The sequence below is a fragment of the Cydia amplana genome, chromosome 2 (assembly GCF_948474715.1).
Source record: "Cydia amplana chromosome 2, ilCydAmpl1.1, whole genome shotgun sequence".
NCBI classification, from domain to species: domain Eukaryota; kingdom Metazoa; phylum Arthropoda; class Insecta; order Lepidoptera; family Tortricidae; genus Cydia; species Cydia amplana.
Window position 1 is genome coordinate 16,304,323 of NC_086070.1, and position 66,800 is coordinate 16,371,122.

The 66,800-nt window shown below is 38.6% G+C and overlaps 6 protein-coding genes across 6 annotated transcripts in view; 3 read left to right on the forward strand and 3 right to left on the reverse strand.

Annotated features, from left to right (window-relative positions):
* LOC134656403 (juvenile hormone esterase-like) overlaps nucleotides 1–9,021 on the forward strand; it is a 13,505-nt gene extending 4,484 nt beyond the window's left edge. Inside the window, exons 5-9 of the mRNA XM_063511933.1 lie at nucleotides 6,983–7,145; nucleotides 7,419–7,635; nucleotides 7,908–8,017; nucleotides 8,578–8,728; nucleotides 8,835–9,021. Of these exons, the coding sequence (XP_063368003.1) occupies nucleotides 6,983–7,145; nucleotides 7,419–7,635; nucleotides 7,908–8,017; nucleotides 8,578–8,728; nucleotides 8,835–9,006 (813 nt within the window). The 3' untranslated portion in view covers nucleotides 9,007–9,021. The remainder of the gene's footprint in view (nucleotides 1–6,982; nucleotides 7,146–7,418; nucleotides 7,636–7,907; nucleotides 8,018–8,577; nucleotides 8,729–8,834) is intronic.
* Nucleotides 9,022–11,233: 2,212 nt separating this feature from the next.
* LOC134658992 (uncharacterized) lies at nucleotides 11,234–42,750 on the forward strand. Its single transcript, XM_063514602.1, has 11 exons — nucleotides 11,234–11,353; nucleotides 26,040–26,227; nucleotides 26,952–27,110; nucleotides 27,441–27,572; nucleotides 28,209–28,322; nucleotides 38,862–38,982; nucleotides 39,246–39,379; nucleotides 39,872–40,004; nucleotides 40,614–40,631; nucleotides 41,712–41,840; nucleotides 42,556–42,750. The coding sequence occupies exons 1-11, from the start codon at nucleotides 11,327–11,329 to the stop codon at nucleotides 42,658–42,660; spliced, it is 1,260 nt and encodes a 419-aa protein (XP_063370672.1). The 5' UTR covers nucleotides 11,234–11,326; the 3' UTR covers nucleotides 42,661–42,750.
* Nucleotides 29,630–32,746, reverse strand: LOC134658981 (nicotinamide riboside kinase 1). The gene is made up of 5 exons (XM_063514591.1): nucleotides 32,728–32,746; nucleotides 31,959–32,053; nucleotides 31,083–31,643; nucleotides 30,584–30,710; nucleotides 29,630–29,786 (listed from the first exon to the last, which is right to left on the reverse strand). The coding sequence occupies exons 3-5, from the start codon at nucleotides 31,463–31,465 to the stop codon at nucleotides 29,685–29,687; spliced, it is 612 nt and encodes a 203-aa protein (XP_063370661.1). The 5' UTR covers nucleotides 31,466–31,643; nucleotides 31,959–32,053; nucleotides 32,728–32,746; the 3' UTR covers nucleotides 29,630–29,684.
* A 1,431-nt stretch (nucleotides 42,751–44,181) lies between the features above and the next one.
* Nucleotides 44,182–46,885, reverse strand: LOC134656414 (uncharacterized). The gene is made up of 5 exons (XM_063511943.1): nucleotides 46,617–46,885; nucleotides 46,211–46,385; nucleotides 45,719–45,911; nucleotides 45,420–45,473; nucleotides 44,182–44,751 (listed from the first exon to the last, which is right to left on the reverse strand). The coding sequence occupies exons 1-5, from the start codon at nucleotides 46,883–46,885 to the stop codon at nucleotides 44,348–44,350; spliced, it is 1,095 nt and encodes a 364-aa protein (XP_063368013.1). The 3' UTR covers nucleotides 44,182–44,347.
* A 4,723-nt stretch (nucleotides 46,886–51,608) lies between these two features.
* LOC134662166 (uncharacterized) lies at nucleotides 51,609–55,062 on the forward strand. The gene is made up of 7 exons (XM_063518431.1): nucleotides 51,609–51,725; nucleotides 52,045–52,092; nucleotides 52,810–52,890; nucleotides 53,040–53,378; nucleotides 53,479–53,793; nucleotides 54,309–54,479; nucleotides 54,926–55,062. Exons 1-7 carry the CDS (start codon nucleotides 51,617–51,619, stop codon nucleotides 55,057–55,059), a joined length of 1,197 nt encoding a protein of 398 aa, XP_063374501.1. The 5' UTR covers nucleotides 51,609–51,616; the 3' UTR covers nucleotides 55,060–55,062.
* A 4,579-nt stretch (nucleotides 55,063–59,641) lies between these two features.
* LOC134656424 (uncharacterized) lies at nucleotides 59,642–60,681 on the reverse strand. Its single transcript, XM_063511955.1, has 3 exons — nucleotides 60,511–60,681; nucleotides 60,083–60,172; nucleotides 59,642–59,920 (listed from the first exon to the last, which is right to left on the reverse strand). The coding sequence occupies exons 1-3, from the start codon at nucleotides 60,644–60,646 to the stop codon at nucleotides 59,643–59,645; spliced, it is 504 nt and encodes a 167-aa protein (XP_063368025.1). The 5' UTR covers nucleotides 60,647–60,681; the 3' UTR covers nucleotide 59,642.
* Between the last annotated feature and the right edge of the window lie 6,119 nt (nucleotides 60,682–66,800).

A 66,800-nucleotide genomic window follows, 5' to 3' on the forward strand; every position in this document is an offset into this window, starting at 1 on the left:
AGCTGTATGTAGTTCTGATGACAATACAATAATATGGTACTGTCGAACTGATCTGATGATGGAGACAGGAGGTGGCCATAGGAACTCTCGACCTGTATGTAACTAACATGTAATGGAATCTCCAAGGATCGTAGCGTCATGAAAATTGGCAGCTGTATGTAGTTCTGATGACAATACAATATTATGGCACTGTCGAACTGATCTGATGATGGAGACAGGAGGTGGCCATAGGATCTCTGTGATGAAACAACGCAACCTAATTGTGTTAGGGGTTTTTAGAATTGTCTCGATGAGTATTAGTTGTCTGTCGTAAGAAAAGTACAGTCAGCGATAAAAGCTTGTACCAAAAATTAAATTTTTGCCAAAAACTTTTATTTTATACATAATATAATACGATTGCTAAAAATAAGAATTAAACAACTTTCTCTCCATATTTAAAAATAGGTCTAAAACGCACCACTAAACATTTGTAGCTATTCTTGCACAAAAGCTGACATAAAAATTGCTTCTAAAGATGCGTGATTTGACTTTGATCGAACTCATCATTTCGTTCTTTTTTACTACTTAACTAACAATAACAGTTCAATAACAATAGTATCCGTGATCCCCGGCACGCACAGCCGTCCGCTCAGTGCTCACCCAATAAACAATTAGGCGACACTTAGCACTTATTTTATCACCTAAAGACATAAAACGGCTGTAGAATAGCTACATATTCTAAGCTCACAGGCTCTGGTGACATTATAGTAGTTTATGCAACAGTGATATAATAAGGGTTCTTAAAATTCAAGGGTCGAAGTTACAAAACGAGACGTAGTCGAGTTTTGTAAAAAAAGACCCGAGAATTTTAAGAACCAATTATGAGCTGTTGCATACATTACTTTTTCTATGACAGCTGCAGAAAAAAAAAAAAAAAAAAGTCGAGTTTTGTAAAAAAAGACCCGAGAATTTTAAGAACCAATTATGAGCTGTTGCATACATTACTTTTTCTATGACAGCTGCAGCAAAAAAAAAAAAAAAAAAAAAAAAAAAAAAAAAAAAAAAAAAAAAAAAAAAGAGAGAGTTATTATTAAAACCAAAAGAGTTATTATTAAAAAAAAGAGTTATTATTAAAAAAAAGAGTTATTATTAAAAAAAAAGAGTTATTATTTAAAAAAAATTGAGTTATTATTTAAAAAAAAAAAGAGTTATTATTGTAAATGAAAACATACCTCTTTCAATCAAGATGATCGGAACTTGTATCTTTAAAAAAAATAAAGCAGTTGTATTATACTCATAAGATGACTGCTAGCAGTCATCTTATGAGCCTATAGACAAAGCATTCAAATGACATTGCTTTAGATATCACTGTCAGTCATTTAATTGACACATTTAAGTGCTGGAGTAGAAAAAGGTCTTTAAGAGGTCCATGTATAGCTTTAAGATCCACAGTAGACGTTTTGGCCGCTATAATGCATCTTAAGCAGCTAGTGTTATAGCTCAAAGTGAATTCTACCATCTTAACATCTATATGAGTAATAAGCAGCTGCAAATTTCACTTAAGGTTCTAAACAGGCGATAAAAAGTCTTTTATAGCTCCGTGTATCGCAATCGCTACTTAACTCTCTTGTATCACTTACAGTCAGCTTACAGTCGAAAAGAGAAGTTATGAGTCCCTATTATAGGTCATGTAGTCGCAGACGAGCGTTATTCAATACCTTAGTACATCTTATACTGTTATTAGAGTCTTACTTACAACCTAAGGCTATAGCGCCATGTTAAGATGACCGATGAATAAATAAGCAAAACAAAAACTATTAATTAGAACGTAAATACTTAATAAAAAACGCGCAATTACCTTCTTGGGTGTTACAAATATTGACTTTGAATGCTAATATACCATCTAAAGCTGAAAATATCATCTATATGGCCCTACACTACTACTCAAATAGTTAGTAGTCGCTTATTTGGCACCCTTTTAAACTCTAAGAACTTAATCAACGCAGCACTACTTTAGCGCTCTTCTACCTCTTATTTCTCTATTGTAGCGCCGTTTTGCAACCTCATGTGTTAAAATTTGTGCCCAATCCGGGGATAATACGGGGTTATAGCCGGCTATAACTCCTATTTTTTAGAACATCAATAGAACCAAAGGAGCGATCGAACGGTTATATAGATCTCTTTTACCTCTTATATTTAGCGCCTAATGTTAGTTGGGCAGCGAGCTGCGTTCGAAGAAAGACCTGAACTCAAAGCGCCTTAAGGTTATCAAACCTATTTTCACATGCGACTGTTTCAGGATCAAGGACCGGAAAACCCCTCTTTACGCTTAATCCTATCCATTCGGTAACCCAATCAATTCGGTTACCGTATCATTCGGTAACCCTATCATACTGTTACCTGATTGTAACGGTAAGCTTATTGAAACGGTAACCTTAACCTTTAACCGAGTTAATCTCAAAACCCCATCGCGTTAGGGTTTTTGTTAGGGGTTTTTAACCGGTTTTTATTCAGTTATGGTAACCTTTATTATCGGTTGCTTATTGGTTTGCTACATTCGTATTTAGTGATGTCCCGTCAGTCAAATACCTACTAAAAGAAATAGTTAATTTATTAATAGAACTAATAGTTTATTTTGTTATTTTTGACAATTTTTTTTTTAATTTTGCTTATTTTAATGGTTTTGTTTATTTTAATGTTTTTGTTTATTTTACTTATTTTGTTTATTTTGTTTATTTTGTTCATTTTTTTATTTTGTTTATTTTACTTATTTCATTTATTTTATTTGTTATTAATTTTGTTAATTTTATTTATATAATTTATTTTGATTTTTTTTTTATTTTTTTTTATTTTTTTTTATATATTTTATATATTTCGTTTATTTCGTTTATTATTTATTTCGTTTATTTATTTATTTCGTTTATTTATTTATTTCGTTTATTTTGTTTATTTTGTTTATTTTGTTTATTTTGTTTATTTTATTTATTTCATTTATTTAATTTATTTAATTTATTTCGTTTATTTCGTTTATTTCGTTTATTTCGTTTATTTCGTTTATTTCGTTTATTTTGTTTATTTTGTTTATTTTGTTTATTTTATTTATTTATTTTGTTTATTTTATTTATCTTATTTATTTTATTAGGATAAAGTTCATTTATTTAACTTAAAAGGTAATAATAAAAAAACATTACAACTAACTATGTATTAAAAATTTAAAACCTAAACTAAAATGAAAATAAACCTACTTAAAAATTAAACTAATACTTATAATATTATATAAAAACTAAAATGCAATACTAATAAAATAGATGAAAATAATATAATTTATTTTATTTATTTCATTTATTTTATTTGTTTTATCTATTTTATTTGTTTTATTTATTTTAGAAACTTACAAAATTAAAAGTAGTAGTAACTACAAAAGTTAAATTAATTCAGAATAACATTCTAATTGAATAAAACGTTATTTAGTATAATCCTACATCTGGAATAAATATTCCGTTTTGTCTTTTTCATTTAAAATAAAAGTGTCATGATTTATTCACTTTCATGTTATTCTAAAATAACGAGTGCAAGAATTATTCTTATTCAAATCGATTGGAATAAGAATGAAATTTCTGTTTTTATTCTTATTCTTATTCAAGTTATTTTTTGCCCAACTCTGCTCTAGATTACTCTCGTGTTTGTAAAATCTGCAAAATATATTTCATGTATGAAGTCAATTATTTGCACTTCCTAGTACCTAATAACATGAAGATAATAAATATACCTACACAAGCGAAGCAACATGCGTATTTAAATCGAAACGCTGCGCTCCGCTGGCACGCGCGCTACAACGCAAGTGCACCGAATGTTTAAATGTTTTCTATTGTATTAGGATATTTAGGATTAAGCAGAATGCGGTGAGAGTCATAGTGACAACAATAAAGCCTTATTATTGTACTACACTACAGTATTGTTATCAGTGCTCTGCCGTGTCATGACTAATTGATGTAATTGTAGATACATGAGTTAGTGGTAACAAGGTTAAATGGCATTTATTTGGTCATATTATACGTCATATTATATGCAGTACAATGTATATAGATAGTAAAATGAATTTCACCCCTCTTTTCAATGGTCGGATTGATTTGAATTTTTTGAAGCCTTCGAAACAGTGATGATAATTTCATAATGAAGCTACATAGAAAGTAAACTGCGAAATTATAATTATGATGGTTCAATGTATATTTCTTTGCGTATTAAGTATGTATTTTGTTTATTATTCCTATCAGCCTTGAGGTCTTTCGTATGCTATCTCTTTCACACCTACGGAAAGTGAATGAGATAGTAAATTACTGCAGGTAAGAAAAGAGTCCTACGCTTATCACTATAATTAAATAGATTTGCAGAAAGTTGCAGGCGTGTTTCCACTTGAGACCGTCATTTATTACTCATTGGCAATAACAATAGGATTAAGTCGTGGCGTGGTGAATTCTTTGTCAGCATTTGCTAAACACGTACGGCAAGCGTTGTGACAAACGATATTAATACCTGTTAATTTCCGTCTAAATAATAAATGCAAATTTTAAATATCAGAAGAGCTTTTAAAAACACCATAAGTCTTGGTAGTAACTCGGATACTGAAACCACATACTATAGTTCATTTTTTTTAGCATTAGAAATAAGGTAAACAATCTTGATGTCTCTTTTTTAATTGAAAAGCACATTTTAAAAATAAGTTACGATAAATATGTAACAATTCTCTGGAATCTAATACGATCTTTTATAGTCTTCTGCTTTCATAAGTAATAGTTATGGTTTTTAAAAAGTGTTTTTCAATTAAAAGACATGTCAAAATCGCTTACCTTCTTTCAAGTTCTTTCTAATGCTAAAAAAAACGAACTATAAACATAATTCGAAAACAGAAAAAAATCATGAGTATTTTCCCCATTTGTTCCTGCCCAACGTGATCGCCGCGATACATGAGGCGGGGACATATGGGAATGATTCAAATGAAGCGCCTATTCCCATCTGTGCCCGACGGGGAGAAATAGGAATACACCATATCGAGCCATTCCTTATCCTACCTTTAAAAACATCTTTTTTAGGGTTCCGTACCCAAAGGGTATAAGCGGGACCCTATTACTAAGACTCCTCTGTCCGTCTGTCTGTCACCAGGCTGTATCTCATGAACCGTGATAGCTAGGCAGTTGAAATTTTCACAAATAATTAATTTCTGTTGCTGCTATTACAACAAATACTAAAAACAGCATATAATAAATATCTAAGTGGGGCTCCCATACAACAAACGTGATTTATTTGCTGGTTTTTGCGTAATGGTGCGGAACCCTTCCTGCGCGAGTCAGACTCGCACTTGGCCGGTTTTTTATTTTTTACATTAATTTAGGCACAGTGAGCCATTGAAGAGTTTCGCTATCCACCATCCGTTCAGAGCAGCTGAATTGTACCTGATGATTTAGTTATCACATTAAAATAAATACGGGTATCGTCCAATACCAAGACTATGCGGCAGTAAATTAAATTTGTAAGATTTTATTGCATAAAATCAGGTATAAATTAGTCAAGAAACATAGTAGTTTCTTGTCTAATTTACTCCTATCTATACGTAACGCCTATACGGCACCCAGACTACATGTTTAATCCAGGAATATTATTTAGAATATAAAATCATGATTATATTTATTTGATTAAGAATGAGATTATTCTTATTCAATTTTTTCACATACGAATTATTTCCGATCAAAATTATTTGAATAATTTTGACGGGAATAAAATCAACATGATTTTATTCTTAGGAATTCTTATTTAAATAATGACTTTATTCTTGAATGCCCAACACTGCTTACTAAGTATGTATGTATCTATTTAATTTAATCAAAACTATTTCACCTACCAATGTTATAGATACCCAATGAATATGTATAATGAATTCTGGTATTAATGAAAGATTTGTAGTATTAAAATAAGTTTATAACTGCTATAGATATATATTTTCTGATCGCTGCATTAAGCGGTACAAGGTAAATTACGACTTTTAGCTCATACAACTCACCGCATCTGAAAACATTTTAAACTAAAGTCTATTTTTTATTCGGTAGACTAAAATGACATTTCATAGTATGAACATCATGTGTCATTTCATTTCATACTATGAAATGTCATTTTAGTCTACCGAATAAAAAAATAGACTTTAATTGCTTATTATAAAATAAGCTCATAATAACTAGTACATATGTCATTTGTTAACAATGGTAAAATATCTACCACAATCCGCTAGCGCATGTATCTTTATCACAAAGTGATTTTTTTTAAATCACTTAAGATAAATTATACCTAACTAGGTACCAGTAAAATTACTAGTTAGGTGAAAATTTTCTTTAAATCAGTCTTTAATCTGTAGGTACCAAGTGTGAACCCGAAAATAAAAATAATAATCTAAGTAGCATAAAATATAACTAAATAATAGCAGATATTACTAGGATATGATGTTGTTTACTTGCAACCCCTTTTCTAAAAATTTCTAAACTAGAATTGCTCCGAAATTAACAAAAACAAGGAACACACAGGTATAAAAATAAACAAAGGAATGGCCGCGCTGCGGCTGTCGCTCACTTATGTTTTCAATTTTAGCTTAAGGACTCAAAGTACAATATTGTTTGAATTGACAATAAGCGAAGTTACCGGCAAAAAAACTTGTTTGTGCTGGAGGCTTCATAGACCGCCCATGCTAACCACGGTTATTCAATAATAAGTTGAATTTAAGTCTGCGTAAAGATTACAATCGTTTGAACTGGTTCAAAACCTTATTATGAGGTAACAGAATAGTCTGGGTTTTTATTTCGGTTACCGGTAACAGGGGTTAACTCGATCTGATACGGTTACCGAATCAAAGTGTTACCTTATCAGACGGTTACCGTTATGGTAGGGGTTTTTATAACCACTTCTAAAATAACCCTATGAAAAACCTCGGTTAAGGTAACCGGTTCCGGTCCCTGTTCAGGATACAGATGCTGTTAGTTTTTGGACCGCCATCGTGGAACCTGATGTAGGGCAACCGCGGTTCCTTGCCGTGCAACCTGATGAGGCCGTGCGCCAGGGGCACTTGCACGCCGTACCACTGCTTATTAGCCAAACCGAGGACGAGTTCTTTTGGAAGGCATTTGGTAAGTTAATTTTTATACTCTACTAAAAAATATGGATGTAAAGCTATAAGCTATAAACACAAAATAGAGCATTCATTCCTTTCTGACTCATATGACATAACACGTGAAAAACTGTCAAGGTGCTGATACACTTGAGTAATGAGCATTCTAGCGAATGTTACATAGCATGTAAAAGCAGTTCGACTTACTTAAAAACGGTGAATGCTCGATGTTCTGTTATAAGTGAATGCTGCTCAAGAATGCTCAAGAGTACCTATATTTTTATTATTTCAGCCGTTACCAAGAATAAAACACGACGAGACCGTATGAACACTGAATGGGAGAAGATCGCCCCAGTATCGTTCGCGCTGCCAGAACAAAACTCTTCAGCGGCCAGTCGCCGACTCAGACAAGCGTATCTCGGCGGCAAACCGATAGAAGACACGCCTGAAAGCAGCAGAGCTCTAGGGAAGTTGTATGGAGACAGCTGGATTGGACTGAATGTGCATAGGTATTTACGAGAACATAATGAATAAGGCTTTTTCAGTCTTAGAATTATTACGAACAATAATTGCTTTCCATTTCTCACATTGGATAAAGCACCTAAATTACTGGATTTTACATGTTACGTAGCGTAGATATTCCTTCCCTTAGATCGCTCTTTGGTTGGGAGACTAGTGAGATTGAACTCGGATCACCTATAACACTAATAATTACCTAACTCTAAATGATATTTAATTACTTATTGTATTCCGTTTAAGATATTTTATATACCTATTGTAGAATGGCAAACCTGATGTGCCGCCACTCTCCCCAACCCGTGTGGTACAGCGTGTTCAGTTACATCGGTAACAACAGCTTTTATCAAGATCCGACCACCCATAAACCCAGGGGTAAGTGTCTTTGCACTTCCACACGTTTATGTTTTTCCATTTACTTTTCATATGATGCTTATTTTGGGCAATGTGACACAATGTTTTGCACTTTTTTGAAGTGAAAACTTCTTTAGCGGCACTGTGCACTTTTTGAGGTGGGGAAAAAATGTTAAACTCGGGACAGATCACGTGACCGTAAGACGGACACGTGACCTGATCGAAAAACTTACAATGTCATTGAGTTTTTCTTTATTGATTTAAATGCCATCTAGTGAGTTTCCCTCTAACTGGTATTAATAATATTAATATAACTCGAGTACTAACAGTGATGTGCTTAGGGGTTTCAAGTAATGCGACGAAATAACGCTAGATGGCGTTAACCTCAATTGTACATAGTGCTGCAGACATTTTGCAATAGTGATTGAGTTTTCACTTCTGTCAGCACTCCCGGAGTGCAACCCGTTGTTTTTTTTAGTTTGATTACTTGAACTAAATCAATTGCATTAGTTAAACTTACTTAGTCGGTAACAGTCATTTATTTTATAATAAAACTACCAGGATCCCTCTGATATGCGCAGGCGCGGCACACCACGACGACACGATCTACGTGTTCTCGGAGAGCTACCTGCGGCCGCCGATCAAGGCGCGCTCGCCGCCGCCGCCCGCGCCGCAGGACCATCTCATGGTGGAGCGCATGACCGCCATCTGGTACACCTTCGCCAAACACGGGTGAGCAAGTAGTTGTGTGTCTAGGAGTGCCATGGGATTGTTTACCAGTGCGAAAGTCACGATGCATCAAAGAGTTTTCTCTACAAAAAGTTTTTTCGTTCCCCAGCAATCCAAATCCTCGTAAAGGCGAGTTGCCGGAGCTGTGCTCGCTGCACTGGCCAGCCATGCAGCCTGAGGACAGGAAGTACCTGAAGGTGGACCAGCAGTTCTCCGTGCACGAGAAACTGCACGAGAACCGGCTGCGAGTCTGGGACGAGCTCTACCCCATGCAATATTAAACATCATCTAATGCTGATTTTGTAATAAGTATTTTTATACACAATTTTATGCGTAGTTTTAATTCTTCCTATATAGTTAGTTATGTTTGTTTAATAAAATGGGTTTTACAGTCGACGTCAAAGATTTGTTCACGCTTTTCGTCTTTTAACAATATACGCAATAAAATATAAATTACCTACTGACCGTACTAAATGTACAAAGCATCATAAAACGAAATGTTCTAAACGAGACAAGATTTTACTTGCGTGTATGTTTTATAACGCCTGCTAATATTTAATAGCAACATTATTCTAGTAGTACAGATGCAGTGCATAATCCATTACCATCGTATTTTCACGGAAACGTGCGAACGTGTCAAATTGAAATAACTTCAGTCTTCAGTCAGTCTCAGTACAAAAAGTATTGACTCTGACTGAAGTAGCATGACAAATACGAACGTTTCCGAGAAAATATGATGGTAAAGGTGCACATCTGTACACAAGTATTACCATTGGTACCTATATCAAAAAATATATAATTGCTTTGATAATTATAGCGACAAAATCATTATTCGGTATTTCTCTAAAATTCCCACGATACTGTGCCTAGTGTGGGGATCACTGTACTGCTTTAATGGATACTTCTGTATTTCCTGAAATAAACATATTTTGATTATTTTTTCAAAACTTAGGGCCCGATTCGGATTTTGTAATAGACATCTATTAGACATCGCCAAGATACGATAACGATATGTTTAAGATCTAACCTGTCAAATTTGACATTTCCGCGATTCTGAAGATACTCTTGAACGATTTCCACAAGATATTACTTAGAGATCTAATTCACATCTAATAGATATCTAACACGATCTATCGTAAAAGTGACATTGGTTGCCCGAATTGCGCTGCAAAAGAGAACTAGTTGAAATCTAAACTATAACGTATCTAGTACGTGTCGTCTCTTGTGAATATCTTGAAGTTCGAATACGGCAGTCAGTCTTATTTTTACCCGTGTCTTATGTTTACGTCACCTGAAACACTAGGTTTTAATCTCTGAATACATTTTTCATGAAATATTGTGATTTCTCAATTTCGCCGCACGATCGACATCAACGCGTTCAACAATATAAGCAAATTTATAGCGACAGTAAGCGAATTGATTCTTTTTTATTCATAGTGGCATATTTTTTTTTATCTATAATGATCAATTATCTCTACCTACCATACGTACGGTTTATGTAATATAACTAATGTAAGGTCGGAGAGCGGAGGATTTTCCCCAATATGGTTCATTGGCATCCTTTGGGTGTATTAAGAATTACAGTAGATACATAAACCACCTTACACTGCACTATTCGATATATTAGTAGAAGTCATAAATATATAACAGTGGCCCAGTTACTGCGGCGCGGCATGAGCGTCGCAGCTCGCAGGCGCACGCAAAAACTACGCGTTAGGACGGAAACTATATAGAGCTGTCAGCCTACAAGGCTCTAGGGGTCTATAGCATACACAGAACCATCTGCCTCGTTATAAAATTTAAGACTACCGGTGTTCGTGGGATTAGACTGTTTGCCCTTCCATGTACCTACTACCAAACCTAACATCAATGAAATATAAAATATAATCTATTGGTAGAACATTTTATTAACAAATACTTCGACAAAAATATTGTCGTCGTCGTCCCCACCGCTAACGCTAACTTTTAAATCCGGCGTGCAAAAAATTGTAATCAAAATCTGAAAATAAAGCTTACCTTTGACCGTCCGATCCGACCCGCACTTTGCCGGTTTTTAATTCTTCCGGTTTGTTTCACAAAAACTCACTAATCAAATAAGGATCCGTGAAAGAATTTGAATGGAAGAAAACAGTTTTTATCTTAGTCTCATGTGTCTAAATTGTTCTATAAATGAGTAGTTTTACCTGGAAATGTTTACCTGTTGACAACTAGTTAAACTAGTTTGCATAAGCATTTCATTGGGATCTGGGTGCAATACAAAATTTGTCAACGAAGAAGCGGTTGCCAAGTAGGGCACCCCTGACGGTTAATTATTGGCCGCAGTTCATCGCTCCAAACAAACATAATATTTCTTCGACTTTCACAACTCTATAGTATATACTATCTCCGGCCTTCTCTCGGGTCCGCTACAACCAGTGCCTTTCTTCCGTCCGCACTGACCGAACGCAACGCAACCTTCGACTTGACAAAAGTCTGAACAACTTCGCGCCATCTGATCACTACCTACACTTGTTTTTTGTTATTTGATTTATTTGAATCTCGATGGTCAGGTGAACTGTGTTTTGGACTAATTTTGTGATTGCGTCAAAGTGGGACGCAGATATGGCGCGACATCATCTGATTTGTTTGGTAAGTATTTTTTTATATTACATATTAATGTCTCTCATTTCATATATTCATTTACGGTTACTAAAGTAAGTTCATATTTTCACATTGGGCATTAATAGCAATTTTTTTTTATTTTTTACCCATTGTTTATTAACTGCAGCAAGAAGTTGTGTCAATAACCGGCCGGCATTTTCAAGTTTTAAATTGGTAGGTAACCCTACTTTTCTACTCTTCGCCCACTCATTGTTAAAATGGAGTTGGTAGACTAAAAAGACAGGCAAGACTATATGTATGTACATTACATTATACCGTTTCGTGCACTTGGTACGTAGGTAAATATCAAAACAAAGGAACTACATACTTTAGTAATTTTAATTTATAATAATTATAGTTGTAAAGTGCCTATTTTATATCCCGCGTATGCATACTGGCATGCGTATTCTACACAATTTAGTAAATTTACGAGGAAAAGAAGAAAGTGCGACAAAAAGGCAGCAATGAGCGCCGGACGCGGAGAAACGTGCAAGCAATGCGGCAGACCGAGGAGGCGGGACAAGCGATTGCGGACTTTTAATGCTTATTTTATACAGTACATTTTATTTTTAATATACTTAACTAAAGTTGTTATGAAAGTGAATTCTAAGACAAAACATTACATAACATAGACACGACGTAGGCACTTAATAATTTTGACATTTAGCGAATTCCTTATCTAAACTAAAACTTAGCCACGATAAACCCGTCTAATACACAGTGACGGCGAAAGTGGCCCAAATATGCATATCCTAACGTTACGTAGGTATACGTTTGTTAATACCTATAGAAAAACCCTAAAAAGGCTATGGTCCGATATACATATTAGGCCACTTTACTTATCACTATCTATTTGATGCTAACTGTACAGTAATTCATTATAGAATTTAATTTTCGTACCATTCGTATCTTGTCATAGTGACAATCAATATGACTTCTACTGCGTACAAAAATACCTCAAAAGCTCATAAGCAGAGATCGGACAAATTTGCGTCATTGCTCGCAATAATGTGGACATGACTCCAAAATTGATTAAATAATTAATCATTTAATTATTTTCTTACCTGAGGTTTAATTTTGATTCCTAATCAATAAATAACACAAAGATTCCTTATAATGTAAATTTATTAAAACAAATTAATCAGTACGTTTTCCAAATTTTCTGTAGGTACTCATTTTTTTATATCAAAAATATATTTAAGTGCTATTTATTGACTAGGAAACAAAATTAAATCTCAGGTAAAAAATTAATAAAATTATTAATTGATGAATTATTTAATCAAATTCGGAGTCATGTCCACATTATTGCGAGCAATGACGCCAATCTGTCCGATCTCTGCTCAATTGCTCATAAGGCATTTCGTCGCTATACAGCTCAACCTCATATCCGCAACAATCATTTGATGGAAATGTCGCTTTTCTTTCATTCGGAATACGGGTGTTTTTGTCATCAAATGAGTGTTGCAGATACGAGGTTGAGTAAGTATAGCGGCGATTTGTAAGAGGCAGTTGTATCTGTAAAGTTGCGTAGAGTCTGTGCGGAAAGAGAAGAGTCGTGGAATGTATGGGGCCCAATACATTTCATGACTCTTCTCTTTCCGAACAGACTCTAGCCGTTATGTTAGATAATGACATTAATGACATTTTAAGTGAGTAGGTAATAAAAAAACTGTTTCCAATAATTTTCGAACCTGACAAACCTCTGAAGACACATAGAAAAACAAATCCAACCAAATGCAGCCGGTCGGTGACAAACAGCTGGTTGTTTTCCTAATTCCGAAGGAGGTCGGCGCGGTGGAATGCGAGCCCGCGCACGCGCGGTACCGTTCCGTCCGTTACCGGGCCCATGCATATTCCATGAGTGGCGCGCGCGCACCATCCTGATCCTTGACCCAATTACTGATGTAATTGTAAATCAACAGGTCACCTAATCAAGATAAGCAGATTAAAATTACCTTATATGCCCTCGGAGCGTATCGCTTATGAGGAGAACCTAAAGTTTATTTTATAAGGCTTGATGAGGTTCAGGGCCTATGGTGGCGTAGGCTAATAAATAATCTTTAATTTAAAACAAACAAAAAGATGACAAATTTAGCAAACTAGAACTTCATTAACCCCTATAGATTATGATTACGTTGAGCTCAGTCCGTAACGTAATATGTATTATACGTTTCAATAGTCGAATAGATGCCCTCCGGCATTGCGGTGTCAGGTTTTCACTATCGTCATATTATGATTGGTATCCGTCGATCTAATTACTCTAGCTCGTTTAGCTATCAGTCTGAAGCTAAAACCTAATCGATAATCGGATGTAGGCCAGTTCCGTAAGACTTTCCCGTAAGTAATGCCTCAATTTCATTGTTTCTCTAGCACAGAATCGGTGTGGGATTAAGGTCGTGCTCAAAAGTTAAAACTAGCTGGACAATGACGCATTCAGCGAGTCGTGACTCAGGGCTCGAATAATAAACGGTTAGTCTAGATTTCGCCAATCTATTCAAACAAATGCAGTGCAAGTAGTGGCTCCATGTGCTGTAATAGCCTCGCGAACCACCCGCCATTTTGAAAAAAAAAAAAACAAACGAAAACGGTCTCGACATCAAAATACCTTATCTAATTATGTACCTAATTATCGACCCCGCTCACAAAATTTCAAGAGCATCGGCTGAGAAACCTGTAGAGTATTAGAACAGCCGGATATACGAAATCATTCTTGGCCGTGAATCAAGTATAACTGGATCAGGCATGAAGTGCGGGGGGAAATGACCGAACGGGATAGTCTTAGTTTGCATACTTACCCTTACCAGTAATCGATACATTAAATTTAAGTTACGGGCGTAGAGGGGCATTATCAGAGATGTACAAAATGGTTTTAAAAAAGCATTTTAATACAAAATGCAAAATACTTTTCAGATTTACTATTTCAAATGCAAAATACCAAATAGTTTTGCGTTTTGTATTTCAAATGCTAAATGCAAAATAGGTATTTTCAAAATACTTTTTCAAAATAAAATACCTTTTGAGCAAATCTCAGATATTTTTATTTATTTTAGGTATTTATCATGAGAAATAGAGACACAATGCCGAGCCGAACAAAAACGTCTAATATCATGGCAAGGCACCTTATGCATGACATTTTGGTCATATTTATCAGTACGCGTATCAATAAATTCTGTTATGGTATTAATAATAGTCCGTCGGTTCCTCTCTCTGCGGCCCTGACCACCGGCAGCTTGGGCCCTGCCCCGCTGCTGGCGGCACCCTAGGTTAGGTTTTTTATAATATTTTTTTATATTATTTTTGTAAGTGTTTTTATATTTTAATTTTATATACATATTGTAAAAAACCAACCTAAGAAGAGAAATAAATAAAGGAAATAATACTCACTTAAAATAATGTAAAAAACTAGACTAACGAAAAGAGAGCCATGGCTCCATTTTGTGACTTGTGTGGCCATTTATTTCGGTTGATTGTGCATCTAGTTCTTATTTTATTATTATTACACTTTTCTTTTATTAATAACAACTGGACTGGTATTGTTAAAAAGTGAAAAAAACATCAGTTTTTATTTATTACGCTTTTTAACAATACCAGGGGGCCGATTTTTGAATTTCGATCGCTCGATTTCGTCACTCGAAAATCGGTGGAAAACGGCGAGATGCTGATTTTTGAAATACGAGCGATATAAATCGTGAATTTAGTGGTATTGACCACTAGTTTTTGATTCTATTAGTAGAATTTACATGCCTAGTAGTGGAGATATTACTGAACGAAATACACGAAATCGAGCGGTCGAATTTCAAAAATCGGCCTCCTGGCGCTGGCGCCAGGCGCTAGCAGGCGCCTCTATCGGTCAAATTCGGCAATACAAGCGTCATTCGTTCATTTCATTTTGTTTGACTGGTAATGTTGGCTAAACTTAATCACAAAGTATTTTGCATTTTGAAATGAATATTAAAAATGCAAAATACGTCTCGAAAAGTATTTCAAATAAAATACAAAATGGTTTTTACTAAAAGGCATTTAAATGCAAAATACAAAATAGGTATTTTGCATTTTGTATTTGCATTTTAAATAGAAGTATTTCAAATAAATCGCATCTCTGGGCATTATATCGCAGCAATATGATTAAAATTACTAACTAAAGTCAAATAAGAAGTTAGGAACCTGATATCGTTAGTATGGAAGGTATTATGGGTGTGGTTAGACTCTACATTTGAAGCATTCTAACATAGTGTCGTTTACAAAACGATACTTTGAATATGCTAGGAAGCTGATTAGGTCTGACACAGTTCAATTTTAAGACAAGCCACCTTATACATGTTCATATATCGGAGTTCCTTGCATTTTGAATCATCTCATCTTTTCTACAAACAGCCGTCTTAGGTAATTAGTACCTAATGTACCTATTTAGCAAACAAAAGTGTTATTTTTTTTTTTCTTCCGTCAATGTCCCTCTTCCTCGTGGTCCCTATTTTTATAGACAACAACTGGGTAAATGGAATTAAAGATTTCGATTATATTTTGATAAACGGTTTTCCAACAAAACAATAAATTATGTAGCGAAAGCCTGCGTTTATTTCCGTAATCTTGGATTTCACCGCGAGCACTTCGGTATGCTAACGAGAGGACACCGCAAAGTTACTTTTACCGTTGCTAGCGGCGCCCCTAAATCGACACGAGTTGCGAATTTCCTACCTATTGGCACATATATTATGTATCGTACAACGTTTTACAGTACATATGCCCCGGTATTCAGAAAACAAGATCCGTTCTAGAGAAGAGAACGATAAGATATGTACTAGATACCTGGTAGTTTAGATTTCAACTAGATATCTTTTGCAACTCAATTCGGGCAACCAATGTCACTTTTACGTTAAATTATCGTAGTAGGATCGTTTCAAAATCGTTTTGAGATCTAAAAATACATAACGAGACATTTTAGACATTGCGGAAATCGTTCAAGAGTGTCTCCAGAATCGCGGAAATGTCAAATTTGACAAGCTAGTTCTTAAAAATATCGTTGTCATATCTTGGTGATGTCTAATAGATATCTAGTTCAAAATCCGAATCGGGCCCATGGTCCTTTAAAATTTAATTTTCGACATAGACACGTAAAGTACGAATTACCGCACTAGTACCCTATCTATGTACTGTAAAAGTCATTACGTTTGTAACAAGCTTGGTTCCAGTTTCACCCAACAGGTCAGCAAAATTTGTGGTGAATGTAGGGTAACCGCGCGCATAATCGTTCGTCTTGCCGGGTGCTTGCCATTTGCATTTTCTATTCCAGGGTGCCTAGCCAATGTGACAATCGTTTGCGCTACGATAACGAAACGCTTTGTGTCTCTCTATCACTCTTCCATATTAGAGCGAGTGATAGTTGCGTTTCGTTCGTTACGGAGCGTAAATTAACGATTGGCGTGTTGGCGCACCCAGTTTTAAGAGTACCTATATGTTTTCCTCGATAATTAATTATTTTTTAATACGAGATTGTAAATATTGTAATATAGTCAAAAAAAATCAGTTGTCTCCTCTTAGGGTCGCTACACCCCTCGCCGATTATTGCAAGCGATTTTAGAGTTGCCGGCTAATAAGTAGGTGCAACGAATTTTTAATAGATCTATCAAATACCGCAGTGTAAAGCAAATCGCATGCAATTCTCGGTGAGGTGAGTAGTAGAGGCCTTCATATTGTCTCACTCAAGTCACTGAACTGTCGCAGTTGGCACGTTCAATTTATCATACGTATGCTAATTGCCCCCATAACAAGATGGTCATAATACTTACCGTAAGTGTTTGTGCTTCTATTGCGTTGGTCATAGATTTGAGTATCATGTTTATGGCCATTGCATCCTCTTAAGAGTGCTATTACATTTCGGGGATGAGCGAGTTTAGGTATTTTACGCGCTGCGGCAGGCCCCGCGATCTCAGGTCGCCGAACCCTTCCACCGCATTTTCCCTCGGTCGCACTACAATGATGGATTAAACATTCTTGATCCGATCGTGAAGCATATTGAAATCAATCATAACAACACTAACTGTACTTTAATATCAAAGTCCTAAAAATGTTATTTGGTACGAAAATACTAAATCCAGTGCAAATATACATACTTATGTAGGTCATTATTACTAGAAAGAAATTATACGTACTTACTTAGGTACTCGCTTATTTTCATTTTTCGTCATTGCATATGGTATAGGTTGTATAGTGAAACTATTTTAGCTATATAATAAAACCTTTAATTTGTATCTTAAGTTTAGAAACGAGCTGATACTAAGCATCTGATGATGAAGCCTGATGATGATGATGAAGGTGGTCACGGATACCAATCAACCATGTAGTAACATGATTAGGCTCGTTTGATTCGTCTCAACAAGATCTTTGGCACTAGGTGACACTCAGGGTCTGATAATGGAGCTGGAAGGTGGCCACTGGTACCAGTCAACTATGCAATTAAACCACTTCGTGTTTGAGCTCGTTTGATTCGTCTCAACAAGATCTTTGGCACTAGGTGATACTCAGGGTCTGATGATGGAGCTGGAAGGTGGTCACCGGTACCATTCAACCATGCAACTAAACCACTTCGTGTTTAGGCTCGTTTGATTCATTTCAACAAGATTTTTGACACAAGATATGACTCAGGGTCTGATGATGGAGCTGGAAGGTGGTCACCGGTACCAGTCAACCATGCAACTAAACCACTTCGTGTTTGAGCTCGTTTGATTCGTTTCAACAAGATCTTGGACACTAGGTGATATTCAGGGTCTGATGATGGAGCTGGAAGGTGGTCACCGGTACCAGTAAACTATGAAACTAAACCACTTCGTGTTTGGGCTCGTTTTATTCATTTCAACAAGATCTTTGACACAAGATAGGACTCAGGGTCTGATGATGAAGCTGGAAGGTGGTCACCGGTACCAGTCAACCATGCAACTAAACCACTTCGTGTTTGAGCTCGTTTGATTCGTCTCAACAAGATCTTTGACACTAGGTGATACTCAGGGTCTGATGATGGAGCTGGAAGGTGGTCACCGGTACCAGTCAACCATGCAACTAAACCACTTCGTGTTAAGCTCGTTTGATTCGTCTCAACAAGATCTTGGACACTAGGTGATACTCAGGGTCTGATGATGGAGCTGAATGGTGGTCACCGGTACCAGTCAACCATGCAACTAAACCACTTCGTGTCTGGGATGACAACCTTCCAGCTGCACATCAGACCCTGTGAGTACTATGTTGTGTCAAAGATCTTGTTGAGACAAATCAAACGAGCCCAAACACGAAGTGGTTTAGTTGCATGATTGACTGGTACCAGTGACCATCTTCCAGCTCCATCATCAGACCCTCAGTACTATCTTATATCAAAGATCTCGTTGAGAGGAATCAAACGAGCCAAAACACGAAGTGGTTTAGGTGCATGGTTGACTGGTACCGTTGACCACGTTCCAGCTTCATCGTAAGACCCTGAGTTCTATCTTGTGTCAAAGATCTCGTTGAGAGGAATAAAACGAGCCCAAACACGAAGTGGTTTAGTTGCGTGGTTGACTGGTACCGGTGCCAACCTTCCAGCTCCATCATCAGACCCTCAGTACTATCTTGTGTCAAAGATCTTGTTGAGACGAATCAAACGAGCCGAAACACGAAGTGGTTTAGTTGCATGGTTGACTGGCACCGTTGACCACCTTCCAGCTTCATCATCAGACCCTGAGTTCTATCTTGTGTCAAAGATCTCGTTGAGAGGAATCAAACGAGCCCAAACACGAAGTGGTTTAGTTGCGTGGTTGACTGGTACCGGTGACCACCTTCCAGCTCCATCATCAGACCCTGAGTCCTATCTTGTGTCAAAATCTTGTTGAGACGAATCAAACGAGCCGAAACACGAAGTGGTTTAGTTGCATGGTTGACTGGTACCGTTGACCACCTTCCAGCTCCATCATCAGACCCTGAGTTCTATCTTGTGTCAAAGATCTCGTTGAGAGGAATCAAACGAGCCCAAACACGAAGTGGTTTAGTTGCGTGGTTGACTGGTACCGGTGACCACCTTCCAGCTCCATCATCAGACCCTCAGTACTATCTTGTGTCAAAGATCTTGTTGAGACGAATCAAACGAGCCGAAACACGAAGTGGTTTAGTTGCATGGTTGATTGGTACCGGTGACCACCTCCCAGCTCCATCATCAGACCTATATATTCTGATTCTGACATGTCATCAAAAGCATTTGTATTCAGCCATTTTTTAATTTAGTACCTATAAAATATCAGATCATTTCAAATATCTTTAATGCTGTCCGGTAGTTACATACTATACTATAAAACCAAATACACAGTACTAGGATCAAAGTTTCTCAGTCGCCGTATACACGCACTGTCACGCACACAGTATAGCATTTTACACGGCGCCTGCCGCACACAATGATAAAAAACCTCGTCGTCGCCGTTGAAAACGTGCGGAGCCGACCGACACACGTCCTACCTCTACAAGCTCTGCCGCGGCACTGAGCTCACGACCGCGCGTCATCGGTAATATTAGAGTCGTTTTCAAAAAATTGCCAAAAAATTATAGTAGAATTTCATAAACACTAATGTATACCATCAGTATAAGCAAACGCTGTAGATTGCTTGAGTATGAAAATGACTTCGATATTAAGTAGAATTTCGTAGGAATTGACACTTGTTTCGGAGAGAAAATTGAGTTTGTTTTTCTTCGATTTTCTCTTTCTCAAAGGTATTTAGGAAAAATGTCAAAAGTAATTCCTAATGTACAGGGTATTAGTAATACAAAATAGCCAGCTTTACCAGAGTAAACTTCTCAACATTTACAAATACGAGCTCACAATTCAGTACTAGACGTGGTTTTTCGGAAACGACCATCAGAAAAAAAATCATTACTAATTTAATAAATTATTTTTCTAATATTTAAAAAGTAATTCCTAAAGATAAGAAGACGCTTTTACCGTAACAAGTACTCATTGTTTCTAATAATGACCCTAAAGTACTGAATGTCATCGAGGAATATCATCAATTTTGCATTATTTTGACTTTTCTTGTTGGAGCGCTCGAGCGACAGTTAGTGGTGTTTTCACCACATCTGTAAGAAATTAGCTGACATGACATTCAGTTTGAAATAATCCCGGGTAAGCACCGACCTCCGACACGCTTCAAGTGCATGGCCATGCAAAATTAATCTCCTGTATAACCAAATTAGGATCAAATTATTAGGGTTGCAGACGGGATTCGTTCACAGAAGAGCATCTCTGTTTGTGAATAGGCTGCGCGGCCGGCCGCTGACCGCCGGTTACTGGGTGAAGGTCAGCGCTAACGGGACACTCGCGTGACGTCATACGCCCACGCATCAGCACAGCCTTTCTCACAAAGCGGGCAAAATAAACCGTATGCCGTTGTCATAAAGACTTTGAATTTCACACCTTATTCCGTGGATACATATTAAGTAAGCTGTAGGCTATCAGTCTATTACCGGATGCCGGGTGTAAGATGCCATTCGCATTTCAGGCCTGCGCGGTCCAGTTTGATATGACCTGAACAGGTTGTGGTTCTTTTACTGCTAATTTTTGCTCTCTGCCGACAGGTGTATTATCTTAATATCATTATGCATAATTTATTTCTTCTATCAGGCAGAACATACTTAAGTTGACCAGCGTTACGTTAGCTAAATCGCAATTTTCATTCCATATTAGTGAGCTGCGTCTTTCCGCCGACTAGGAAAAGCGAGGATGTGAACAGAAGTTTACATAAGCTAATATTATGCCTGATGTAAGTCGACGAGGAAACGGACATAGTTATCTTATAAAACGATTCGTTGTCGCAGCCGCGGTGATGATAACTCTTTTAGTTACGAACTCGTATAATATTTATATATATGTACCTTAACGAAACAACCTTTGATATATCTAATCGCGTTACTGTTACAAGTGTGTGAGCACGTAAAATTACAATCATATTTTACGTTCCTGAGCACGCTTAATATATTTCCCGAAGAAATGGGTGCTGGCTATCCGACTGTAAATAAATAGGGTAACGCACGCCGGGCTCGCTCGGGCGGCGCGCGCGCATGGCGCTCGTACGCCGAACTGTCGTGCTCTGGTTGACATAACGGCGCATGTGCAGTGTGTGTGACAGAGTGCTGTAACAGGTTTGAGCTGCAACCGTTTAGAATGTTTAGATGGTTGAGACGCTGTCAACATCACTATAACATAAAACATTTTGGGAAGTCGTATATCGCGCTCTGGTTGCCAAACAGGCGAATATGTCACCGTGTGTTACAGGGTTCTGTAATGCATAGTGTATGAGCTGCCAACGTTTAACTTACATGTTTAAGAAATTTTATAAAGAGCTCGCTGAGGCAGAAATCTCCACAACGACCAATCGTGCGTTAATTGACGATTTCTTGTCGATAGACGTGTCTTTCGGTTCGTACGTGATTGTCACTCGACCTTTCTACCCCAGCGACTATCAGTTCTACGATCAATCAATGGTGTCTCGCCCACTGCCACTTAGGGGCATGGCACACCGATACGCACGTCGTTACGACGTCCACGACGTGCGACGGGACGTCGCTATAATACGCGCATAGCGTTGTCTCGCTCAAACTTCGGAGCGACGTGCGAATCGGGCGCATTGTTCCTTATGAAGTACGAATCTTAGCGCTTTCCGGGATGCATTCTTATGGAGCCTGCGGCTCCGCCTCCGCTTAGCGACTGCATTTGAGCTGTTAACCAATACAATATCTGGGTGACCGAGCTTCGCTCGGAAAACATATAAAAACTCGAAAATGCGCGTTTTCCCAGAGATAAGACCTAGCTAGATCGATTTTTCGCCCCCGAAAACCCCCGTATAGCAAATTTCATCGAAATCGTTAGAGCCGTTTCCGAGATCCCCGAAATATATATATATATATATATAAATAAATAAATAAACAAGAATTGCTCGTTTAAAGGTATTAGATAGATATTAGAGGCCTCAGCCCGGTTTCTACACAATTTTTTCCTGCACCGAAAAGCAATTTATAATAAAAGTTACCTATAAATATCAAATGATATTTTGTACAAAAGTTCTAGAAACTCAATAGAAGGCGAGGTTCGAAACAATGACCTCTTGTATTAAGGTAAATGTGAAACGTAAGATTTCAATTGTTTCTTTAAAAATAAAATTATATAAAACTTTTTTGTCCGGTAGGTAGTAAAAGTTAGCACATAGTACCGCACATTGCATGACCGGCCGCAATTGCTTTATTGTGTATCCACTAACCGCCGTCTATCTATTCAATTTTCTAAAAAAGAAAAGTGAATTGCCGGCCATTTGATGATACGAAATGCACTCTCGCTCAGCTTCGAATGCTTCGCTCGACGTAATAGGTACCTCAATTGTCTCGTGTTTCCTCTACCATACTCATAAAATGATTGTACATACTTATATGCGTTTCCATTTTGTGCTTTCGATTATAACGGAATTTCCTCGTCCACGGATATTTTAACTTCTAGAAGCGGGGGGGGCCTATTGGGATCTTTTGCGTAATTGCTCCCTTATTGCGTCTGCTCGAGCTTGCTAAACCATTTCCGCAAATGATGGAGCTCAGGGGCGGCAGCGCTTCGAATTCCATTGATTTAAGGTATGCTGAAGCCGTCGTCCTTCATTCTCCTGGAGTGGGCGTGGAACATATTGGCACAGACGTAGACGTTTGTTTTATTACTTATTCCACGTCTACTTAGTCTAAGCCGTGTTTGTGACTGCATGGTTTCTATTTAGCTAATCTACTCGATTTAGCTTACAGATTCGATGAAGTCATGAAGAAATGGTGATGTTAAACCGTAATAAACCGCAGAAAGATAAGTTGATATTTCCTTTTTACATAAAGTGAGTAAAACTCAAATAAACCTCGATACCTTTTTATGGCTACTGCTTTCTCCGGTCTCAAATAGGTCGCTACAAAACCGAGACAGCAATTTGGGCAACTTGTCCAAAGTACATCACGTGCACGGATAATAACCACGTTATCCACGGCGGTCTTTCGTACATTGTTGGTTTTGTGTGAAGAGGAAATTGTAGGGTTATCATCATTATATGGTGCTTCAGTAAGGTTATTATAAATATATATTTAAAGTAAAACTTTTGATCGAATATTTAGAGTTTAAAGCCCTTAATTAACTGTGGCACAACATGCTTTGCTCTGAAATATTCTCGCGATAGATTGGTAGAAAGTTATATTTAACATAATATTTCCATCTTAAACCATTAGTTAACGTAATTAAATCATAACTCTGATTTCACATGCATTCAACAGATTTATAGACTACTTAGTCGTAGTACGACTGGCCAGTATATACAGGGTGCTTCCTGTAACAGGAGCAATAAATTAAACTGTAGGCTGTACTCCTCAAACTGACCAACATTTGTTCAGCAACTTTTGAAAATAACTCAAGTTTTGATTTTTATTACACTTTAAAGTTTATTCTAAGACGCAATGTATTGCAAATTTTGTTATGTTTAAAGCGTGACAAGCAACGTCAAACACACTGATGTCAGCGTACATTGAAGGCAATATTTATTTTGTATGAAAAAGAGGAAGTCTAAAGGATTCATAATTTTTAAAAGTTGCTGAACAAATGTTGGTCAGTTTGAGGAGTAAAGCCTTTAGTTTAATTTATTGCTCCTGTTACAGGAAGCACCCTGTATAATCTAGATGTAGCTTGTGATAGTTGTAATGTACCTGTGTATATTGAGGGCACAAAGACATTTACAAATTAGGCGCCTACTACGAAATTACCTATTTAAGCGAAAAAAAATACATTTAAAAATCCAGTGATTATAGGTATACCTACAAGCTTTTATTTAACTTGCATTGTATGTTACCTATGTAACTATTAACTTACAATGTATTACCTGTACGGTTTCCCATGAAGATTATTTACGATACAAGTGGGGAAATTCGAAACCAGTGGCGATAAATTAAAACACCTATTCGCATGTGTGTCGTACAGCGTTTTACAGTACAGTACATATGGCACTTTAAACTTTTGACATACGCACGGAAAGTGATGTTTTACTGTAAATTTACAAACATATGCATGTCCGCTGACAATGCAATATTATGGTACTATCAAGCTGATCTGATGATGGAGACAGGAGGTCAGGAGGTGGCCATAGGAACTCTGTAATAAAATAACGAAACCTAATTGTGTTTGGGGTTTTTAGAATTGTCTCGATGAGTAGGTTGACTGTGGAAAGAAAAGTTCACTCAGCGATAAGTAAAAGCTGGTGCCAAAAATGAATGTTTTGTCAAAAACTTATTTTCTAAAAGTTAAGAGTCAATAAAAAGTTGTCCTCTACAATTATTTTGCAATTACAATTGAGCACGCAGCTCCGCATTGCTAAACAAATGATTATGATGAATGAATAGGTACCTATCCATCCATCAGCAAAAGAGGCTAATGCCACCTAAAGCTGTTACTGACAATAGATAATTATGGAAGTAAAAAAATGGTGAGTCGTAGGTGTGTATGCCTAGTAGGTACATTAAATAAAGATTTATCTAATATCCACGCGAGTGTCCGCCGTAAGGTACTAGCGCTAGGTTTAGGTAATCTAGATATATGTACCTACATTTGTCCGAGCTGTGTCCAAGCGTAGGTCGGACGACGTAGGTACTGACCCGATAAAATCACATGAGAGGCATAATGTCAGTAATCAATCAAGCTTTATATAAGGCTGTTATTAACCTTTAAGTATTGTGGTCAGCTTGAATTGCATGGCAGCAACTAGGCAAACGCTTGGCACAGTGCAGGCTCGATGCAACCTTTTAGTCGTTTTTAGGGTTCCGTACCCAAAGGGTAAAAACGGGACCCTATTACCTTAGTAACGGACGGAGTCTTAACTCCGCTGTCCGTCCGTCCGTTCGTCCGTCTGTCACCAGGCTGTATCTCACGAACCGTGATAGCTAGACAGTTGAAATTTTCACAGATGATGTATTTCTGTTGTCGCTATAACAACAAATACTAAAAACAGAATAAAATAAAGATTGAATTGGGCTCCCATACAACAAACGTGATTTTTGACCGAAGTTAAGCAACGTCGGGCGGGGTCAGTACTTGGATGGGTGACCGTTTTTTTGCTTGTTTTGCTCTATTTTTTGTTGATGGTGCGGAACCCTCCGTGCGCGAGTCCGACTCGCACTTGGCCGGTTTTTTCTATAAGAGGCCATTTGTGCGTTCCAGCGTTATTTAGCCAACTAAATCGGAGTTAACCGTTTATTAAGTCTGACGTTAAATACAGACTCTGGAAATGCCAGCAAACTCATTTTCCTTTACATTTTACTACCTAGCCCAAGAAATTGATAGGTACCCAATGCAAGTGCCGAGTTACGATTGTGATCAAGTTGTGCTGGTTTGTACCAGTGACCTAGTTGGTCGGGAACTAGTTTGCAGGGCGGTAGGGCTAAATGCAGCCTATTAGGTACGAAGCTAGGTACTAAACCGCAATAGTATGGAAATGTTGAACCCACGCAATGTCGACAGAGTGGCGTCAATAGACAAGATATAACTGTAGTAAGTAGATAAATCAAATACATAGAACATAGAACAACCCTACTAATAGACAGCAATCCCAAACACGCATAACATACAGTGTATTTTGCTAAAATACAGTGTATTTGATTTCTTCAGACGCTGCTGGCTCTTACACAAGTGGTGCTGCCCGAACCAACAGCGGCACCGGTGACATCCGACCCGCCGCCCGCAGCCGAGCCGGCCACGCCAGCCCCTGCGGCCGAGTCCCGAGCCGATGAGGCGGTGGACGAGCCCCCTGAGGGATACTACGCGTTCGTCGAGTCGCCCAACGCCACGCCACCCAGGTATTGTATTTTAACAACTTCAGCTTTTATAGTAATAAGTCAGACATGAGTTAGACAAGCCTTTGTACGGATGATGTTGATGCGTCGCTATCATAAGACCAAACTGGAGAATACCATACCACACCATAGGTATACTTGGGCGTTTTTTTTTTTTTTGTTGTCCCCTACACTTTTTTTTTTCAAATTTGGGATTTTTTATGTTATTTCTACTCAGAATCACGAGCTCTTTCTATCCTAATAGGAGAAAAAAAAGTGTCCTAAGGTTTTTATTTCCATTACGTCACCATTTTTCATAGACTTTGTATGGCGGTCGCGGAATGGAAAGATCGAAAAATGTATGGAAATTTTGTGACTTTTTTTTTCTCCTATTAGGATAGAAAGAGCTCGTGATTCTGAGTAGAAATAACATAAAAAATCCCAAATTTGAAAAAAAAGTGTAGGGGACAACAAAAAAAAACGCCCATATATCGGTCGCGTTATAGAAGCTTTCCGCTTAGTTTACATTTTCATAAGTACCTACACAAACAATTTATTAACTGTTTTTTACACAATTGTTAAGGTGGGATTGGGATTACTTGGTAATTAATTTTCTAACAGTGAAATCTTGGCACTCTTGGCAGAGAATGCCTTTTCATAGTTGGCCGCGCCATACTTCACTTAAAACTGGTCGGGCGACTAGTGTGGACGAACTCTATTTAATTATTCCGTTATGATCTTATTGCAGGGTGCGCCCACCGCCATACCGGCAGGTGTCATCCGAGTGCCCCGAGGTGAGCGAGACCAAGCCCCACGTGTCCGCGCACAACCTCTGCGGCGACCTCAACCGCGGCATCATCCCGCGCAACCCTATGGGACAGAATCCCAATGGAGAACCCTACCCGTTGTGAGTAAACATCTAGATACAAATACCGGCCGAATGTACTCATGAGTAAGATGATATACCACATGTTTGCGCACAGGTTTTTGGGCGATCTCAACCGTGCCGTCATAGGGCAGGATTCTAGTGGGGAACTATTTAGGTACTATACAAAATTCTTAAACGTTTATTCAGAGATCTTGCTTACATTACAACTAATGGAACCATTAGCTGCGGATTTGTAATAAAAGTATAAGTTTGCATCGTGTCGTCCGCCGTAACGTCACGATACGATAAAACACTTTTTACAGGCACATTGTCAAAAGGCAAAAGTTAATAATAATCACTTTTTTCCAGTGAGTTGCTGCGGAACCAAACACTTCGATTCCTGTCGCGCACGCTACCCGTTCTGCGCGCCGATGACACTCTGCCGCGGGTAGCGCACGTGCCGCACCCCGGGCCGGCGCCCGCGCACTACGAGACCAACAGGTAGCTACTCCTTCTACCGACCAAACTTCCGCTCCGGACGAAACTGATTGCCCCCAGTCCCCGAAGTTTTGGCTTTGCGTTTCACAATCCCCAAAAAACCCCACCCAGAGTCTCAAACATACCTATAGCTACTGCGGCCGTAATGTGCATCAGTCCAGTCAAATCCCTCTTAGAGCCCTGTACGCAGCAGTGGCATTTGTCATAATGTACATAAATATCTGAACACGCCTCTATTGTCAAGGCGCTAGAGTGCGTGTTCAGATATTTTTGAGCATCTCGGCCGCTCCGATATATCTGATGGCGACTGTACTTATCGCTACTTGGTTAGTTACGGCCTGACTACGTGCCTAGTCTCTTTTTTCTTAACTTCATAATAATGAAAATCCATAGAGTAAGACAAAATCTGAATTTTATCATATAGCTTGTAAGTGTACGGCCTGAGTAGACGCTCGAAGCGGAGCGTTCGGCGGGGCGTGCAGCGTGGCGTCGGGGTCAGGAGTATTTTGAGCAGCGTGCACTAAGGCCGCTCCTATACGTTTGCATTTGTTTAACATGCACGCCGCACGTCCCGCCCCGCTGCACGCCCAACTCGAGCGTCCACTCAGGCCTTACACTAACCATGTGGTGTCGTTGCAGCCTGGAAGATCGCGTGAAGCGGTCGATCCCGGAGGAGGTGCCGTCGAGCGAGCTGCCGGCCGAGCACCGCGAGGACGCGCGCGAGAGCCGCAAGTTCTGCGACGGCGGCGGCGTGTGAGCATACATACACTCTATACATAACAGTGGTTAAGATACTCCTTTACCACTCAATTGCTTGATCATTTTCAATAACTATTGCCTACGTAATAAGCGTAACGGCTGGTGACTACCGCACAAACGACAGCAAATAGATAGGTACCTACCTGCGGCGCAAATGATTTCTGACAGAACAGCAAGACATTTTAGGGGAAAAAAACTTCCTTCATGCGTTCCGAAACCAAAGGGACAGCGAAAATCTATGTAAATCAATACTTGCGTTTACGGCAGTGCATTTTTTTATGCAAGGATTTTGTAGGCAAGCGGATTAGTTACAAAAATATTAGTAGTAATAACCGCGTCACCTGTCAATTCTAGAGGATTTACTTAGGTATTGATACGAGTGTCATTTTACCAATAAAACACACTTGTTTAGAAAATACTTTATTTTAGTTCATTCAATTTAATCGGGCATATTATACTAACATTTCGATAAAGCTTAAACATCTAAGACCCACAAAGTACATGTTCATAACATATTGTAAAGTTATACGGCAGCATTATTAATATCCAGCAACATAGCATACAATCTCTACCATGCATGAACAATGCGGAATAAAATAATTAAAATCTTAATTGGCTCTAAACTAAACACTACCTATCTATAATTATTTACGAAACATTGCAAAGGCACTGAAGTTAAGTTTATGTGTTTATGTAATATTTTACTAAGTATATATAATACGGGCCGATACTACTTTTCTTTATTTTAGATTTTAATTATTCATCTCAGAAGATATCACCTATTCAATTGATGGAAACATTAAAATATTCTTATTTGTATAATAATATTATATAAAACTGCAGAGCAGAAAACATCTTGATTAAACAAAGACATAAATACCTAACATTGACCCCTCCGGCATCGGCAGATTCAACTGTCTCACACATGCTCACACTTAATTTATCGCGATATATTTTCCACACAACTAAATATAGTTGGTATTAGAGTTTAGCACCGTCCTTTCCCGGACGCGCATTATATAAGTACCTTTTATTATTTAGAAATGTTATGTTATCTCTACCCACGATCAACAACACTTTCGATCCTAATAAGAGAAAAAAGTGTCCCAAAATATCCATAAATTTTTCGTTCCTTACATTTCGTTACCGCCAAACAGTCTATAAAAAAACGTAACTGAATGGAAATATAAATATTGGGAAACTTTTTTTCCCCAATAAGTATTGTAAAAGCCCCTGATTCTGAGTACAAACAACGTAAAAAATCTAAATTTAAAAAATGTAGTGTACAACTTACCTACATAAAATGTCTCCATATAACAATACGGTGAGATAGTAAAACGTGGTCGCGAGGTCGTGCTAGGAGGCGTACACGCCGAACCGTTTCAGGTCCTCTAGCACGATCCGTATCGGGTCCGGCACCTTGCCGTCCAACAGGTGTATCGAAGAGTTGCGCTCGATCTGTGCAAACAAGAAATAGACTAAGCCAAAAGTTTGCGTTCGAATTAACGCCGCGTGCAAAATCGAACTTTAGTGTACTTATCTCGAGGGAACCTGATTGAAGCATCTAGGCTATTCATTATCTAATCCGTGGAGCGTAAAGGCTGATATGCATTTAGAAACTAATGTAAAAGATAAGACTAAGCGTATGCTGAGACGCAGGCGACGCAAAACTACATCTACCGTAGGGTCCGTAGGGAACCCTAACTTCACCGTTGGCGCCCAACTTCGCCCAAGTGAAATATTAAAATATCAATTTTATCAAGAAATTTAAATCCATTGAATTAACAATAAATAGAGCTGTATAAAAATAGCTTTAAAATAAAAATCATTAAAAATAACCCAACTTCGCCACCCGTCTTCAACTTCTCCTTACTTATATATATTTTTTTATTTGTGAAAATTATAAGTACTAAAACTTGTTTCAAATTCTAAATTTTGAATCACTTGCCCTTATGTTGTTGCCCTTTATACTATATATGAGTAGGGAAATTATGATTTAATGCTAGTTAAGGCGAAGTTATGTACTAAACGCGAATTTAGGGTACCTACGTAGTTTTGCCAACCCTTATTTTCAATGAACTGTGCAACGGTAACGGGGTTTCATTAACAGAGTTACATAAGGTAACTGTTACCGTCAAAAGTAGACGTTTGACAATTCAGTTACCACGAAACACGGCGCGGTACAACAACGCCTTCTTATAAACTAGGTGGCACGATTATTTCCGCGGCTCCGTATTACTCAACACGGTACTTACCTCGGCACGGTACTTCAAGTGCTCGGGCCACACGCAGCGCTCGAAGTAGCCGGGGATGTCGGGCGGGTCATACAGCCGCAGCGAGCGCCGCGCGAAACACTCTCCGAACTCAAGCACGAAGTAGTACCTGTTAACAATAGACCCAAGCTTTATTTTACACATTTGGAACTTGATTTAACACATTCAGTGCCGAAAACCCGACTATTGGGTATTTTATGATATAATTCCCAGGCCGGACGACCCGATAGTCAGGGTCTTGGTACTGCAGCTTTATATGACGAAATTTTTGTGGCATGGCGCGGATGTCTTGTTATATTAAAGTGTTTGTTTGACAAGTTGTCTGTATGTATTAGTATATCTTTACTGCTATCTGTTAACTCTGAAATTCCACTCGAACTGTTTCACATTAATCTGCGTAAAGCTTTGCATTTTCAACCTCAATCGGAAATGACCTAACCATAAGCATAGAAGATTATTAAACTAACAACGTAAAACTTACTTCAGATCGCATAGATCCAGTATCGGCTTATAATTGAGCACGGTGAACCCCTCGGCGATAAGGAACTTCTTCCCTTCGGCCGCGAGCCGCGCGCCGCGCTCGCTCGAGCTGTACTGCGCCATGTCTTCGCCGCGCATCGTCGCCAACATGTCCGCGCACATACTCTCCATATCCAGCGACGACAGTATGTCGTAGTTGTTGTGCGCCATGCCCTCGACGCGCACATGGTGTGGACTGTCATCCGGATAGAAATAATTGTCCTGGTTGAACAGATACACCGGCGTCAGAGTTTGAGCGAGCTTGTTGGCGAGCGTAGTTTTTCCACCGCAGGTGACGCCCGAAATCCCGATCACGATCCATTGATCTCTGTTTACAACCTCCATGGTTATATGTTTCAATTTAGTGCATATTTGTGTGAGTTGTAGGTGTTTGACGATTAGAGGTAGGGTCGCAGGTGGTAGAGAGTGTAGGCCATGAGCCCGCCGACGAAAAAGAGCCCCCAGACAGCGCAAAATAAAAGCGCCCACTGTGGATCCGGCAGCCACGCGTGAATAACTAGTTCTGAAAAATATTAATATATTTTTTTAATAATACATACAAAATAACACTATTCGCAACGCACTATTACAATTATGATTTTTATTTTTTTACTGTTTTGTCCGTCCTTAATCTTTTAACCGCCCTCAACTGACTTACGAGTTTTTAAGTGAACTAAGGTAACTAAATTAAACTAAAGACATTTATTAATATTTCTTAATAGCAAAGCTTATCGATAACACGTAAGTTAAACCGTAAAATTAATTTAACGCTTTTCAAATTATATAAATGAGTGCTTACGTATGAGAATGGATTTCGATGAAAAAAGTAAATACTGACCTTCGTCAATAAAGGAGTAACTGTTGACCCAGAGTAAGAACAGCAGAAACAACGCCCCGACTGTGGTCAGCACGCTCCGGCCCAGCGCCGCGTCACTGTCGAACACAATACGATCATCAGTTTACATAAACTTACTGAAACAGACCCTAGTTTTCGCGCCTACATTTTTTAAATTTGCCGCCTTTTCCTACTGACAAGGTTGCTGTGCCAGTGACTAAATCAGGTATTTGTAATTGGTATGTTGTTCTAATTGCAACTGTCATTTATAGTACGAGTATAAAAAATTAACCACAATTTACTAAAACGTGTCAATATTAATGTTGATGTTCCAAATTTTAATTCATCTTCAAATGTAAGCCATTTAGTTGCACGTATCACACTAAGCGGGCTGATCATGTTACGTAGCAGTGATCTATGGAACTTCCCATTCAATCAAATTTGTCACTGTTAAAGCATTCGCTAATTTTTATTGTACAGGCGACGTCAAAGATATGTTTACATTTTTCGCCTTATTACAAAGGAGTAAACATTCTCCTCACGTGTGAAAGTCAACACTGACATTGGCAAATTCACCCTATGCAAAATTGCGCAGAGAGTAAAAGTCAGAAAAAAAAAAGGAGTAAGGTGCCAAAGTGTAAACATATATCTTTGACGTCAACTGTATGGGAAATTTCATAGTTCACAACTGAGTGTCGTTTATCAGTCCACTAATTGTGGTTGGACGACTGGCCCTAAGTGTAAGTTGTTCAAGTAATACCTAATATCGTACCTCAGGTCGCCCATGCGCCATGCAGGGCGCGGTGCGCGGCCTGGCGCGCGTCCCCACTTGCGGCCTAGCTCGCGTCCTCGTCGGCGAACAGGATCGACTTGTTCTCCTCCTTCTTCTTGACTGGCTTGTCGACTAGCGGCTTGCCTCCTACAGCTCGCTGCACTATCTGCAATACATATACAACAACAACTCAAATGCTTATGACAATATTCATATATGGGGGTTATTCTGGTAAGGTACTTTATAGGTCTGCCTCTATTAGCGTTTTGTGATGGAATATCATTATTAATATTTATTTTATCATGGTTAATATTTATAGTAATTGATATAAGAATTTAAAGCGTTCATAAATAGGTTACTGTTCAATGTCTGTGTCTTTGTTTCTCGCATGCCTCTTCTAAACAATGGTTGTGTAATCTAACTAATCTCTCAGCACATGCACAGAATATCAAATTCGTATTATCTATTATAATATATATATTTTTCCACAAGTCACTGGGTAATCTGTGCATACCTGTATATGATAAATAAATAAATTTTCAATGTCATTTCTATCATGAAAAAAAATATTAAGAACTAGATTGAAGCTGTAAAGTGGAGCACATTATATCTTACTGTGAACTTCAAGCAATAATTTATTCTACCTTGAATAATATATTATACCTAAATACCTATGAATTACACAAGACAATAAAGCTTACATAGCTTTAGATAGATGCGATAATAAGGATAAGACTTATCACACATTTTCTTTCCAGTCAATCTAAAAATGTTAGATTGATCAACATTTCTTGTTGTTATTCAGTCCTGTGTCCTGTCAGCCAGGGGAAAATAGTAGCATGGTTTGTTAGAAGGAATTTTTTAACTTTTATGAAAAGGGCTTGTATTAGCTACTACAGAAACACGAATTTAAATGCCTTAAAATTAGGTTTTAAAGAGTATTTACATAAACATGGCAACAATTGACAACATTTGATTTTTTGGATAACTAAGAAGTATATTTTGATATGAAACTATCAATTTAAAAGTCATTAAAATATTAAAGTGAACATGATTTGAACAGCTATACTTGTGACATGATTCACAATATTATGAAATGGAATTGTACCAGAAATTAGAATTAACTTATAGTGGTTTTTTTTTATACTGGCTTTTGCAAGTCTGTATTTAATAGAACATTGCACTAAAAATACTATATTTTACGCTATCTACCTTCAATCAATACTGAAGCTGTATTATAACATATAAATGAAATAACAATCTGAGCATGTCCTCGGTACAAATTAATCTATGTGTAAAATGAAACCAATTAGTTTTATGTGTAAGCTAGTGGCGTGTATTATTTATTCACTTACCTTTTTAGTAATACTTGGGTCAGCAGTAGGTTTGGACAGGGCCAGCAGTTTGCGTATGTTCTCCTCGGTCAGCTCTTCTGAAGTCTTTTGTGGTTTTTCTGTTTTTTTGCTCTTGTTCTTATACGGGTGACTGTGTTCTGTGCAAACAAGATTTAACTTGGGTAAATATTTAAAAATATTTCACGAAACAGAAATATTTATAAAACTATAAGATAAATTGCCATTGTGCGACTGTAAATTATTGATAATTGAAAACATAGTACCTATACAACAAACTAGATATAAGAACTATGAACGATTGTGTAACCATGAAATGCTAAGCAGCAAACCCCAGATGTGTCCAGAGTCGTAGTAAAGACTGTAATTAGTGTAGTTACCGCTCAATGTCTAGTCTGTCACTCAATGGAGCACTTCTTATCGCGGCACTTAACTAGTGCTAGTGACGCAACTTGCGAAATATTACACGACACAAACCTTGACCCTGCTTCGGTCGCTTCGCCTTCTTATTCCGTCCGCGAACGCACTCTGCCAAACAAAATCAAATCATAAATAATAATACAAACACGTGCAAAACACGATAATGTTGAAGAAATAAACAAAACCTGACTTACCTTCTGGATCGACTATTTCAAGCGCCTGTCGTACTAAAGCTGAAGACATTGTAAAGAGTAGGCATGTGATGACGGCATTTAATTAATTTATATTGTAATAAATCCCAACCTAAAACTTTAGTTTCGAGACGATATCGACAGAAAAGTCATAAAACAAACGTCAAGTTCACGCTTGACATTGACAATGACAAGACGTCAAACGCGTTTTGTTACTGCATTGTTACTGCAACGTTCTCAAGCAAGTATACTATACTAGCTGTTGCCCGCGACTTCGTACGCGTGGATTTGTATATTGGTGGTTATATATTCTACATTAGCTTAGAACATTGTGCAGCAAGAGATTGCGGTAGGACGGTTAATCATTTGTTAATTATTAATATTATACAACGAATGAGACTTTGTCTTTCACAACCTACGAAGTTTCAAGCCCCTAACTGAATAAAATTGTCCTCGTTATAATCCCTCTAAACCCCCTTAGAAGATTTTCATGTCCTCTATTTAATAAAACCTACTACCTAACTACCTATTTACAAAGTTTGAAGTTCCTAGCTTTAAATAAAATTTGAACCCTATACAAACTTTCAACCCCTTTTTAATCATTTTAGGGGATGATTTTTTAAAAGCTGAAATTATTTTTCTTGTATTCTAATAATATGCCTTTATACAACGATTCAAGTCCCGCACTCAAAAAAATGTTTGGCCTCCAAACAAATTTTCAACCCCTTTTTCACCACCTCGGGGGATGAATTATCAAAATCTCTGAAATTAGTTTTCTTCTCTTTTGACAAAATACATTTTTACGAAGTTTCAAGTTTGTAGCTTTAAATAAAATTTAAACCCTATACAAACTTTCACCCTGTTTTAACCCTGTTAGGGGATGAATTTTACAAAACGCTAAAATAACTTTTCCTGTCTTCTAATAATATCCCAAAATAGAAAGATTCAAGTCGCGCATTCGAAAAAATGTTTGATATCCATACAAACTTCCAACCCCTTTTTCACCACCTTAGGGGATGAATTTTCAAAAACGCTGAAATTAGTTTTCTTGTATCTTAATTTAATACCTTTTTACAAAGTTTCAAGTTCCATTATATTAAAATAAAATTTGCACCCTAAGACGAAGTTTCATCCTCTTTTAGGGGTTGAATTTCCAAAAACGTAGCAATTACTTTTTTTTGTAATCGGCTATTATGCCTTTCTAAGAAGTTTCAAAGCATTTGTAATGGATTAAAACTTTCAACCCCTTTTTAACCCTGTTGGGGGATGAATTTTACAAAACGCTGAAATTATTTTTCCTGTATTTTAATAATATCCCGAAATACAAAGATTCAAGTCCCACGTTCGAAAAAATGTTTGATATCCATACAAACTTTCAACCCCCTTTTTACCACCTTAGGAGATGATAATTCAAAAACGCTGAAATTAGTTTTCTTGTATTTTAATAACATATATTTTTACGAAGTTTCAAGTTCTTAATTTAAAATAAAATTTGAACTCCATACAAACTTTCAACCCCCTTTTAAATGAGGGGATGAATTTTACAAAACGCTGAAATAACCTTTCCTGTCTTCTAATAATATCCTCAAATACAAAGATTCAAGTCCCGCACTCTCAAAAATATCTGATCTCCGTACAAAATTTCAACCCCGTTTTTACCACCTCGGGGGATGAAGTTTTAAAAACGCTGAAATTAGTTTTCTTGTTTTTTTTAATTTAATACCTTTTTACGAAGTTTTAAGGTCCTAGCTTAAAATAAAATTTGCACCCCAGGTCAAAGTTTCATCCCCTTTTTTACCCCCTTAGGGGTTGAATTACCTAAAACGTCGCAATTCCTGTTTTTTGTCATCGGCTATTATGTCTTTCTAAGAAGTTTCAAAGCATTTGTAATGGATTCAAACTTTCAACCCCTTTTTAACCCTGTTAGGGGATGAATTTTCAAAAACGCTGAAATTACTTTTCCCGTCTTATAATAATATCCCCATATACAAAGTTTCAAGTCCAACACTCACAAAAATATTTGATCTCCATACAAACTTTCAACCCCTTTTTCACCACCTTGGGGGATGAATTTTCAAAAACGCTGAAATTACTTTTCCCGTCTTATAATAATATCCCCATATACAAAGTTTCAAGTCCAACACTCACAAAAATATTTGATCTCCATACAAACTTTCAACCCCTTTTTCACCACCTTGGGGGATGAATTTTCAAAAACGCTGAAATTACTTTTCCCGTCTTATAATAATATCCCCATATACAAAGTTTCAAGTCCAACACTCACAAAAATATTTGATCTCCATACAAACTTTCAACCCCTTTTCACCACCTTGGGGGATGAATTTTCAAAAACGCTGAAATTACTTTTCCCGTCTTATAATAATATCCCCATATACAAAGTTTCAAGTCCAACACTCACAAAAATATTTGATCTCCATACAAACTTTCAACCCCTTTTCACCACCTTGGGGGATGAATTTTCAAAAACGCTGAAATTACTTTTCCCGTCTTATAATAATATCCCCATATACAAAGTTTCAAGTCCAACACTCACAAAAATATTTGATCTCCATACAAACTTTCAACCCCTTATTCACCACCTTGGGGGATGAATTTTCGAAAACGCAGAAATTAGTTTTCTTGTTTTTTAATTTAATACCTTTTTACGAAGTTTCAAGGTCCTAGCTTAAAATAAAATTTGCACCCCAGGACAAAGTTTCATCCCCTTTTTACCCCCTTAGGGGTTGAATTACCTAAAACGTCGCAATTCCTTTTTTTTTGTCATCGGCTATTATGTCTTTCTAAGAAGTTTCAAAGCATTTGTAATGGATTCAAACTTTCAACCCCTTTTTAACCCTGTTAGGGGATGAATTTTCAAAAACGCTGAAATTACTTTTCCCGTCTTATAATAATATCCCCATATACAAAGTTTCAAGTCCAACACTCACAAAAATATTTGATCTCCATACAAACTTTCAACCCCTTTTTCACCACCTTGGGGGATGAATTTTCAAAAACGCTGAAATTACTTTTCCCGTCTTATAATAATATCCCCATATACAAAGTTTCAAGTCCAACACTCACAAAAATATTTGATCTCCATACAAACTTTCAACCCCTTTTTCACCACCTTGGGGGATGAATTTTCAAAAACGCTGAAATTAGTTTTCTTGTTTTTTAATTTAATACCTTTTTACGAAGTTTCAAGGTCCTAGCTTAAAATAAAATTTGCACCCCGGGACAAAGTTTCATCCCCTTTTTACCCCCTTAGGGGTTGAATTACCTAAAACGTCGCAATTCCTTTTTTTTTGTCATCGGCTATTATGTCTTTCTAAGAAGTTTCAAAGCATTTGTAATGGATTCAAACTTTCAACCCCTTTTTAACCCTGTTAGGGGATGAATTTTCAAAAACGCTGAAATTACTTTTCCCGTCTTATAATAATATCCCCATATACAAAGTTTCAAGTCCAACACTCACAAAAATATTTGATCTCCATACAAACTTTCAACCCCTTTTTCACCACCTTGGGGGATGAATTTTCGAAAACGCAGAAATTAGTTTTCTTGTTTTTTAATATAGTACATTTTTACAAAGTTTCAAATTCCTAGCTTAAAATAAAACTTGCACCCCATACAACCTTTCATCCCCTTTTTAACCCCCTTAGGGGTTGAATTTTTCAAAATCGCTTCTTATCTCTTGTACACTTTATAAATTCAACCTAGTGTGCAAATTTCAACTTTCTAGCTTTTGTAGTTTCGGCTCTGCGTTGATGAATCAGTCAGTCAGTCAGTCAGTCAGTCAGTCAGTCAGGACACTTGCATTTATATATATAGATTATAGGCATGTCCAGACGAAGATAATTTTTCGCCAATCTGATTAAATTGTCCGATCAAATCAGAACGTGCGGACACAAACACCAATTTGGCTCGCTGAATTCGACCGCCGATTGTGATCGATACTACCGATAAATAGCCTCAGACGGCGGATATACATGGCGAAACTATAAAAGGAAGGCGATTCTTATTTCATTTAGGTACCTTTTAGCCGGACACTTGTTTCTGCTATTTTGGTAAGAGTCCTAAGAGAGAAGGGGAAATAAAGTTTTGCCTTTCACAAAGTATTAACTTGTTAAATTGAAGTAATAAATATTAATAAGTGTGCCTATTTCAGGTTTTGCATGCTGTACAGAGCCATCAACGGTGAAAGCAGCCCAGCGGGTGTCGAGCGGCGCGAGGACCCCGGCACGGCGCCACACGCACACACGCCCGCTTCTACGGCGCCAAGATATGAGGTGAGCGAACTAATTAGGTATTACAATTTATTTCCACCACACAATGTCGTAAAGACTCCCCTTTCTTCTTCAAAAACGAATAGAATGAGAACGTTGTATTTTTTCCACTTTAATAATATATATTTAATAGCGTTCGTTTGGATTTAATTGATGTAGTTTATGGTCTTGGAAATATTGTGAACGCCTATATTAATTGTACTAGCAATCTTGTGCCAAGTCAAGCACCATCATACCATCATAGTCACACGGAAATTGGTACACAGGGCCCGCCAACGCCATGCCCAGCACGTGTGGAGTACGCCACGCCGGTGTTCGCGCGCAACTACCAAGGCGTCTGGCGCTACGTTGTGCAGATACCTTACGAGGGCTACTTCACGCAGACCGTGGAGGTTACCAGGTCAGTTGATTGCAGTTCATTCTTAATAACATTTAAGTACACGAGACGGAAATACGTAGAGATCTATCCTCTCTATCACTCTTGCATATTCGAGCGATAAAGAGGCAGAGCCCTCGCCGGGGATCTTTCTCTTTTACGCCTTCATTGGATAATTTAGAGTGACAGAGAAAATGCCCGCAATTAGCGAACTTTGATTTTCGCGGTTATAGCTGAGTTTCGATTTCGAGACTAATATTTTTTTTACGATACTTATTTTGTGAAGCGGAAAGCTCAGCCCAGCCATAAGTCCATCCATGTTAGGTAGGTACACCGGCCTTCTTTAGAAAGTTACTTGAAAAAGGATACAAGTAATAAGGCCTACAGAGGCCCAAGGGTATATAGGCGCATTCTAGGATTTGTGGGAACCTTTTCAACACAACGCAATACAACAATAGATTACGGATCCCTAAAAATGTGTTTGTAGTTAAGTGATGCTGATGTTCATGTGCGCAGGTGCATGCAATCGCGGTGCCACTACTTGGACGGCGGTTGCCTGTCGTCGCCGCGGTGGGTGTCGCTGCTGGTCGGTGAACTGCACTATCCCACGCCGCAGACGACCTCCGCCCGCCCTTACACTGACCAACAGGCAAGTCATTTGTAGTTTAAACTACTTTGCAATCTGTGCTACCTAATAATTAATAGTCAGCTTCTATTTAGGCACTATTAATTAGTAGGTATTAAAAACCTGGGGCTTCCAGAAGTCAATTATATAAACAAAGACAAGAAAGTAGGCGTTATTGATAAACTTTGAGGTCATATGGTTGATATGGTTCAACATATTACTTTTCTTATTCCCAATGAAAAGCCAAGTGTAAATTGTCCTCCTTTTTTTTACCCTCCTATAACCCTTTTGTTGACCTCCACTTAATTAGTCGCCCACTAATGAATAGCTGCCAGAGTCCAGATCCAGTAATAACAATACCTAATATCTACCTTATACCTAAACCACACTAACTAAAAGGGTTTGCCCAGTGGCGGATTTCCCATAAGGCACAGTAGGCTCGAGCCTAGGGCGGCGAGATATTAGGGGCGGCAAATTGTGGCAAAAAATCGCTGATGATAACAAGAAATAACACAAAATTATTCATATATAGGCAACGAATTCTCAAAAAAAGGTATAGAGAGAAATGCTTGGAACACAATTTTTGACTTCGTAACTTTGTTTGAACTACTTAGGAGGTGAACATATCAAAAGTCCCCGGCCGTAGCTAATGCGCCGGGGAAAGAGGGAGATTTGAAGGTCCCATTTTTTGGTTTTTCGCTTATACTTATCTCGGAAACTATGCGTTCTAACGACTGATCATTGTACAAAATGAAAGCTGATTAAATTTGCTACAAGTTTTATTTAGTACAGTTTTTCGATATCATAAGCATCAGCAATCATTGCCGTAGATAAATTACAGTTAAGTCGATCAGCTGATGCTTTTCAGCCATCTTGGCGCGAACTAAACTGCGAAATCACCGAGAACTTTGCGAGTGTGGAGTCATACGTCAACGTCGCGATATATTCGCTCCGCGAAGTCGAGCCGCGATTCACGCGCAATAGTCTGAAGGGGGGCTTGTATAGGGCCCTCCACACTCGTGCACGAAGCCGCGAACGCGAGTGTGGAGTCAATTTCGCAGATCAGCTACACTGTTAAAATCTTTCGGGTTCCTTTCCTCGTGAGCACTGTGAATATTATTGATGGAAATTTAATGCAAAATTATAGACATTCAAGAGCGGCTTTCTCAAAAACTAAACAAGATACCTATCGAAAAACTCGACTGTATAAAACTTGTAGCAAATTTAATCAGCTTTCATTTTGTATAATGATCATGTCACAAGGACGCATAGTTTCTAAGATATTATAAGCGAAAAACCGAAAAATGGGACCTTTAAATCAAACCCCCCACCCCCGCTCAAGGGCTACGGCCGGCGACTTTTGATATTTTCACCTCCTAACGAGTCCAAACAAAGTTACTTAGTAAAAAATGTGTCCAAGCATTTCCCTCTATACCTTTTCGTTGCCTGACCTAAATGCAGTCAGTATGATGGGTGCTGATACTGAGAAAGGGGCGGCTACAGGGTCTGAGCCTAGGGCGGCAAAGACTGCAAATCCGCCACTGGGTTTGCCTTAATCCGTGGCCATTACTTAAACCAAGATTTCTTTCTAGAAGAGTAACATATTATTGCAGGTTACTGTACTTCTTTCCAGCGACTGTTGGTTTGGATTTTGTTGTGAAAAAGTGTAAAATTCATTTTATGTATTAAGATATTATTTATAACTTAACACTGCGAATGTTTGTTTAACAGTACCAGGAATACCAGCAGTACCTGCAGAAGCGCGCCGGCCCCGCTCCCGACGCGGGCGCGACCGCGGGCGCGGCGCCCGGCGACAAGCCGCCGCACTGCGACGGCCACGACGAGATGGGCTGCTTCCAGGTATCCTGACGTCTAGCCCTTGGACCATTTTGTAATCTTGTGGCCCTACACGCCTAATAGGGATGATGACACATGTTGAATTTTATAACAAAATCTAGTAAAATAGATATCAAACGTGCAATTTATCACAATAATGTGGATATTAAAATAAAATATCGAAAAATTACAAAAATACAGGACCTGAAAGTTTCAAAATTTTAGTTTTTTTTAACTTCCAAAAACGATAAAAGTAAGGGTACCATTCGATTCCTTACATTTCATGCAAACAAATATTGTATAGCAACTATATACATAAACGCAATATTTCACCGACAAAAACGCAATTTTCTTGTTTTGTCCATACTACAAGATGGGCGATGACGTCACGGCCCTTGGCCGTTTTGTATAGTAGGGCGTTTCGCGAGTGAAGTGCGACTGTCGGCCTTTGACTACAATTTCTGACTTTTGTGTTACTTTAATGCAATGGGTCCCATATAGACATTTGATCCTAAAAACAAACCCGATCGATTGATACCATAAAAAAAATTAGTCATGTAGCCTATTATCAGAGCGCGCTATGTCCAATTAAAAAATGCGTCTCCACATTTTGAAAAAAGAAAAGATGGTGTCTTAATTAATTCCCAGGGTAACTTCTGGTATTTAGCCGAGCACAATTATATTATGATTACTCAAGCTATGTTACATTTAGACTGTCTTATTTCTATATGTTGTTTAGGTGCGGCTCTACTACGACTGGTTCCTTGTGCCCGGCTCATGCAAGTGCTGGAGGCCCGACTACTTCGCGCGCTACGTGCGCCGCCGCCACTCCGGCGAGCTCTAATTTCATCGCTCTTTTCCAACGGTGTAAGCACCAGCGGCTTTACATGACGATAAATATAAATCTACACGGCTGATGTTCAGTCGTCATCAAAGATAATTTAAGCAGGTGCGTATGGTAGACGTGATTAACTACTTGATGGAGCAAATGTCACTTTTGACATCGCTCGATAAACTGACGCAAGCTTTATCCTGTCATTATCAAGTCGATAAAGCGTCTGCCATAACTCCGTTATGCTCCCTTGGGAGTTATAGCTTTTTTTTCACAATCCATAACTCCCGTGGGAACAATATAGGCATTTGTCCTTCAGTACTTATTGAGTTTTCTACTCTTGATAGTAATTTACCTACTTAATATGTTTTAAAGTATTCCCTTTGAAGGAAAATATCATTTTCCTTACTGAAATTTAAAATTGGTTGGTGTTTTGCATTGTGAAATATAATTAATTTTTCTTAGGTATAAGTAATACAACTTTCTTTAGGTAGAAACTGACTCGATATGGTGCTAGCGAGATCTCTTACTCATATTACATAATATATATTGTATTATGTATTCACTAAACTCATACCATTGCTTGTACTTAATGACTAGGTATTATTTTAAGGTTCGTTATAAATATGTAAAATATGAAGTAGTTACGTTTAGCTCAGAGTGCATTTATTATTGTATAATTAGTTAAGATTTAGAGAATAATATATCGATACGAGCAAAATTACATTTGTTAATATCTTAATTTATTTAATAAAGCACTGAAAGTTGCACAAGTGTTTTTTTGATTAATAGATCTAAGTACCTACTTAATTTGAAAATGATATGGTTTGAAGATTGCCCCGTCTGCATCCAAATGAAACGAGCTGCTTTTATCTCCTAACTAGTACTTATACCTGGTCAACCAAATCTTGTCAGTAAAAAAAGGCGCGAAATTCAAATTTTCTATGGGACGATATCCCTTCGCGCCTACATTTTTCAAATTTGCCGCCTTTTTCTACTGTCAAGATCTGGTTGACCAAGTATAGATTCATATGAATTAGTTCTCGTGTTACTACCCCACCGTAACAGCCGTAACAGCGATTGCGACTGGTTTTTCAATGGCTTACGGCTGTTGTGCATTATACCTACATGCATGATGATTGATGGGGTTTAGTATTAGCAGGTACAATCAAAAACACGAATGTTAGCCTAATAAGTAGGATTTATTTTTTAGGAATTCGTTGTATGCTGGTCGCTACCTACAGAGTATCCGAAATTGAGTGCAATATTTTTTTGGTAGGTACGTAAATCGTAGATAGATACTTACGGCATAAGTATGTATATCAGAAATTAATGACAAGTAATCAAGTACATAATATTTGCGAAGACTAAAATGTCAATAAACATATCTGCTAACAAACAATAATTTATTTATAAGTACAGTCGGTACATACATATAGGTATTACATACTACCTATATCAGAATCAGAATCAAACTTTAAAAATTCTAAGTACCTACGTGAGTTAACTGACTATAGAGCGTGTTTATAAATTACAACAAAATGTCCACTTTAAATCTACTTGCTAAAATTAGGATGGGCACGTACTTAAGTCACCTACTCAGAGAACGATAAATATCAGTAATATACAAAAATACTTCTATACAAGTACCTAACGTAAGCAAATGATAATGTTTGACTTCGCAAAGTCGATCGATGCACTAGGCTACACTATTGGGAGACACAGCGGCTGGTTCTGAAGCTATGGTATCTCTACTCAAATTCCATTCTGCAAGACGTGCGTCGGATCCTCTGTCACCAGCCCTCATGCCCTGTGTCACCCCAGTCGCTTCGGGCTCGGCCCCATGATGCCTGTTCGGATCTGGTTGGCCCGTGTCTTGGAACGAGTTCAGCGTGGGGCCATTCAAATACACTCTGGGGACCGGGTCCTGAGGCCCCCCAAAGGCGACGTAGCATGCTGAGTAAGGGGGCGGTGGCTCTGCGATGCTAGGGGCTTGCGGACTCTTGGGTAGGCACATGGAATACGGTGGTGGGGGGTCACCCAAAGGCACATTCGGGCTCTCCGGAACTGCGCCATCCATGGTCCCCTCCTCTATGATGTGATCTGGAAGTTTTAATTTAAAACCATAAGTACATAATAACAATCTTATTGAATAATTTTACGGTTTAGACTCACTTGTTTTAAGTCACTCGCGCGACATGTTTCGGAGAGCCTAGGTCTCCTTTCTCAAGCACTAACAGTGCGAGCAGCGTTCACGACGGCCGTGTATCGCGTACTCATTAGCGTAATTATGCAATGTTAGTATGTCTCACAACAGTTTAAATTCGAACAATATATTGATTAGAAATCAGAGTTGAATCAGAGCCTTTTGTCGCTAAGACGTTTCCATTATTCTAACGTTTAGTAATGCAAGTGTTCCATAGATGACCCAAAATATATTGTGTCTCCTAATTGCATGATTGATCCCTTATCGGCATAAAGGGGTTCCTCTTTTCTATCAATCTGTGCCACTACATTTGTAACCGGAATTGGTGCCTTTTTCGTGCTTTCGGCCAATTCTATTTTTTTTTTTCCAAACTAAGCATCACTTTTATGAACGTGTGCCATGGGGCTTATCCTTGTATCAGATGACACAGTAGATCATACGGTCCCCGCCCATGCTATAATGACAGTGACTATTTTAACGTAGACAGGTGGTACCGAGTATCACCAATGGGTCCAATGACACCTTTAAAATTTGCGAATTTTACGGTAATGTAATTTTAACTTACGGCTTGTAGCGAGCACGTTTGGTGTAAACCATTCATCTGATCGCCTCCGCAGTACTGTAAAATACGAAAAGATCAGGAGTTGAGTTTTGAATGTTTTGATAATATGAGGCGTATTCTGATTGTAATCACAGGTTATGAATTCGATATGGACTTGTTATCTCTGATTGATCATTCAGTGCCAAAACTACATAACAAATCCGGATCAAATTCATATCCTGTTCTTACAATCAGAATACCTACGTCTCTAATAGGTTAAAAGGAACAGCGAAAAAGGAATGGATACATATAATGTATCTTACATTTAAAGAGCCTCTGGTCGAGGCAGCGCTCAAGCGCCCGCGCCAGCAGCACAAGCGCCGCGAGCGCCAGCACAGCGGCCCCCGCGCCGACCGCGCCGCTGGTGCCACTGGAACCCGAACTAGCACCAGGGGCACCTCCGGCTCCACCGCCTGCTCGTGGGCCACCCGCTACCGCGTGGTGTAGGTCCATATGCTGAATACGAGATTTAAAATGTGAAATAAGTAAATTAAATTGGATGCGGAACCTCACGCTGCTCTGGGGTACGAGCGGGACATAGCTATATACGTGTATAGCGCTGTCTCACTCACACACAGGAGCGGCGTGTGGATCAGCATCTATATGACAACCGCGTATTGTTTAGAGACCGGAACATAAGTAAACGCTTTTTGTGTCTCACTAATCGCGATACTAAACACAATTTATTACTGAACTCATTGTTCTCAAGTTGCATCATTTATTTATGTGAATCGATTTTGGTTTAGCTTGTTTACCGTGAAATGCATGTTAGGTGGCGTGGGTGGGTGGAACCGCGGCGGCAGCTCAAAGGCGGGCAGCTGCAAGGGGTCGCGGCGCTCCGGACCAAATCGGTCCCGAGCCGCGTCTCGGCCTGCGGGGATCCATTCCCAGCGCGGCGTCGGCCACGCGCCCACTAATCGCCCGTCCAACCTACACAACAACTTTATAAGAGGTTGCACTACCGTAGTACCTACTATTAGTTATTCTGTGCTACCGCTTAACCTATCAAATATACATAAGAGCAAATTGGGGCAATGTAAACCGTAAGTAAATAATAATCATATCGTGAATCAATATTGTGTACCTAATTTATCTCTTAGTTAGGTATAGGACTTTTCTTTTGAGCTCTATTTGTATAAACTCACTATTATTATCACTCACCATTTGTATCTTAGATGTATTTGATTGCCAGAGAAGAGTGACTGCGAGAGCTGTGCATTGAGTGCAAATTGAAAGCGGCGTCGCATGCCCGCTTCGCGCGCCCTCGCACGCTCCACGCCGACGGCGGCGAGCGCCTGGCGCGCCCGCGCGCTGGCGCCCGCAGCAGTCAGCGCTTCCCGCGCCCGGGCGCCGGCCGGGACAAGGGCCTCGCGCGCTAGCACGCCCGCCGGCGCTCGCGGCGCCAGCGTCGCGGGTATAACCACTGGCATTAGTTAAGTCTGTAACATGGATATCCAAGCGTACATAATATAAATTAATATAAATATATGAGAAACTCTGTACTCTGTACGTTATATTTTGTTAATCTTCAGGCAAGTAGGTCCGAAATACCATTAGGGATAGCTACTAATACTAAATCATGACAAAAATATGCGCTGACATGTACACACAAAGAAAGGTGAAAACGACCTTTGAAATTTTGTCTATCGTAATTTATTTTATACCTCTTACGTTTGTGTTTATTATGTACCTATAGTAGAAACTAGAAATTTGCATAGGCGAGCCACATTTCTCGTAATTCTTTTCCTTGTTACCGAAGCGAAGTAGGTACTATGTACTTAATTAGTAAACGATGAGATACCTGCTGAATAAGTTAATAAATAGAGACCTATTGGTATTATTGGTATCGAGTTACAAATTTCCGTGTAAAGTTAAATGGTACGGCCGTGCCTCTTTGTTTTGCTCGACTTGGCGGGGGCACTGCCGTGCCCCCAGATGTTTTCATATCAATTTGTATACTATCAGATTTAACGAGAACTTAACAATATAAGGAACTAAAGTAGATGCGTCTTACCTACATGTTCATCTCTTCAATTCTTTCACCGTGTTCCGAGTGCCACTTTTCTAAGTACACAGCAGGTCCAAATCTGAATTCGTCGGCCAATTATTGTGTAAATTAACTACTTCCTTCGTTGAAAAGTTGTCGCAGAAGAATTTATCCAGGAATGATTGATGTCGTTAGTGCAGATCCCTTGGCAACGGGGAACTATATAAAATATTGTGGAAGGAGAGCTAGTGCCCGGGTGCGTGGGTCGATGTAAACACGAGGCCACCAGGGCGCAGGCGCGGCGGTCCTGCCAGCTACGAAAATGAGGGGCAAGTTTACAAACGAAAAATATTATACCAAATTGATATCAAGAGCACCAAATTACACTCGGGACTGACTGTGTACAATAAGGTATGAAGGAGCCTAAAATGGACCATAAGTAATGTATGTACATTAGGTACATATAACTACCGCCTTTAGTACCTGTTATGAGTACGTACTAATCCTGCCGCGTCGCCTGTCTTACCTCTCACAAAAAGTCACTTTCTGTGGTTCTAATTTATCAGCATGCATGTAAATGAAATGCAGCTACTTATGTAATTTTGAAGGCTATATGGTATGCTTGTCCAATTCAAAGCTCAATGACAGTCATGACGGTGACGCTAATAGGTTACGGGCGTACAAAGTATATTTTCGCAGCACATCGGAAAATGGTGCTATGAGCTACGTCGTAGCACGCGTAGCGTTGCACACCTTCGAACTCTTTTATTATACATACAGGGCAATTCGAACGTACACTGACATCAAAATGATATCTAAATGATGTCATTTAGTTACCGTGCGTCTTGCTCGCGCCAATACATGTACGGACAAATACGAGCTAAATGCACGATAGCAATGACATCATTTAGATATTCCAAGATACACTTGACATGAAAACGATTATCTAAAATATCTAAATGATCAAAAAACAAAAGGTAATCACGGTTCATATCCCGGTCGATATAAGTCTTGTGAAACTAACCGTGAATCATACAAAACTGTTATCTAAATGATGTCAGTTAGGTATTTAATTTATCATCCTCGCGTTCCTAGTGTTCCTACATGTATTAGCGCGAGAAAGTTGAACGCGCGAATGATAACTAACTGACATGATTCAAATATTGTTTCGATGTCGAGTGTACGTTCGAATGGCCTCATATATGTAATAACACTGATAAGTGTTATAAATGTTATAATGTACGTTGTCGAAATAACTTTCGTACTTTCAGATAAGGTCTAGATTTGCTAGTCTGTACTGTACTAATGATGGTGGCGTTTGTGTGCTATATTTAAATATGACAAATGACGGTTAAAAAAGGCTATTAAGGTTGAATATTGAAGTTTAAAATACCTATCGAACCATTCGCAGAAAATCTCAGTTTTGCCAGCACGCTCAAATATGTTTAAGTCTGAATTCGCTCTTCAGGAATAAATACAACTAAAATAATTAAAAACCTACTAATTTTCATTGCTAGCCTCCTAACCTAAAGCAAATCTAACAACATACACAAAAAATTATCTCATTCCGAAATTGAAAAGAACTTTACCTCTAAAATGGGCCAAAATTGGAAAATTCTCAATGAACGAGCATTAGCAGTAAACATAGCTTGGTTTGGAAGAATCCGCTGACCCTGACATGGTTACTGGGTCACGAAAGGTTATGGTGGTCCAGCTCGGGCGGGGGCGCGGTGGGAATCGATGTGGCGGCGACACTCCGGCGCCATTCTAGATCCTGGGACACACGGGAGGATACACATTACTTATTTATACTTTTAATGTCCAACATAATTCATAGAGTCCGTCTAAACTAATTAACTCTCACTCTGCACCGACTTTGACAGAATCAAGTGTGGCACTTTCATTATATTATATCATGTTTTCATAGATTTTTTCACATGCAAAGTTAGCTTGATCCGACTCTATGCTTACAACTAGGATTTATAATTAAGTCCGTTAGGGTAAATGCTTTTCAAAGAAATTTCTTTATTTTTACAAGAAAATCAATATAGGGTAGATTTATGCAATTTCGCCAAATACGCAGTACTACCTCAATTTAATATAAAGTTCGGGTTTGTATGTCTATCTCATTTATGATATTCTTATGATTCTAAATCAATTATCCCGGCTTAAGCTCAATTAAGGAAAAAGTTACTTAACGCACGCTTAATGTTAATGATGACTATAAAGTGATGAGTTTGCATGCTATATATGTTAGTATTTTCCTCGCGTTGGTGTGGTGAAAAACTTTGTGTGTTTCATTCGGTAGCAAAGTTTGTTTATCCCTGGCGCCTTAAAAGTCTTAAAACCCTCGTAACGCTCAGATTTCCACTTTTCGAACCACTCTATTGTCGTTCTTACTCGGGTATCAATATTAGCACGAGGGGTTTAATATCAACCCCCCCCCCCCAACCCCTTGTAAAACAAACAACTAATAACATGCAAAGTTATCTCTGACATGGGAATCGGGTCGGAACCGGTTTTTTGCAAAAACTCCGAAATAACCATATTATTATCATGTAACGACTTCGTAAGTATAATTAGATTGCCCAATTAGAAATGAAATAGTTAACAAAGAACGAAAAAATACCGCTTTCGTTTCCATACAATAAATACAAAGGTAATCTGCCCCATGCTTCGTCATTGCACAAATGTAATCCGCGCAAGCATCGTCGTGACCCTATTATATATTAACACTAACACAAACCATATCTGCAACAAGCTTCGTCAAAAGTCAAACATCTAAGTATAAATTCCTTGAAATTAAAAAGTGAAACCTAAGTCATAAATACGGTCTGCAACCGAAGCCTCGGTGTACCCGCGGTCTAACGTTCTCAGATCTCGATCTCACTCGCAGCATCCACACACGCGCTCCGCCGCTGTCGTGGCCCGCAACAGTAACATACATCCAAGTCGAGGCAGTGGCACTATGTAGATAAATACAATTCGGCCGTGCTTAGTTTTGATGGTGCGAACAGTGAACGCATATTATAAGTAAAAAGCAAAAATCGAAAATAAAGCGAAAGCGAAGTAAAAGTGAACGCTGAAACGACACTGATAGTTAATGCTAGTTAACAAAATATTGCGGTGGTCAGTGTATTGATAATATTAGTCATGCTGGAGTAGTTGCAGCTTTGAGAAAGGTGGGTTGGTTTTATAAAAAAATCTACATATCAGGTCTTAAGTAGGTATAATATATATATGGCTAGCTATCTACTCGGAAATATGGAACGTAGCTGCCATTTATGAAACTTTTGGGCCAGGTACTTAGCGGATACTTACCTAGTTCATATAAAAAACACGCTTATTTAGACATACATTCATGCTTACGAGAGATATTGAAATAAAGAGTCGACTACATACATGTGAAACAATTTGTAGCTGGTGATGGTTAATTGTAATTGTAATTGGCAAGTGTAATTGTTGCACACAGTTCCAGAGGAATAAAAGTAGGTACATATTTAGACATAATAATGCGCGAAAATCAAGAAATCTATCAAATAAATATGCGTAACAAAAAGGTTTTCTTACTGTAAGTTGGGGATGAGTTACATTCTGTTTTATATTACGAAAGCGCATGACTCTGGCTCTAGCTGAGTACAAGTAGCTGGTACTTACGACACAGAATACTTAAGTATTATCATACTTACGAGTAGGTACGTGAGTCATCTTCACATTATAAGTTGTTATTGTTATATGTCGCTGTTAAGTCCAAAACACGAATTGCATGTTTATGGACAAATTCCTTATCGCGATTATTATGCCAGGTAGGTACTCAAAGGAGACCTCAGAAGTCCAGTGTAGGTAAAGCAGATTATTCCACCAGATTATCGGTAATGAAATAAACTTGCCTTAATTTTTCTGAAAATGCTAGGAAGCCGAGTTCCGGTCTGGCATTTTTTAAGCAAATCAAACTGAGATGGAACCACACTGCCCGAGAAAATTTACGAGTAAATACATGTTAAATTGTAGGATATGGTATCCTAATATGGGACCGACAAGAAACTCGGAGGGACACATCCTTTTAAAACATTACATCTTACACATTTAATTTAAAATATCAGAAGTACCTATTAAAGAGTGAGGTTTGGATGATTATCTCTGATGGTCTATCTAAACTGCTGCATGTTCTCAGATGGGTTGGGGGATGGGCTTGACGGCGGCGAGCGGTGTGATGGCGGTGGAGGTGTGCACGCCGCTGCTGCTGCTGTGCTGGCTCTGCTGCTGGCCCGACGACGGCTCTGGTACCCATCACTTCTAATGGCTCTGTGAGCTGTAGAACCCCCATAGCAGTTCCATTTTGAAAACTTTTATAAAACTGAATAGACTAAAAAACTCCCTTTGTAAGAATTTGCTTCTCGCTTCCCTTTAGATTCGACCAATATACACGCTTTATTACACGACTGTCCCAAAAAAGGAGTGTACGAGTATGTATTGTTTATATTGTAAATCTGCTTTGAATTTGGTTTGTTTGCGGTGCACAAAAAAATCGGGTATTCGTAAAGACTCTCCCAAAGAACTATGGTTTGAGTATAGTAAAATCGTAACAATATCTTTCCACAGACTCGTCCAGCTCAGGGCATCCTCGCAAGCCTGTGTTAGTCAGTAATGGTTCGTACTAAAACATCTCTAAATTCTTAGCTAACATTTGATTTGATGAAGACTTACATTTGAGCGTTTCTATTTAAAGTTGTACACAAAATAAATGTGTTAGAATTAGGAATTTTTATACGCAGAATCACAAGCTTCGTCCATTTTTACTGGGGAAATAAAAGGTTCCAATATTTTAGTCCCTTTGGTTAAGTTTTCAGTAGAACCTTTCTATGACCGTAACAAAACGGATAAATAAAAAACCGGCCAAGTGCGAGTCGGACTCGCGCACGGAGGGTTCCGCACCATCAACAAAAAACAAGCAAAAAAAACGGTCACCCATCCAAGTACCGACCCCGCCCGACGTTGCTTAACTTCGGTCAAAAATCACGTTTGTTCTATGGGAGCCCCACTTAAATCTTTATTTTATTCCGTTTTTACTATTAGTTGTTATAGCGGCAACAGAAATACATCATCTGTGAAAATTTCAACTGTCTAGCTATCACGGTTCGTGAGATACAGCCTGGTGACAGACGGACGGACGGACGGACGGACGGACGGACAGCGGAGTCTTAGTAATAGGGTCCCGTTTTTACCCTTTGGGTACGGAACCCTAAAAATTACGAAATTTTAGGGACACTTTTTTTTCTTATTAAAAATTAGATAAAAATTCCAAAATCTAAAATGTACGTTTGGGGTACAACTTTAAATTGAAATGTCCATTTGTCGTGTGCGCAGAAGGATCGAGACGATCATCAGGACTGCGCGCGCGCACTTTTGGAAGCAGCGCCGTATCATTGCACCTTCCAAGCACCTCTGGTAACACATTTACATGCTAATTACACATACCAATAATAGTCGAATCAACCACGCAATTTTTAGTGCAAAAGATCGTATAGTTTACAGTGTTAAAATTTTTAGTATGTTAGCAACATTGACATTTTGCGGCTTTTATACTATAATTCTAGGGTCACCGAGCCTGGCTGCGCGGAGCCACGACGACCTATCTTTAGCCCGGGCATCCGCACCAGAAGTTATACGCGAGGTGCTCACGCGGCGCGACTGGGACCGCTCCGCGCGAGAACTCTTCATCCCGCTGCGGCCCGACCCCGAGACCTTCTCCTCCCCCCGCTCGCCCCGCAGTCCCGTCGCCCCACGCGCGACCCCTGAGGACCTAGGTCTTGACCCACCTTGCAAGAAACACCACACGAATATTAAGGGGCGCAAGGAACTGCGCGCGGCGCCTCCGGAGCGTGACGAGGAAAGCCCATCAACTTTTTACATCGGTGACAACGAAACTGGTAAATGTAAGTAACTTACGCAAAATTACAATTTATTATAATTATGGAAACTACCTACTGGCATACTTATGGAACAGATTTTGATTAGGTATTATCACTTTTTTAGTGGAAGAAAGACCGATATGCTCCGCGAAACAAGAAAAGCAGTGCATGAACGAGTCTATCCGCTGCAAGGAGCGGCCGTGGCGGCTGGCGGCGGCGGGCCCGGGGCTACCCGGGCTAGCAGTGGATGAGGTGGACGCCTTGGACGCGCTGGTCGCGGCTCCGAATGCGTTGGGCACGACACCGGACCCGCTGGACTCGCTGGACTCCACGCCAGACGCGCTGGACCGGTCGGGAGCCATGCACCACGCACTAGACTCCCGCGCCGCAGCTGATATGGGCTACGCTCGGATTGTGCCTCTCTCGCCAATTTCTGTCGGTAATTAATCTTTAAAAGTACCTGCATTGTGTTAATGCTAATAAAGGCATACCTAAGTTTAGTGTTCACGACTGCCTAAGAGCTCATTTAGACGATGCGAGTTTCATTACATTGCGGGTTTTGATCGGTCAGTTGAATTGGACTCTAAACAATGTAACTAAAATCGCATGTGAGTTCGCGCGCCGTCTAAATCAGCCTTAACAGATTTCTAAATAATTCTTTTATTGTCAAGATAAACTGACTTACCTATTTCCCAAATATCAGTACATAGCAGTAACAGGTAGGCTGGAGCGTCGCAGTTGAATGCTCACCGCGATCCTGCGCCGCTGCGTTATAGGCGGAGGTGGCACTCGTTGGGTTTTTAGACGGTAGTAGGTCCTCGCCCTTTAGTCCGTCATACCCGTCTTGCTCCTCTCGAGACGGGATGCGTAAAAGCATTTTCCCAACGTAAAAAAAGAAGGTAGGTAGTAGGTACAATAATCCTGAATTATTATACCCTATTGCATCGTTCGCAGATGTAGTGGGCTATGAGTACGAAGGCGGTGCGTACGGCGACGAGGCAGACCGGTTCACGCTGGTGCCCTCCACGCCCGTGGCGCCCGGAGCGCCCGCGGCACGCGCCCGCCACGCCTCCGACGGGGACATCCTGGGGCCCGCACCACGCCCCGAGTCTGGTGCCTTCTCTGGTCAGTACAAGAAATGTCAGGACAGGGCGACCAGGAACGTGTTCTGGGCGTATAAAATTCTTGGTGGATGCTAGCATCCACGGAAAATGGTTAAGATCAGTGTAAAATTCCCATTCATTACCTAATAATTCATTCATTGTTGGTTCAGTGTATCTATATGTATTGTAAAATACCCTCAGAAAGTCTTTCTGAGACACAGTTTATTGCCATCGGCCTTACAGTTACACGTCCCATAGCTAAGTAAAAAGATCACAATCCTACTTACTAGGTAACAGTTAGCAGAACAGAGTCATTACGTCAAAGTACAGTCATCTGCAGAGAAAATTGACCTCCCTTGCATAAAACTTATGTATACATACGTATGCAAAGGTGCTTAGGTATTTAATAATATTGCTGACTAGTATGGGCTTCCTTTAATCGTTTTTCATAAATTGACGTTGTTTTAGAGAGCGACGTTGACTTGGAGCAGCTATTGGCTCTGCAGGCTGAGAAACTTGAAGAGCACGAGGAGTTTCGGAAACGGAAGCCACTCACGGCACCGCGCTCTACACACACCGACCGCCGCGAAACTGCAATATAATGCGATAAATGTCATACGAAATTTTGAAATCGTACTTCGGTATAATATGTAAGATTTAACAAGAAAATTGTCAGGGTTCGTCGGTGAAACAAGAATAGTCCCGCAATGTGTGAGTTTAAATTAAAATTAAATACAATTACAAATTAATAACAACCGAGGGTCAAAGAGTCAAAAATCCTCTCACATTTTTCAGCCACGTAGCGGAGACACGATTCTAAGTGCTACGGCGTAGCACGCATTGCTTAGCAGTGGAAGTGTAGTAGGCCAATTCGAACGTATACTGACATCAGAATGATATTTGAATCATCTTATTTAGTTATTGTCATAGAGAAATATAATAAGACAAGAGTGCTCACTCCATACATCAGTTCAAACTATTAATTTCAGTGTCTACATCTAGTGTCTTATGCTGTTGAGATAAGATTTTCCGGCCGGTGCTACATCTATTGTCAAGTAGCAGTACTGATAGTTCCGCTACTCGATGCTAGATGCTAATAGTCTTTTTGGTACTAAAACTGATGTATGGAGTGAGCACTCTATGTATTTTTTTCTCTATTTATTGTGTATCGTTATTGGCGCGGGCGTGACGCACGATAACCAAATAACATGATTCAAATATGTTAATCTAAGTTATCATGTTAGAGAAGTTATCTATGTCTATCGGCCTGATTTGAACTTTAAAATACGTCAATTTGCTAAAAAACTATCTTTAAATAGCAAATTTTTGACGTACCTATCTTAAAGTTCGAAACAGGAGGTTTTAGTTTTCCTTTTAAAGTCTACATAATACTTAAGTACAAGTTGATTGTTATTGTTGTTTGTTTTTTATAATAGTCGCCGCTATTTTAATCGCGATATTTCATTGGCGGGACACAACATAAGTACCTATTGACCAAGCTGATTGGAACTACCTATATTTTTATACAATTATGTATATATATTACCTACACAAAAAATATGTTAGACCACAAGACTCACTTTTTACGATAGCTAGAAGTAAAAATTATAGAAGTAGGTAATATAGATAGTTTTCGCGGATAGTCTCCAATTTGTTGCGATTTTTGATGTCGCTATTATTCAAGTGTCCTAAAATTTGGATTTTTTTAGGACATTGCCTATTTAAATGGTCAATGCACTAAACAGATGCATAATTTTTTTTATAAATATGTACCTAGTGGAAATTTAATATTTAGGAAGTTAATTAGAGTACGGCTCAGTTTCATGTCTAATCTTGTAACATAATGTGTATAATTATCACATCGAGTACTGAGTAAACTACTTAAATAACTCAAGGAAGGACCATTTTGATGACATCGGAAATTATATTTAGTATAATCAATCATAGTCATCATCACAGATCTACCATTCGCTAAATGGTCATCATAAACAGTTTTGAATGATTCACGGTTACTTTCACTAGACTAATCGGGAGCTCGAAAACAATACATAAGGTAATCACGGTTCATATCCCGGTCGAAAGTCTAGTGGTCATCAATATCATAATGAAGTTTAGTCAATTTGAATTGCGGTGTACCGTTTGGACTTGATTTATTTTCTTCGCTTGGTTAAACTTACGTAGGTATTCTACATGTGTTTTGTTAATTATAATTAAGAGATATTTTTCGTTGTACCTATGGCTCAATCACATACATAATTAGTTAGGTCAATTAGTTTTGCAATTAATATTAACAGAAAGGTTCTTGGCACTTTTGATGTATAGGATTTATATTTATTGACTCGCCTACTATTTTAAAATTAATAAACTTCGATTACAATTAATTTCGTCTTTAATTGATTATTTAAGATCCTTTAGTCTAAAACTTTTAGTCTGAAAATAAGCTGTTTTAAGTAGGTTGATACACTTGCCCTTGGTACCATGATTGTTTTTTGACATATGTGCTATGTTTTTTTCATTTCCTGCCTTGTATTTAAGACAAGCATGACGTCAATACCTAATACACGTATAATACAATATAACAAGTATAGGCAGAGTCATTTAATTATTGACTTTATTTTATCAAGGTAATGTAGTTTTTTTTAGAACGAGTGAAAGAAATCTAGAGGTCGTGTTGTATCAAAAAGTCAAAGAGCTAGCGCAAGATAGGGAATGCTGGAAGATACTCCACCGACAAGAGAATAACCTCTTAAGTTAATGATGATTAAGGTAGAAATAAACATATAATAACAAAATAAAACAAGTACAAGATTTTGATTCCTTTATTTTTTTTATAAAAAAATGTCAAATTAGTTCATCGATTAGAATAGCCTACTGTCCAAATATCACAACTTCGACTCAGGACGCAAGGCATGAACCACTACATTTATTAATGAACCCTAAAGGACATCTATTAGGCTAATAGCTATTGCACAATAAATGTTTAAACATGGTTTAAACTGATTCCTGACTGACAACATTTATGTCAATAAGTTGCAGTGGCGATGGCGGCGCGTCGAACATATTAAACTTGTAATATAAGGTTGTCTTGACGCAGGCAATCCGGTGACATCGAGTTCTATGGAGGCGCCGCCACACTTGACAAATCGATTACCTAAACTAAAGACGTGCAGCACGGCAAGTGTACCTGGTCTACATGGTAATGAACCAAGGAGAAGATTCTTTAACGGCACGGATTAGTTCAGAAGACCTATACACTTAGAGGATATAACCAAACGGAGACGCCTTGTCTGTTATTTTTCTATAAAAAAAAGTCTGCCGATTTTTGCGGGTGAGGGGCACGTCGAATAGTATGAGTAACGTAAAAATTGCCATGTCAGATAAACGTCAGTCCATACATTGTGTATGACAGAGGGGAACGTCTGCTAATGACTACTCCGTTTGGTTATATCCTCTAAGCCTATACAGGTAGTATGAGGTAGCATGGTACAAACTTAATTGTAAAACGTATAAGTATACAAACTTTACAAAGTCATTTAAATTGTCATTTTGAGGCAAGTTTAATATTTAAATACGATATAAATGTACATTACATGGATACACTTTAAAAGCGGATTAAATTTCCATAACACGATAATATGCATAGTTCATTGATATAACATGGACAATATGGTACACGATAGACAGATTGCATTTAAATGGCGACTTAATTTTTTTATAAACATTTATAAAATATAGACAACGTTACAATATTGCAAAAATCACAACTATCAAAACTTGGCTTTACCTATTGACTAGATAATAGTTACATAAGACTTAATTTTAATAAAGAATTATCTTAGCGCCATAACCGCGAAACATTTACTACTATCAATGAAAAGCGCGTGTTAAATAGAGGCAGTTATATACACCTTAGAACTTAGAACATACCTAATAACGTAACAGATTACATATTACCCATACAGCTAAAAAGATACACTGCGCGTCCTTTCATAGCATACAAATACTAATCTCTATCCGTTAGGTCGGGTAGGAAGCGTTATTATGATTTATGATATTTTGTATTTATAACAGCATTTTTACTCCAGGTATATATAATACATATCGGATAGTTGGTCCAACATACAACGCTTTGCAATACGTTTTCCTCCAAAAATAAAAGCATTATCAGTCTTAGAGCACCAAAATATGAATTACGAGTAGAGATGTGCGAGTCATACCTACACAGCAATTGTAAGTAGGTTTTTGTTATGGTATCTTCAAGTTTGAGAGCTATAAAGCCTATAAACCCTTTTCTGAGCCCTTGTCCGTAGAATTTGCTGGTAGAATTGACTTTAAAATAATGATTTTGAATGATAAATACCTATTTAATTACATTCATTTTTAATCGATTTGCTTTGGTTTTGTTTGATAATTTTGTGTTTCACTCGGTGGCAAAATTTGTTAATATAACCCTCGTTCGTGCCTTGAGACCCTTACAACGCTCAAGATCCCATTATGCGACCGCTGCAGGGGACCATCGAGTGCGCCAACTTCTGACCGAAGGGTGTCGTGTTTCGGGGCAAACTGCCGAATCCGACACAAGAGCAGCCGATGCAACGGAGCCACGCCGTTTTGTCGACTAAATATTAACTAGTGTTTAGTTTTACCTGTGTTAGTCTGTAAGGTATTTGTAATATGCGCCTTGTTGCCTGATTTAAATTTCTAAATAAATAAAAATTATTCGAGCCACTCGCTACGCTCGTGGTTCAGTTTTGGTAGGTTTCGCTTGCTCGGGTATCAAGCACGAGAGGTTAAACAACAACTTTGCCCCCTTGTAAAACACATAACTATTCTCCGTCTTTTCTTTTCACAGGCACCAACTCTGTCCATCATTAGATCATCTTATGAAGTAAGTACAAATATGTCGGTTTACCTACTCATACTTCGACTAACATATGAATTATGATGCAAAACTCCTGCTACACTTAGCAGCACCAAACATGGTTCTATCGAATCTGAAATCTCGTTAAATTCTAAATTGTGTGACTGATTGTTTCTACGAGAACAAAGTATATAATTGAATGTAGTCTCATCTACACAAAAACTTGCAGGTAAAAATATGGCCGAATAAGTACAAGTGACCTGTATATTGTCACGGCTGAAAATTACTTTAATCTAACTAAATGATCCTGGGTGGTAGGATGGTTTACCTGTCAGGTTTCGGGGCGATGGTCGGCGGGGGGGACTCCATGCTAGTGCCGGTAGTGGCGGTATCGTCGCTGAGGGTGGCGCCCTCGCTGCCTGACGCCAGCGACCCGCCGCGCGCGCCGGTGTCCGCCAGCAGGGCCGCGGGCGACGACACCGCGGGGAATACGGTGCCCCGCCCGCCGCCGCTCGGCAGCTCCTTGCATAACTTTGCCATCGCTGTTGCACTGTCCCTCACCACTGCAACCATACAAAGCTTGAGTAGGTATCCAAGATAGTCTCGCAGAGCGGTTAAAGATGTTACTTCTCTTAACATCTTTAACTGCTTGCATCAAGAGCTAACGAGACGTTACCCTCTAACTGACTAGTACCTACTTATAAAGTAGTGATATCGTGATGTAATTGGATGATAAGTTGTAAATGTTTTACGTAGGTAGGTACCTGGCTGCACGGGGTAGGCGTCGGTGCGCGCGGGCGTGGTTTGAGCGCGTGAAGCAGGTGCACCACATAGTGATTCATGCTCCGAAAGTTCTGTAATTAACGTTATCAAGGCAATTAAGATAGGTATAGCAGTTAGTGCGAACAAGAGAGTCTCCACTGTATAAAAATAATATAGTATTCCTATGCAATGAGGCATGTGTTGGCCAATTTAATACATAAATACACCCAAGTTACAGTCACCGATTTATAAGGTATTATCTTATAAAATTGGCGATTTGCCAACCCTTAGAAGTACTTATAAATATGGTAGGTTAAATCTAAAGGTTTAAGGATAGTAGCCCTAACCATTTTATTTAAGCGGTCGAAATGCCACGCCAGATCAGACCACACAAACGTGAGTAGGTTAGGTTTCAGCTGCAGTTACTGACCGTTGATCTTCTTGATGCAGAAGTAGACGAAGTAGCAGCACAGCATAAGCAGCAGCAGCGCCACTCCGGCAAGGGCCACGAAGTACGCCGTCTGCGAGGGGGGCCGAGAGGGAGGCACGCCACCGCCGCGCCCCATCTTGATGCTAGATTTGCTAAACAGAGATTTTTTTTACTGAGCAATGTATATGACTGACACCTGTCCTGGGACACTAATAGCTCTAAAAAGGGATATTAAAACCTTATTAATCTCCATTGTATTATCACGGTATTCAGCCTTGCTTTTGTCCCTATTTCTAAAACGATTTACTGTCCACGTCATTGTTATTGTTTTCGCTTGGCAAACGGAAAACACTTTTATATTTACAAGATTATATGTTGGGGGTTTGGGCGCAGCAAACCTATAGGTATTGCGAACGGGAGACTTTCAAAGTATCAGCTAGGTATTTAGTAGAGTTAGAAACATCTACTACCTATTCCTAATATAGGTATTATATCTAAGTAGATTCATATTTGCAAAATCATGTTAACCTAAGACCAATGACAAGGTTTATACTGGCCACAATTCATTAGACATCAGAATAATTATATTAACCATGTTTATTATGTACTTACCTTCTCGAAAAATGTTCGGTTCCGGCTCTACTGTGGTCTCTTGCCAAACACCACTCTTCTGGAGTAGGTATCTGGCCACAGTTACTGTTGTAGGTTCAATAGGTACGACTTAAGATCATATTTTTATACGCGTGTGACCTACGCCCAGGCGACTAAATATGTAACTAAATAAGCGTCACGTCTAATACGCTATGGCACTAAAATTATGTACAGTATATATCTAGCAACAGTATTTGAAAAATGAGCGTGCCAAATTTTCAATGCCGGAGAATTTAAAGGCAAAGATATTGACATCAAGCCGTCAATGTATTAAAAGGGAATTATTCGCGGTTTCGACAGGCGCTCCGCTGCAAACCTGAGATAGTCCTGTATTAGAGCATTCATAACATTTCCCAGAAGAACCAGTATATATCAGACCTCATGTGACGCATAGTAGTTGCTTATATAGAGATCAGATTATATCAGAGATGAAGTCAAACACAAGCAAAATGTTGTTAATAGGCAGACAGGACGCGAGGCGCGGAGAGCAGGGGATGGCAGACGACGCAACAAGTGCGCCGCCACTCCGGCGCCAGCCGCGGGGGGTGGCGCGACTGCCTTTTTCTGGAAAATGATCATAGTTCCCACTTTATAATAAAATATAGAATTTACCAATATTATTGACCAAGAGAAGCGAAGGTCACCGTTTCAGCTTAGGCAAAAACGCTTTCGTATGTCCGGATGTTCTCCTCTGTTTTCTCAGCCTATTCTCGTGTAATTTAGTGAGCAGATTCAAGATTTTTTTTTATGTCGGTTCATATTTTGGTAAATTCTCAAAATGGCGAAACCATGGGAGTATAACATGTAGTATAATAATCTATGCATGGGAGTTCGCGAGCCAAATTGCACTAACGATCACGGAGCCACGGAGCTAAGCCTCGGACAGACAGACGGATATGGCGAAACTATAAGGATTCCTAGTTGACTACGGAACCCTAAAATAGTAGTTTATGCAACAGTGATATAATAAGGGTTCTTAAAATTCAAGGGTCGAAGTTACAAAACGAGACGTAGTCGAGTTTTGTAAAAAAAGACCCGAGAATTTTAAGAACCAATTATGAGCTGTTGCATACATTACTTTTTCTATGACAGCTGCAGCAAAAAAAAAAAAAAAAAGTCGAGTTTTGTAAAAAAAGACCCGAGAATTTTAAGAACCAATTATGAGCTGTTGCATACATTACTTTTTCTATGACAGCTGCAGCAAAAAAAAAAAAAAAAAAAAAAAAAAAAAAAAAAAAAAAAGAGAGAGTTATTATTAAAAAAAAGAGATTATTAAAAAAAGAGTTATTATTAAAAAAAAAGTTATTATTAAAAAAAAAGAGTTATTATTTAAAAAAATTGAGTTATTATTTAAAAAAAAAAAGAGTTATTATTGTAAATGAAAACATACCTCTTTCAATCAAGATGATCGGAACTTGTATCTTTAAAAAAAATAAAGCAGTTGTATTATACTCATAAGATGACTGCTAGCAGTCATCTTATGAGCCTATAGACAAAGCATTCAAATGACATTGCTTTAGATATCACTGTCAGTCATTTAATTGACACATTTAAGTGCTGGAGTAGAAAAAAGAACTATTAGGTCAGTTACTCGTGATTTGAAAATTATAATTTTACCAATTACCTACTAATGGTTCCCACCATATTCTCACACTCATACTTGGAAGCCATATCTAAGTATGTATTTATTTATTTAACCTTTCAACCGCCGTAGACTGATATACATATAAGACATACAAAATCGGGCTCATTTCACCGCAGTCTGATAAATAAGAGCACGCTCGATGAAAAATTCTATGGCGGTTAAAACGTTAAAAGTATATATATATATATATATATATGTCGGGGACGGATGGTCCCGATGGCGGTGGGCGCGTGGGGGTAGTACCTAGATGTATTACTTCACAACCAAAATAGTAGGTATGCTACCTACGCATGAAATAAACATTCGGACTCATTAACCATACTAGTGCCTACTATTATTTCAGTACTAAATAATAAAAATAACTAAACGATCTTACGATGGAATCGGAATTCAATAAAAATAAAAAGATCACATGAAAACGTTCAAATCTTTATTTAAGTCAAACTAAACCGGTTCCAACCCTACACCTCTGACCCGAGAAGATTTAACCCGGCAACAAACTCGGCGGGACACATCTTTTCAAAACAACACATGGTTTCTTTATTTTACAAAAGTAAGCTTATAATGGCACATAAGAAATCAAAATAACACTTGGAATAAAACACTTAGCTAAACGGTTAAAGAACGTGAGAATCTATAAGCTTTCAGAATAATCCTTCAGGTACGTAAGCCTTCAGGAACGTAGCGAATTAGGCACGAGCTTGGCTAACGTCCGATCTCTAGCGCGGTCCGATCAAGAAGAAGGAAGCCAGTTCCAGCGGCGGAGCCAACCGCTCCCGCCTCCAATTCAAGTTGGCAAACCTGCCTGACCAGTCTACCAACATAACGACAAAAATGCCTGCTCGTGCCTACGTTCACTCAAGATACTACGTCATCTTGACGTTCCAAAGCCTTCTACCTGTCATTTTAGTTCAACAATACGCCAAACATTGCTAATCGATTTTATACAGGCGTCTAACTATGAACTGTAATGCTGCAATACGTCTTTCTGGTGTCTCGCTCCGACACGGCCGTCCTGCGTTACACACGTCCTCGTGTGTGGGTGTATGCATTTGATACTGAAACAAAACATACAGCACAGTATCTCATCGCTCGGTCATTCCTGACCAACAATTTGGGTCTCACTCAAATTACTATTAAAATCAAACTTTGTAATCAATCAAACCAGAAAAAAAATAATTGTTCAAAATTACTTTAACAATCCTCAATTCTCTAGTCAAAAATAGTCCATCGAGCAACGACTAAATAAAAATAATCATCAGTAATCATCGCCGCTATCTAACGGATACACTCCAATAATCATCGCCTCCATCTGGCGGATACTCTCAAATTTATGTGAAAACAGAACAATCCCAAACATCAAAAACACAAATCACAACAGCTCTAATTCATTGCTCGACAGTATCACTACTATTGTCGTCAATATCAATTTACGGGGAAGTAATCAGGCATTAAAAAAAAAAATTGGTCATATGTGATCTAAATATTTGTAAGACATCTTAAAATAAATAACATTCTGAATTGATAGTTCCAATTTTACTCATATGAACACAGTACATAAACAGGAATTCATTTTTAACAAAACAACACCAGTCCTTCGGTGCATTGCCAGTCCTTCGGCAGATACCAGACCCTCGTCAGAAGTAACCATCTCAGCCGCGTAAGTGCTACTCCTAGATGTATTACTTCACAACCAAAATAGTAGGTATGCTACCTACGCATGAAATAAACATTCGGACTCATTAACCATACTAGTGCCTACTATTATTTCAGTACTAAATAATAAAAATAACTAAACGATCTTACGATGGAATCGGAATTCAATAAAAATAAAAAGATCACATGAAATCGTTCAAATCTTTATTTAAGTCAAACTAAACCGGTTCCAACCCTACACCTCTGACCCGAGAAGATTTAACCCGGCAACAAACTCGGCGGGACACATCTTTTCAAAACAACACATGGTTTCTTTATTTTACAAAAGTAAGCTTATAATGGCACATAAGAAATCAAAATAACACTTGGAATAAAACACTTAGCTAAACGGTTAAAGAACGTGAGAATCTATAAGCTTTCAGAATAATCCTTCAGGTGTCGTAAGCCTTCAGGAACGTAGCGAATTAGGCACGAGCTTGGCTAACGTCCGATCTCTAGCGCGGTCCGATCAAGAAGAAGGAAGCCAGTTCCAGCGGCGGAGCCAACCGCTCCCGCCTCCAATTCAAGTTGGCAAACCTGCCTGACCAGTCTACCAACATAACGACAAAAATGCCTGCTCGTGCCTACGTTCACTCAAGATACTACGTCATCTTGACGTTCCAAAGCCTTCTACCTGTCATTTTAGTTCAACAATACGCCAAACATTGCTAATCGATTTTATACAGGCGTCTAACTATGAACTGTAATGCTGCAATACGTCTTTCTGGTGTCTCGCTCCGACACGGCCGTCCTGCGTTACACACGTCCTCGTGTGTGGGTGTATGCATTTGATACTGAAACAAAACATACAGCACAGTATCTCATCGCTCGGTCATTCCTGACCAACAATTTGGGTCTCACTCAAATTACTATTAAAATCAAACTTTGTAATCAATCAAACCAGAAAAAAAATAATTGTTCAAAATTACTTTAACAATCCTCAATTCTCTAGTCAAAAATAGTCCATCGAGCAACGACTAAATAAAAATAATCATCAGTAATCATCGCCGCTATCTAACGGATACACTCCAATAATCATCGCCTCCATCTGGCGGATACTCTCAAATTTATGTGAAAACAGAACAATCCCAAACATCAAAAACACAAATCACAACAGCTCTAATTCATTGCTCGACAGTATCACTACTATTGTCGTCAATATCAATTTACGGGGAAGTAATCAGGCATTAAAAAAAAAAATTGGTCATATGTGATCTAAATATTTGTAAGACATCTTAAAATAAATAACATTCTGAATTGATAGTTCCAATTTTACTCATATGAACACAGTACATAAACAGGAATTCATTTTTAACAAAACAACACCAGTCCTTCGGTGCATTGCCAGTCCTTCGGCAGATACCAGACCCTCGTCAGAAGTAACCATCTCAGCCGCGTAAGTGCTACTCCTAGATGTATTACTTCACAACCAAAATAGTAGGTATGCTACCTACGCATGAAATAAACATTCGGACTCATTAACCATACTAGTGCCTACTATTATTTCAGTACTAAATAATAAAAATAACTAAACGATCTTACGATGGAATCGGAATTCAATAAAAATAAAAAGATCACATGAAATCGTTCAAATCTTTATTTAAGTCAAACTAAACCGGTTCCAACCCTACACCTCTGACCCGAGAAGATTTAACCCGGCAACAAACTCGGCGGGACACATCTTTTCAAAACAACACATGGTTTCTTTATTTTACAAAAGTAAGCTTATAATGGCACATAAGAAATCAAAATAACACTTGGAATAAAACACTTAGCTAAACGGTTAAAGAACGTGAGAATCTATAAGCTTTCAGAATAATCCTTCAGGTGTCGTAAGCCTTCAGGAACGTAGCGAATTAGGCACGAGCTTGGCTAACGTCCGATCTCTAGCGCGGTCCGATCAAGAAGAAGGAAGCCAGTTCCAGCGGCGGAGCCAACCGCTCCCGCCTCCAATTCAAGTTGGCAAACCTGCCTGACCAGTCTACCAACATAACGACAAAAATGCCTGCTCGTGCCTACGTTCACTCAAGATACTACGTCATCTTGACGTTCCAAAGCCTTCTACCTGTCATTTTAGTTCAACAATACGCCAAACATTGCTAATCGATTTTATACAGGCGTCTAACTATGAACTGTAATGCTGCAATACGTCTTTCTGGTGTCTCGCTCCGACACGGCCGTCCTGCGTTACACACGTCCTCGTGTGTGGGTGTATGCATTTGATACTGAAACAAAACATACAGCACAGTATCTCATCGCTCGGTCATTCCTGACCAACAATTTGGGTCTCACTCAAATT

Excerpts from the sequence above, each read along its gene's own strand:
- LOC134658992 (XM_063514602.1), top strand. The coding sequence starts at position 11,327 with ATGGCGCGACATCATCTGATTTGTTTG. Across the intron at positions 39,380-39,871 it reads CAGACCGTGGAGGTTACCAG|GTGCATGCAATCGCGGTGCC; the intron begins GTCAGTTGATTG and ends TCATGTGCGCAG. Across the intron at positions 41,841-42,555 it reads ACGAGATGGGCTGCTTCCAG|GTGCGGCTCTACTACGACTG; the intron begins GTATCCTGACGT and ends TATGTTGTTTAG.
- LOC134656424 (XM_063511955.1), bottom strand. The coding sequence starts at position 60,646 with ATGGGGCGCGGCGGTGGCGTGCCTCCCTCTCGGCCCCCCTCGCAGACG. Across the intron at positions 60,173-60,510 it reads CTGCATCAAGAAGATCAACG|AACTTTCGGAGCATGAATCA; the intron begins GTCAGTAACTGC and ends CGTTAATTACAG. Across the intron at positions 59,921-60,082 it reads CGCCTACCCCGTGCAGCCAG|ACTATCTTGGATACCTACTC; the intron begins GTACCTACCTAC and ends CCGCTCTGCGAG.
- LOC134662166 (XM_063518431.1), top strand. The coding sequence starts at position 51,617 with ATGGGTTGGGGGATGGGCTTGACGGCGGCGAGCGGTGTGATGGCGGTG. Across the intron at positions 51,726-52,044 it reads CTGGCCCGACGACGGCTCTG|ACTCGTCCAGCTCAGGGCAT; the intron begins GTACCCATCACT and ends ATCTTTCCACAG. Across the intron at positions 52,891-53,039 it reads GCACCTTCCAAGCACCTCTG|GGTCACCGAGCCTGGCTGCG; the intron begins GTAACACATTTA and ends CTATAATTCTAG.
- LOC134658981 (XM_063514591.1), bottom strand. The coding sequence starts at position 31,465 with ATGGAGGTTGTAAACAGAGATCAATGGATCGTGATCGGGATTTCGGGC. Across the intron at positions 30,711-31,082 it reads CTGGATCTATGCGATCTGAA|GTACTACTTCGTGCTTGAGT; the intron begins GTAAGTTTTACG and ends TATTGTTAACAG. Across the intron at positions 29,787-30,583 it reads ACTTGAAGTACCGTGCCGAG|ATCGAGCGCAACTCTTCGAT; the intron begins GTAAGTACCGTG and ends TTGTTTGCACAG.
- LOC134656414 (XM_063511943.1), bottom strand. The coding sequence starts at position 46,885 with ATGCCAGTGGTTATACCCGCGACGCTGGCGCCGCGAGCGCCGGCGGGC. Across the intron at positions 46,386-46,616 it reads ATACATCTAAGATACAAATG|GTTGGACGGGCGATTAGTGG; the intron begins GTGAGTGATAAT and ends GTTGTTGTGTAG. Across the intron at positions 44,752-45,419 it reads AAACGTGCTCGCTACAAGCC|ATCACATCATAGAGGAGGGG; the intron begins GTAAGTTAAAAT and ends TAAAACTTCCAG.